Raw genomic sequence first — 72,089 nt, 5'->3', positions numbered from 1 at the left:
CCTCATTTTGTTTTTTTGGATCCATAAAACACTCTTAAATAACCCTTGATCAAAACTTTCTAATAACACAACTCAATCTCTACAACAATTTTAGGATCATGAGAAAGTCAAAGGTACTCTAAACGAGGCATTTGATGTTCCTATTTTGGGACTCATAAGTAACTCACAAAATGAAAAAAGAACATTGAAATATGCAAATGCAAGAGTACAATAAGTTTCTTCATGAATTCCATCAACTTATTGTTGGATTAGTGTCTAAGTCCATAACTATTTTGGTATGTACTTGACCTGATTATGAGCATGATCCTTTTGGGTTGCCTTCACCATAACAATATGTAGGATGAATTAAGGAGAGAGAAAGGTTTAATTATGATTTATTAATATATATTATAAGAACAATATATTAAAGGAGAAATCATATTGTTTAATTAATATTAGTCAAGAATTAATTAAGAATTAATTTTGTGACTAAAAGAGATTAATTAAATTAAGGGGACTGATATTGTAATTATAAGATAGTTACAAAGTTGGGCTTAGGATCCATTAGATGGCAATGGACGAATTCTATATGGAGGACCATAAAGAAATCGTCCAAGGGCCTTCTGGAATGGACCATTGGACTGCTTAGGGCTTAAGCAGTCAGATTAGGGTTTCCTAGTTGCAAACCCTAATAGCCTACATGTATATATAGGACCCCTATGCCCCAAAAACGTGGCTAAGAGTTCCTCTAGGGTTTCCAGCCGTTTTTGGTGCCTCCTCTCTCCTCCCTCTTCATCCAAGTTGCTTAGTGGTGTTTGTGACTCCATTAGAGGTGCAGCATTTGAGACACTAAGCTTTCTGAAGCCAATCAAAGCAAGGATTGATTGTTATTGCTATATAACAATCAAAGGTAATTACTAAACCCTTATTTCAGTTCTTATTTGATAGATCTAGGGTTTGTAAGTCTTGGATTCATTGCATGTACAATAGAGAAACCTAGATCCAAGCATTAGGGTTTGTATGAGCACATAGGATTGTTCTTATGCTTAAAACCCATCAGTGGTATCAGAGCCTTGATTGGTTTTTGTTGTATGTGATGCAATTGTCGTTTTTCTGCTGAAAATCAATTTTTTTTTCCTCTGCCCGACTCAACTTGACGAGTCAGTATCTGGACTCGGCGAGTTGGCCCTACTCGGCGAGTTCAGGACTGACTCGGCGAGTCCGGGAGTCTGACAGAGTATATTTCGGGATTTACTTGCTATTTTGCTGTAGGATTGATGCCAAAATCGTTTTTTGATAATAAAATATGAATTTTATTGTATGTAAATGATTATCCTTACCGAAACAAAAGATAATTTCAAATCTTTTGAATAATAGTTCTTTATATGATAAATATAGATTATTCAAATTATTTGGTAATTATCTTGTGATTATAATTGGATTAGGTCAAATATAGATAATCACTAAATTAATTGTTTGATTTATATTATTTTTTATTTGATCCCTAGTAAGTTTGAATAGTTTCAAATTACTCCCTTTAGGTTTTATAGTTTAAATTTGAACTTAAAAGTTTTGTTTTTGAAATTTAAATAGTTAAACCCTAATGTTTTGAAAAGTTTCAAAACTTGCCCTCAAGTTTTGGAATTTAAAATTTTGATTAAAAGTTTAATGTTGAAATATTTAAATTCTAAAACCTAATGTTTTGAAATGTTTCAAAACTTGCCCTCAAGTTTTGGAATTTAAAATTTTGATTAATAGTTTAATTATGTAATATTTAAATTCTAAAACTCTAGTATTTTGAAAAGTTCAAATTACACCCTCATGGTTTTGTTAAGTTAATTAAAGTTTAATTAAAAGAGAAAGTTAATAAAACTACCTAGTATTTTAAAAGTGTAAAATACACCCTATACTATATATATGTAACATTAAAAGTCTAATATTATATATATGAGTAAAGAGTCAGTCTTACCGTTAGTAGGCCTCATTCACGAAGCTGGTCTATAAGGGGTGTTTAAGGAAATTGCCTATAAAATGGCGATTGAATGGGTATCCACTCTTACCCACCGCACTCTTGACTAGTGGAGGGTCGTTAGCCGAACGGGTAGGATAGGACGAAACCTTCCATTATAAGTATAATGAAGTACAAAGTAACTAAATGCTTTTACAAATTCCTAATCTTGGTTACTTTAGGGCAAAATGTGAATTTGTATGCTAATCCATGGAATTACACTTCGTACCCTTGTCAAACGTTAGTGGAGCGTGTGTGGCTAACCGACACACTAATTTGGGATTGACATTGGTGGCGAAGGGTGGCTCGATGTTTATCATAGATCAATGGAGCGTGTGTGGCTAACCGGCACATTGATTAGGTGATAGTAGCAATTGGGTGCACCACGTGATTCGTATGGTTATTCACACCTTGTTTGTGATCCTCGGCATCCCAGTCACAAATAGAAGGGCATAATCGAGATTAAACATGCCATTGAAAAGTTCAATGAATCTCAAAAGATCTAGGAGTTTCAATTCATTTAAAACTTAAAAGTTTTTTCGTTTTTTCATGGTGGAAATTGGTAAATCGTCATTTACCTACCTTCAAATATTCTGCAACTAGATTACGGCATCCCTCTTCTAGGTTGTAGAGTATTGTGTTGGATCCTAGCCTTGATGTTTCATTTGGGTGTTACATCAAGGATTCTTATCAACTAACTTGAATTTTCTCCCGTGTTGTAGATGTCTAAATCTTACAATGGTCTTCCTAAGTCCCTTGGAACAAGCTTTCCAAATGAAGATGACATTCCACGATACGATCAAGGAAATGAGAGTCATGCTTCACTTCCTCCACCTCCTCCAATTATTCTCCCTAACCCACAAGTTCAAAGCCTTGAAAAGTTCAAGCTCACTCAATCCCTTTTGGCAAGTAAACACGAAGATGGGAAACTTGTGTGTGCACACATCTTAGAGATGAAGTCACACATTGATAGGTTAAGGATGATGGGTGTCGATATCTCAGAAATGTTAGCTGTTGACTGGGTTCTTCAGTCCCTTCATGAATCATATAGTGAGTTCGTTAGAGAGTACTATATGATGGACCATGACGTGACCCTCATTGATTTGACCTATTTGCTTATAGCTGCTGAATCAGAAATGATTTGGCGTGCTCATCAAGCAAATTTGTCTGGCAAATCAAACTCCCAAACTTCAATGGACATTGAAAATGGTGACATTGGAAATCCGGAAAAGGTAAATTCTGAGATAGTTCCTTGTACCATTCCAAAAGAGTCCATCTGCTTCTACTGCCAAGAGAAGGGGCATTGGAGACGAAGCTGCCCAGTTTACCTGAGAGATCTAAGAGATGGGAGAGTCAAGACGCGTGGATCTACTTCAGGTAAAATCCAATAACTAACTCTATAAGTTCCTATTCTTTGATTTTCAATACATGATGTGATAAGATTACATTTTGATGTTTTGTAGGATCGAAGAAAAGAGAGGAAGCTTAAGGGAAGAAGTAAGTTGAATCTGATCGTGAAGAAATGGATTTCGATCGCATTGCTTGAAGATCGGATTTTTTAGCTACTACTTTAGAGTTAGAATAGATTGCTTAGAAATTGAAATAGCATAGTTTTCATTTGAATTGCATTGTAAGGACAAGTTTTTCCGCAATAAAATGAATTTTGATTTCATCCTATTTATTTATCCTTGCAATGGCATATGTGAAAATGGATGTTTATATATTTCTAATTTTAGCAATGTTGAATTGGATGTGATTCTTGATTATGTTATTTGTGAAATGTCGAGGATTTACCAAATAAAGGAAGATTCTCATCGCCCAAGTTTCAATTGGACAGAAACTTGGAATCATACAACTTGGTTGCGTGATGAATGAGAAACTTCATATTTTGGAAATTAGACTAATTCTTTGGCAAAGTGTCAAGAGAAGGACCAGGAGATCGAGTACACTAGTTTGTGCATTGATCAAGTCCACCACAAGCGTGATAAAGATATTCGTCATGATTTACTAAAGTTTAGTAAATATGATTATACTTATAAGATTAAGTATAATTCTGAGTTGATTGAAAGAGTTTCAATCAATAGCAGAACGAATAAGAAGAATCAAGTAGGCAGAAAGATAAAAGTTTCTCTATTCTAAGAAGAAGGGAGAGTACCTTTTATTGTGTTTTATGATAAGTCTTAATGATTAAGAACCATATCTCAATTGATCCTCTAAGTGAGTCTTAGTGCAATTGCATGTCTAAGAAGAGGAATCGAGAATTGTAGAAATGGTTAAATCAAGAAGTCAATCATACTTCGTTCCAATATCAAGTCTTAGAGTCAAGATTCTGACATGAGTGACAAGTCTTAAGTAGGTTTATAAAACTCGATAAATGTGGAATTTGGAAAAGTTTTCTTATTCTTGCACATTTGAAATTGGTAAGTTGTGATGTCTTGGATATGACAAAGACCAACCAGGACCAATTGTGTGAAGTGTTAAACTTGACAAAAGGCTACACTAACTCTTGAATATTTGTTTGTCAAGAAATGTTTCTTGACAAGAGAATCTTATATGTCAAGAAGTCAGTGGGAGTCTTAATGGTCTTGAAAAGTTTCAAGAACAAATCAAGAGTAAACCTAGTTGATCATCACTAGCACACGACTTGAGGTTTAAAGCCTATCGTGGATGACATACTCTTTTTTCTGTGCCATTCCAGTTGAGTTAATTATGCGTGTGAGTTCTATGAGTTCTCATTTGAATGCATAAAGACAAAGCACCTTGATCAATGGAAAGTACATTGATATGAAAGGGTGAGTTTCTTGGAAGACATGGTGGGCATTCATGTTACCATGAGGCAAAAATCAAGATTGAACAAGTTCAGTCCATATGGTTTTGGATTTGTCGCAAACTTTCGTTTTGACAAATTCACATGGATAGGAACACATACATCATAAAATCTAAGTGTCATAAAGTTTTCCTCCTTCATGAAAATGATTGTGAGGAAATGCTTTCACTAAGAGAGATTTTAAGAAGATAGCAATTGTAAAAATTGTACTCTCAAATTCGATTATGATTACGGCATCCCTTTTCATAGTTCGGATTGTGAGATTTGGCAATTGATCTGAACATTTGGGACTTAGTAACATAAATTCTGAATTGTTTAGACACACATGTGAGCTATCTAAGGCAAAGGTGTATGAGCTTAAAAAGCTTAGATAAAGGCTTATCAAAGCATTAGGTATTAGAAATATGAACTTAAGGAATTCAATAAGCATTGTTTTCTAGAAGGTCAATTGTTTTCTGAATACATGTCAAAGCTAGTGGGAGCATAAGTGTTATGCTGGTAAGAAAATAATCATCATGTTAGTGGGAGCATGATTATTATGGTAAGTATTGCAAGTTAGCAATATTAATTATAGAAAACAAAGATTCATTTTGCAAAGTTGCAAGGGTTGAAAAGTTGTTTTGCTATAATTAAGGGGGAGAATATTACACTTCGTTTCAAAATTCTAAAGCTTAGATCGAGAAATGTTAATAAATTTAGTCAAGGATACATAGTGCATTCTCAAAATTCGATTATGATTACGCCATCCCTCTTCATAGTTCGAATTATGGGAACAGGGCACATAAAATATTATGGCAGAAGGATGATGAAGTATCATGTCTTTATGTGAGACATTATGCATCGTGTCCAATACGCTTCGGGTATAGGATCGATTGCATATGCTATAATATTTGACCATTCTAAAATTTTCCAAATGCCTAGGGCATTAAGAGGGAAAAGGGACTAGAACTGGTTTTGACTAAAATAATTAAACAACTATCAAAGGACGATCTGAGGTTCACTGAGGATTTGTCACTTGTGAGTAGTTAGAAGTAGAGTACTGGATGGACTATATTGACATTATTATGAATAGATAAGATTCTATTAAGAATGAGTTGTCATATGGCAAATATGGAAATGTTTCCATTAATGGGAGTTGGATATTAAGAAATATGTCTAGATTAGAAACTTTTATGCAAGAAGGATGAATGTGAGACTTCACGTCTATGAAATTGTCTTGTAACAATTTCTGATAGAATACCTTATAATTTCATTGGCCGGGTCTTGGTGACTTTTGTGCTATGACATTACGAAAGAATCATTGCATAAAATGTTAGAATCTGACATATTCTAAAAGTGGCAAGAATTTGGATTGGGGATTGTGAAATGACTTTCATTGGAAAAGTTTTTCAATTGATCTATTTCACAAAATATGGACCATAGGAAACCAAATTGTGCATGCTTGGAGCATGGGACAATTGTGGTTATAATTCGAGTAATAAGTTGATTTTCTGAAACAGTAAGCAATGAATAATGAGTAATCAATATGGTGTTTAAATAAAAGTGTTTTTTATTTACGCTCAAAAGTTTTGGGACCATATAGGATTAATATTATTATTGCGTTTCACTTTGCATGTTTTGACTTCCAGAATAACTAGGTTATTCGAACCTCCACAGTCGGTCATACGTTGGAAGTAGGTATGAAGGAAGACTCTCATGAATCTGTCTGTAGATTGTCTAAAGTGTTTAGACATAGCACAAGTTTGTTGCAGAGTTCATGAGTGCTTTGATAAGATTAAAGTATTGGATCAAACCCACGCTCACTAGAATCACATCATGGTTTTATCACGAGTGATTGGTGAGATGATAACATTGTATATTCTTGAAACCGAGACATGTGAGTTGTTATTTGTTGGTCGGTTGCACATTGATGATAAGTAAACGCACCAGTAACTTGGTGTTATAAAACTTATTGTTGTGTGTGATTCGATTAGTAGGTGCAAGCAAGCATTTGAGTCAAAGTTTATCCATTCCTTTTACCCAAGGTGGGATAAAAGCGATATCTGTGGGCCCCTCGATGATTTAGTGATGACAAAGGAAAGTGATCGGCCGGGCCAGGACTGATTTGATTTGTTCAATTAGTCAGTCGTCATAAATCGAAAATCGGGAAACGAAACATAGACCGAGAGAATGATTTCAATCCATGTCTCATGTCTATACGATATCTTATGGAGGAATATATAATCCCTTATCTAAAGGACACGCATATCTGATAAGATTAGAGTTGACAACAACTTTTGAAAGCTACCATTGCTGATCAGGTTCTGAAGTTACGCAAAATAGTTATTAGACTTATCCAAGTGGGAGACTGTTGGATTTGTGTCTAAGTCCATAACTATTTTGGTATGTACTTGACCTGATTATGAGCATGGTCCTTTTGGGTTGCCTTCACCATAGCAATATGTAGGATGAATTAAGGAGAGAGAAAGGTTTAATTATGATTTATTAATATATATTATAAGAACAATATATTAAAGGAGAAATCATATTGTTTAATTAATATTAGTCAAGAATTAATTAAGAATTAATTTTGTGACTAAAAGAGATTAATTAAATTAAGGGGACTGATATTGTAATTATAAGATAGTTACAAAGTTGGGCTTAGGATCCATTAGATGGCAATGGACGAATTCTATATGGAGGACCATAAAGAAATCGTCCAAGGGCCTTCTGGAATGGACCATTGGACTGCTTAGGGCTTAAGCAGTCAGATTAGGGTTTCCTAGTTGCAAACCCTAATAGCCTACATGTATATATAGGACCCCTATGCCCCAAAAACGTGGCTAAGAGTTCCTCTAGGGTTTCCAGCCGTTTTTGGTGCCTCCTCTCTCCTCCCTCTTCATCCAAGTTGCTTAGTGGTGTTTGTGACTCCATTAGAGGTGCAGCATTTGAGGCACTAAGCTTTCTGAAGCCAATCAAAGCAAGGATTGATTGTTATTGCTATATAACAATCAAAGGTAATTACTAAACCCTTATTTCAGTTCTTATTTGATAGATATAGGGTTTGTAAGTCTTGGATTCATTGCATGTACAATAGAGAAACCTAGATCCAAGCATTAGGGTTTGTATGAGCACATAGGATTGTTCTTATGCTTAAAACCCATCACCGATTTGATTCAACACCCCAACAACTGATAAAGACTAAAAATATTGTTTTGATGTTCGTTAAGTAGCCAGTTTTAGAGGGAATGATTGGACGTTGTAATCGGTTGAAGAAATCTGGCATGAAATGTTCGAAGATCTTTGAAAAGGATTTTTGCAGAAAGGAACATTATTTCCCTAGAAACATATTCGTGTGTTTGAACTTGGTGTTTTCCAAAAACAACTATTTGACAATTCAAAATAATTTTTTTTTAAATATACCACTTTGACAATTCAAACTAGTTTTTTTTTAAATATACCACCGATAAAAAGATTTTAGGAAGTCAGTATGTCTTAACTTTTTGAAAACATTTATAATTGTAAATATATGTAGAGCCTAAGATTAACTCTCCAAAAGAGCCCTTGTGGAGAGAGGGGAACTCCAACATATATAGCCACTTATATTACCGTGTTGCACCGATATGGGATACACTAACACTCCCCCTCAGAGTTGTAAGGTTGATAAGGATAGACAGGGAGGTGATGAGCCACAGGGGTGCGAGACGTCGGCTCTGATACCATGTAAATATAGGTGGATCCCACGATTGTCTCTCTAAAAGAGCATTTGTGGAGAGAAGGGGAACTCCAACATATATAACCACTTATATTATTGTTTCGCATCGTTGTGGGATACAATAACACTCCCATTCAGAGTTGTAAGATCGATGAGGATAGACAAGGAGGTGATGAGCCACAAGGGTGCGGGATGCCGAATCTGATACCATGTAAATATATGTGAAGCCCAAGATTGTCTCTCTAAAATAGCCATTGTGGAGAGAATGGGAACTCTAACATATATAGCCACTTATATTACCATGTCGCACCGTTGTGGGATACAGTAACAATAACTTTTTTGTATAAAAGGGAAAATTGCAAAAAAGTCACTAAATTTATTGAAAATTTTGATTTTGATACCATATGTTTTTCCCTCTCAATTATGTCATTACATTTACAAATTTGTTGCAATATCAACCAAATGATTGGTTCTTCATGTTCTCCCAATAACTAATGTGCTCAAACTACAATAAAGTCACTAAGTTTACCAATTTCGATTTCGACACCGTGTTTTTTTCTCAATTATGTCATTATATTTATAATTTTGTTGCAATGTCAACCAATTGAGCGGTTAAATAACCTAACAACTTAACGATTGTACAACAAATAAATGAAGACCTCTACAAGGATGATCAAAAATAGAAATAGGGAAATCATAACCCTCATAAGAAGAATAGAAAAAAGATATGTAAAATTGGGTTCAACGCAAACCCTACATTTAAAACTCAATCCCGCCACATAAGATCCAACATGACTTCCACATCACAATATTATCATGTCATTTATTTGGTAACATGTTAGATCGATGATAACTGGTCAATTGATTGACATTTCAACAAAATTGTAAATGTAATGACATTTTAGCTACGAAATTGTTCTGTCTCTGTTCATGTATAGCTACGGAATATCATGTTTTAGCTATGAAACTTTTTCGTAGCTATTTTAGCTTTTTCTTTTGGTGAATGAGGAAAATAGATGACTATAAGAATTACTAAAAATTAATACAACTTTCTTTCTAGTTTCCTGAATTTCTTCTACAGTGAGTTCTCATTTTCAATCCAAAAAACTCGTTAGGAACTCTCTCTCTCTCTCTCTCTCTCTCTATATATATATATATATATATATATATATATATATATATATATATATATATATATATATATATATATGTTTGCTCCTCCTTACTAATTCGAGATTTTCTTTAGAATCTGTCGTTGGTTCAAATTTCATCATACTTTCTGGGAAGTGATTTGGATGTTTGTGGCGACCATTTTTATTTTTGAACTCCTATATCAATTAACATGCCAACCGTACGAAATATATAAGATACAGTGTTTAGCCGTATTATATTAACGTTTTTCATTATGGGGCGGGGGGTTAACATAGTAGTCGAGCCATCTAACCATGGCCTTCCATTGATTTTTGATGATGGGACATTCAACAAACAAATGTTATTCCTCTCCACATAGCTACATAAAAAGGGCAACATTCACTAGAAATACAAATCCCAAGCACGGCTAGATTGTACAGTTGGAAGGCTTATCACATAAGGATATTGACATTACGGGAAACAAGACTATACCGATTAAAATGTAACACCACGTTTTCACCATCCATTAAGATTTAATATAAACTGTTTGTTTATAAAATTCAAAGTAGAAATATATTACTTTTCAGCCAAAGTAATCTGTAACGTCCCAAAAATTCATAATAAAATTTTTATTTTTTTTAAACCATAAACAATACAAAGGAGTTGTTCCAAAACCAATCCAAGTGAATATATCATTTAAACATCAGAGTAAAGATCACTAATATCCAATGCGGAAAACTCTGGGGGATGCTGTGCAGTCACACCGGACCCTTCCTTTTGGAACCGGAAGTACTTGAAACCATAAACATAAAACCGTAAGCACAAAGCTTAGTGAGTTCCCCAAAATACCACATACCATACATATCATCAGGCCTAGCCCGTACATTGGGCCCAACCCATAATAATGGGCCTAGTCATTCCTATTTAATGGGCCTAACCCCGCATATAAATAGGCCTAGCCCGACATACAATGGGCCTAGCCTAACATACAATGGGCCCAACCCGCTCATGCAAATGGGCCCAACCCTACATGCATGCCAATGGGGCCAGCCCAACACAACAATGCAAGAGTCACAAAGACAGCTAGCATCCTACATAACACATTTCAGTGGGTTGGCATTGGTGTCTTCGACCCACGAGTACAGTGAAGAGACTCACCTGACTCTTGAATCAGCTAAACCACAGTTCAAGGCCTCGTTACCGCTGCTAGAACACTCATATCACAACATACAAGGTTTAACCTTAGTCTACACACTAAAACCATCCATCTTGACCAAAATTCAACCCATGTCATAAGTCAACGATCAAAGTCAAAGTCAACAACCCATAATGCCAATTATCAAGCCTCACATGGTGACCAGCCTTGGTCACCTCGTGAGAGTCCACTCAATCTGATTCCAACTCGACTTGAACCAACTTAACCAACTCAAACATGGAAAAATCATTTGAACTAATCTCACGATGTGAACAGGCTTATGTCACACCGTGAGCTCCAAAAAGCTCAGTAGTGTTGAAACATATAAAGTGAACCTCTAGCAATCACAAAAATGAAGATCCGAAGTCAGCAGTTTCCGAGATTGGTGAAGTCTGAAATAGAGATGGAGTACGAGATGAAGATCATTCTGAGATGCAGTGAAGATCCGAGATTAGTTGTCCGTTTGAACATTTAATGTTTCTTGTCTTATTAGTGATGTAACGTTTCATAAGACTTATCTTTTTGTATCTTTTAGATAGTCGGTTGTCAGTGACTGATTATTAACCAGTCCTAGGAATGTTTCCAAGTCTGTACAATGTACCTCCTTAGTCTTTTTAAGGAGTGTTTTGAATGACAAGAAATATATGCATTGTTACTCCAAAGATAGCAAAAACTCTTTTTAATTCTCTTTCACTTTTCTCTCAAGTCGAGATCTTTCACAACATTCTTCTTGTTCATTAAATGTCTTTACATTTATTATACTCCTAGTTTACTTCATTTAATATTGAGTACTTTGTTGAATATTTCATTCATGTCTTGACTGGTATTACCAGACTCGACTGGAACCTTTACTTAAGAGCAGACATTGATCTTAAAGATTAACTCAAGGTTTGAGTTTTCAAACCTTGTCCTTGCGCATTGATTCTAGTACTCATAATTGGTATCAGAGCTTGAGTGGTTTTCCTTTGAATCCATAAGAACAGATTATATTTGATTTGAAATTACCTTGGTATTTCAATCATTTCTATGTTCAGGATAAAAGTTCTTCTATATACCACTTCTTCTCTAATATCTTAACTTCAATGGCTGCTCCTAATTCTCAACAAATGTATTCAATGCAAATAGCAAATAGCATGGGTTGCCCTTCTCGTGCCCCATTGCTAGTTATTGAAGAGTATGATCACTGGAAATTCATAATGGAAAGGTTCTTACTTGGAAAAGAAAAGGGTGAAGCTACCTGGAGATCTGTAAAAGAAGGTCCACATGTTCCATTTAGACAAACTGTGAGAGATGCTGCTGCAACTCTCATGGGACAGGAAGAACAGCGTCAAGCACCTCTTACTGCTGATGACATCGAGAAACGGCATGCAGATCAAATTGCATTTTCTGAAATGGTTTTCGGTGTTCCTCCTTCTCTCTTTGAGCACATTAAGTTGTGCAAATCTGCTAAAGAGATTTGGGACACACTCCAAGACCTGTTCGAGGGATCAGAAAACATGAAGGATAAGTGTTTAACTTCCGTCGTCAACGAGTTCGATACTTTCACCACAACTCCCGGTGAATCAGTTGCCTCGACCTCTAATAGATACTGAATCGTCGTCAAAAACATGACAGCTCATGGGATTGTCCGAACTCCACTAGAATACAATATCAAGTTCATCAATAGTCTTGGTAAAGGATGGGGAAACGTGAAATCGTGTCTTCAAAGTAATGGATCTCTGAAGAAGTTGAAGCTTTACCAGTTGTTTGATGAACTTCAAGGTCATGAATCAAATGTTGCACAAACTTTAAGAGAACTCTTAGGAGGTCCTCTTGCTCTTGTTAGTTCTTTCAATCCTCCTGTCTCGAACCTCTCTGTTTCAGACCCGTTCAAAGTTGTTATCCCACCTATCCCAACTGTTCAACCGTCTCCACCAACTTTGCCTGCTCCTGCTAGTTCAAACTATCAGTTTGATGGAGACCTCAACCCTGAAGCAATGGACTCCGAACTATGATTTCAACAAGAGTTTGCTTTACTTTCCATGAAATATAAGCGTCCCTTCAATCCCACTCACAAACCATATCACAATTGTTTCCAAGATCCTAATCAAAGTAATCCCCAACCTTTTCCAAAACCTTCAGAAAATCCACCTACTTATAAACCCAACATCTCTACACCAAACCATCCATTGGAATCCCACGAGTCTCTGAAATCGGACAAACCAAAGATCATTTGTCACAAGTGTGGTAATGCAAATCACTATGCTAAATAATGCTTGGCTGAAGCGCCACAAAAACCCAAGATCAAGGACTCTACATACTATGCACGTTGAGCCCAAGAGATGGTTGCTAGTGAGAAAGCATTCATTATCACTATGTCGAGAGATGTGGAAGGATATTGGTCATCTGGAAATGAAGATGATGTGAGTACTGGTAGAAACATGTGTCTTATGGTGAGATATACAATCGAATGTGATGAAGTCCACTGGTCATCTGGATCAGAGGAAGATTATGATGATGCTGAACCGAACTACTGCTACATGGCGACCAACGACCCACCCGGTAGAAGCATCGTTCAACAGGTAAAATCTATGATTACTGATAATAATTTTGATTTATCTCTTTGTGAACCATATCTAACCCAGATCCAATCAGATATGAACATCATTTATAAAGCCTATGAGTCTGCGATTGAAGCTAGGGAGAAGATGGAGAGTTAACTAAGTCGTCTTAGATTACATTTCATTGATAAGAAGCTTAAGATAAAGTCTTTAGAACATGAACTTGTAATGTCAAAAGATGAATGTATCATTCTCAAGGACAAATGTGAAATCACTTATTCTGAAAGAAATGTTTTAATTTCTGATAATAAACGTCTCAATGCCAAAATAGATGCTTTGCATAATGTCATAGATATTTTTGAAGCAAATGAACGGATGACTCACAATTTTCGTCATCCTTGATCCAAAGCACCTGGTCTCGGAAGCGAGTTTCTGAAACCTATTGCTTGTCCCTTGAAGGAGTTACAAAATCGAACTTTTATGGGAGACATTCCGAACCACAAACATTCGGATACCCCTGCCTCGCCATTGTCACCCCTTCTTGAGACTTCGGACCAATTCTCATCCCTGATTCCTGAGTTTCAACCAATAGTTGTCAAAAGTCCTGATTCCACGCCTCTTCCGCCTCTGATACCCTTGGACCTGAATCAGACCTCAAAATTTTCTCCCAGCATTCCCAACACTGTAGTTCAAATTCCAAACCACAGTCCTCCTAACAATTGTGTTGTTGAGGAAATTATTCCAGAGACAACTGGATCTGACTCGAATACATCGGATTTTGTCTGGGCATCTTTTGATAGTGGCGTTGAAGAAGAAATCGTAGTAGAATATTCATCTGATTCTTGTGTTTCTGATTCTCAAGTGATTTCAAAAACCAACTTAGGCCAATTAAACCCAAGTTTAACAACTCATCTTCTGGCCAAATTTCCAAGTCATCATCTGACTCCAGGAAGAAACCTTTATTAAATAGAAAAGATGTTGTCGATCCTAAGATAGAAGCCAAAAATGCCCTCAAAAATGAAATTAGGTCAAGATAAGACTCCGGGTTCATTAAGAATTCCAAAAAGAAAGTATCTCTGACTGTAAGCTCGACCACTTGGAACCATAACACATTTGCGCCTGTTAAGATTCTTAAAAGGCCATCCATTCCTCCTAGTTTAGTAGTTCAAAACAAACTTGTTAGTCCCATTCCGAAAAAGTTTGTTGATACTTGTCGCACAAGAAATAACTCTCCTCAGACTGTTTCCTCTGTTTTCATTGCTCAATTTGATGGTACGATTTTTAAACCTCAAGAACCTTCAAAACCAAATGTACCATCAACAGCAGAAAACAAAGAATGATTTGTTAAAAACATTGTCACTCAAAAAATTTCAAATAATTCAAAACAAAAATTTGAGTGGAGAGCTAAAAGTGTTTAAAATGATATTACAAGTTCAAGTAACATTGTGATCCCTACAACTCCAAAAACAGTCAGTCCGAGAAAAGTTGTTCTGAAACACCCTGTTGTTGAATATGATTTCTGGATCAATGAAAAGACTTTGGCATTTTGCTTCTTTCCTAAAGGATCTCGGAACAAGCCCTCCGAGACACCTATTTCTCAAAAGTCACAATCCAAGTCCAAAGCCCGTTCCCATGTCCCAAAACCTAACTTGGAGCCTAAAAACTCCAAAAATCACTAATTTTTGCAGGCACTATATGCTTCAGAACAAGATACGATATGGTATATTGATAGTGCTTGTTTCAAGCACATGACGGGGCTGAAAGATTTTCTGTGTGATCTCAAACTCTCACCAAATGATGGCCATGTGACGTATGGCAACAACTCCAACTCTCAGATCCGAGGTTATGACATCCTCACCAATGGAAACTTCTCTGTCTCAAACGTGGAATACGTAGCTGACCTGATGCATAAACTAATCAGTGTGGCTCAACTTACTGATGCAAATAGTCGAGTTGAATTTTGCAAGAAACATAGCTATGTCATGACTGAAGACCGGAAAGAATGTCTGATCAAGTCAAATCACAACAAGAACATGTATCCTATCAACATCGACATCAACATGGTCATTGGCAAACCTTAACTCTGTCTACTCTCAAAGGCAGTTCCTGATGTCAGTTGGTTACAGTAGCGAAGGCTTGCTCATCTAAATTTTCGATATATGAATGATCTTGTTTACGGTAAAATGGTCAGAGGTCTACCTCTCCTCAAGTTTGAAAACGATCATCTATGTGCTGCCTGTGAATGTGGGAAGCAATCGAAGAAAGGCCATCCTGTCATCATAGAAAAATCAATCTCGAAACCGTTAGAACTGCTTCATATAGATCTGTATGGACCCTCCACTGTAGAAAGTCTACATCACAAGAAATACATTCTTGTGATTGTGGATGATTTTACAAGGTTCACCTGGATTTTCTTCCGCAGGATCAAGTCAGAAACAGCCTCGGAACTTTGATGGGTTTTGAGCATTCTAACACTCCTATGGTGTACATGCAACCCTAGAAACCTTGGATCTATGTTTGACTAAGATGCATGCAAATAATTATTTTTCCAAGGTTCTTATCCTAACTAGCATGGCATGGGATACTTGAATCAAATAAAACTAGTAGAATTACTTACCTTGTAGTAGTTGATTGCTTGGAGTTTGAGAGCCTAGCACCAATAATGTGGATGCCTCAAATGGAAGTCACAAATCACCATAAACTTGGAAACTTGAGATAATAGTCACAAACTTCTTGAAATCGGCCCTCTTGGTTTACACACATCAACTAGTGTAATTTCAAGAACCAAAGCCTCCTTTATATAGTGTGGTGGATTAGGGTTACATCCATGTAAACCCTAATACCCATGTCTTTTCATTTCCATGAGATCCATGGGTTAAAGCTCCATGGAGTATCCATGGACTTTCCATGCAAGCCTAGCCCATTCCAAATAAGCATTAGCCCACACTATATAAATACAAGAGCCCATATTTAATTAGTCATACTTTTGATCTCTAAATTAATTCTAAATTAATTATAGATCAACACTAATTAAATAATATGATTTTATATTAATATATTAGAACTTATAATATATTAATAAATCATAACTTATACTATTCTCAAAAGATTATCCGTAAATTGTTCGGGTGAAGTGCAACCCAAATGGACCATGCCAGGTCGGGTCAAGTACATACTAAATATAGTTATGGACTTAGACACTATCTCCAACAGTCTCCCACTTGGATAAGTCTAATAACTATAGTTGCAAGTATGACTTCAGGAACCGATCAGCAATCGTAGCTCTTAAAACTCTGTTGAACTATGAAGCGCCATTTTAGATAAGTGATCATATAATCCTCTGTTTTAGATATCAGCCGGACAAATACATGGAACATGGTCTTGCTTATTGTCCAGCATTTGTTTCCCGATTTCTGATTTGTTTGACATAGCACTTAACTGAACACATCAATTTAGTTCTGACCGGGCCCGATACATAGGTCAAAACAAAATCATCGAGGGGCCCAGATATCGCTTCTAATCCTAGAAGGAACAGATAAACTTCGACTCATATGTTTGCTTTACTACTTGTTGAATTACACACAAAAGCACGGTTTATAACATCGAGTTACCAATGCGTTTTCGTGCAATCAATGCATAACCAACTCATAGGCAACAAATCATATCTCTAGGTTTGAAGACTTATATGATATTACCGTCTCACGATCACTCGAGATAAATTCCATGAAGTGATACAAGTGAGCGTGGGTTGAATCCAATACTCATAACTTATGAGCACTCATGAGTGTTGTAGCTCCGCTTTGTCTAACATCTTAGACCTCTACAAGCCAACCCATGACAGTCTTGATTCATATATACTTCCAACATATGACCGACTATGGAGAGTTTGAATAATATGATATAAACCATAAAATAATTATTCTGGAAGTCAAAACATGCAAAAAGAAATAATAGTAAACGATTGACAAGAGATAGCAACACTTTACTCATAAATAACAACTTTTATTTATCATCAAATGTCAATTACATTTTACAAATTTCAAGATTATCTAACTACTAAAACTAATATCATCCTTCAGCCCTATGCTCCGAGCATGCTGGAGATGCTTAGCCCGATTCAGTCCCTTCGTGAGGGGATCTGATGGGTTCTCATCTGATGATACCCTCTTTGCCACGAGGATTCCTTCTTCTATTCGATGTCTAATGAAGTGATATTTTCTGTCAATGTGTCTGGATCTCCCATGATATCTTGGTTCCTTGGCTAAGGCAACCGCACTATTGCAGTCACAGAAAATCTCCATTGGCTCCTTTATAGCTGGTACAACTCCAAGGTCTCCGATGAAGTTCTTTAGCCATATAGCCTCCTTTGCTGCCTCGCTTGCTGCTATATACTCTGATTCACAAGTGGAATCAGCCACTATCTCCTGCTTGGAACTTTTCCAAGTAATTGCCCCTCCGTTTAGAGTAAAGACCCAGCCCGACTGAGAGCCGAAATTATCCCTGTCAGTCTGAAATCTATCATCACTGTACACTACAACTCTCAAGTCCTCACTGCCACCGAGGGTAAGGACCCAGTCCTTAGTCCTCCGTAGGTACTTGAGGATATTCTTTACCGCAGTCCAGTGTGCCTTGCCAGGGTTCCCCTGATACCTGCTAACCATGCTCAAAGCAAAGGCTACATCAGGTCGAGTACACGTCATAGCATACATGATCGATCCTACAGCTGAAGCATAAGGTATTCGACTCATTTCTGCTATCTCAGCCTCAGTACTAGGGCTTTGTGTCTTACTCAATCTGGCGTTACTCTGGATGGGTAACTCTCCTTTCTTGGAGTTATGCATGTTGAACCTTTTCAACACTTTGTCCACATAGGTGCTTTGACTAAGTCCAATTAGTCTTTTACTCCTGTTTCTCAAAATCCTTATCCCTAGGATATAGGCAGCTTCTCCAAGGTCCTTCATAGCAAAACACTTCCCAAGCCAGGACTTTACTTCCTGTAGGGTTGGGATGTCATTTCCTATGAGTAGTATGTCATCCACATACAGTACCAAAAAGCTGACTATACTCCCACTAGCCTTGATATAGACACAAGATTCATCTTCACTCCTTGAAAAGCCAAATTCTTTGACTTTCTCATCAAAGCAAAGATTCCATCTGTGAGGTGCCTGTTTTAATCCATAAATGGATTTCTCGAGCTTACACACTCTACTGGGGTACTCTGTACTGACAAAACCCTCTGGCTGAACCATGTAAACATCTTCAGCCAACTTTCCATTAAGGAAAGCGGTTTTGACATCTATTTGCCATATTTCATAATCATGAAATGCAGCAATGGCTACCAGAACCCTAATAGACTTAATCTTGGCCACTGGTGAAAAAGTCTCATCATAATCAACTCCCGGAGTTTGAGAATAACCCTTTGCAACCAGTCATGCCTTATAAGTGTGTACATTACCATCCATGTCGGTCTTCTTCTTGAAGATCCATTTGCACCCAACTATCTTACGATCAGGTACATTGTCAACCAAGTTCCAAACTTGATTGTCATACATGGACTGTATCTCGCTATCCATAGCCTCTTTCCATTTAGCAGCCTCAGGGCCTGCCATGGCTTTCGTGTAGCTGTTAGGCTCATCCAGATTTACCAGTGTGTTATCACTGATAAGTGTCTCACCTTCTGCAGTAATATGAAAACCATAATAATGCTCAGGTGCATTCCTAACTCTGGTGGAACGCCTCAGAGGTATAGATTCTTCAGTTGGCTCAACAGGAGTTTCCTCCTCAGGTTGAGGGCTAGGGTTTGAGGTTCCTTCACCACTTGACTCTTGAATTTCCTCAAGGTCAATTTGCCTCCCACTGTCTCCTTGGCTCATGACTTCTCTCTCTCGAAAGAATCCTCTTCTTGCTACAAAGACCACATTATCACTGGGTCTGTAGAAGATGTAACCAAAGGATTTCTGTGGGTAGCTGATGAAAATACACCTTTCGCTTTAGGGTTCGAGCTTATCGTGAGTCTCACGTCTCACGAAAGCCTCGCAACCCCAAATCTTGATGTGGTCTAGATTGGGAACTTTTCCAGTCCACACCTCGTGAGGTGTTTTGGCAACCTTCTTTGTAGGGACTAGATTAAGGATATGGGCGGCAGTCTCTAAGGCATACCCCCAAAATGAGATTGGTAGCGAAGCTCGACTCATCATGGAACGAACCATGTCCAACAAGGTCCGATTGCGCCTCTCAGCTACACCATTCAACAGTGGTGTCCTAGGAGGTATCAATTTTGAGACAATCCCACATTCCTTAAGATAGTCAAGGAACTCAGTACTAAGATACTCACCACCACGATCGGATCGAAGCATCTTAATGTTCCTGCCCAACATATTCTCCACTTCTTGCTTAAACTCTTTGAATTTCTCAAAGGTTTCTGACTTATGCTTGATTAGGTAGACATATCCATATCTACTAAAATCATCAGTAAAAGTCACATAGAACCGATTAGCATCTCTTGTGGCGGTTCTGAAGGGTCCACACACATCCGTGTGTATGAGGTCCAACAAACCTTCACCCCTAGCACAAGTGCCAGTAAAAGGTGACTTTGTCATTTTACCAAGCAAACAAGATTCACAACTATCATTTGACTTTAGGTCAAATGACTCCAAGACTCCATCCTTTTGGAGTTGGCCTGTGCGTTTCGTGCTTACATGTCCAAGACGACAATGCCATAAGGATGCTTTATCTAAGCTAGTGGAAGAGTTAATACACAATACATTATTTCCTAGATTACCTACAACAGATACAGTTTCATACACGCCATCACAAGGTAATGCTTTAAAATAAAGAACACTATTAAAGAAAGCATCAATACTACCATTATTATTATCAAAATGAAAGGTAAAACCTTGTTTATACAATGCATGAAAGGAAATAACATTTCTTGCCATTTCTGGCGAATAATAACATTTATTCAAATCTAATGTAAACCCACTATTTAGCACTAAGGAATAAACTCCTATCTTGGTGACAGGTGAAGCTTTCCTGTTTCCCATGATCAAGTTTATCTTTCCCTGCTCCACATTCTCACTTCTATTTAGTCCCTGCAAATCACAACATATGTGAATACCACAACCTGTATCAAGGACCCAAGACTTAGAATGAGGTGAGTTATTATACAATATAGTGTATATACCTGCATGGTTGAGTTTTACTTTCCCATCCTTCAAATCTTGCTGGTACTTTGGGCAGTTTCGCTTCCAGTGCGACTTTTCATGGCTATAGAAGCATTCAGCCTCATTAGGGTTAGCAGAAGGAGTGACAAAACCTTTCTTGGTTTTGCTTGAAGAGGAGCCTTCAAGGGTCTTACCCTTGGTACCCTTAGAAGGGTTCTTTCTCTTCTTCCCTTTGCCATGCCCGATTGCCAAGACATTGGCCGCAGTTGGAGTACGAGTAGGAGTAGTAACAACCGACTTACCCTTTAGACTACTTTCGGCGGTCTTCAAGAGTCCTTGAAGTTTGCTGGGGGTGACTTCTTCCTTGTTCATGTGATATGTCATGCGGAATTGATCATAACACGATGGCAAGGAGTGCAAAATGATGTCTATTGCTAACTCCTCAGGGAAGTTCACATTCAGCTTCAGTAAACGGTCCACATACCTTTTCATTTTCTGCATGTGGCCCGTGATGGGTTCACCATCCTTCATTCAGGTTGTTATCATGGAGGAGATTATTTCATATCGCTCTTGACGAGCACTTTGATAGTAGCGGTCCATCAAGTCCTGGTGCATCTCAAAAGGATAATAGTCCTCATAGGACTTTTGGAGCTTGGCTGTCATGGTGGCCATCATGATGCATGCCACTTTTGTAGCATCTCTTTCATGTACCTCATATTTAGCAAGCTCTTCAGGAGTAACAGTTGGCTCGGGTACCTTCAGCTCCTTGTCGAGAACATATTCTTTGTTCTCATACCAAGTGACCATCCTGATGTTTCTGATCCAATCTGTAAAGTTGGACCCATCAAAGATGACTCTCCCACAAAGATTCATGAGAGAGAAGGAGCTAGTAGGGTTTGAGCCAGAAGAATTGTTATTGGAAGACATCTGCAAAGAAGAGGGAATAGATTAGATTAGATATAGAGATAGTCCATAACAAAACACCCAAATGTAATATTAAGGCTAGGACCCAACACAATATTTTATAACTTAGAAGAGGGATGCCGTAATCTAAGCTATAAGATATTTGAAGGTAGGTGAATGACGATTCACCAATTTCCACCATGAAAAACGAAATATTTAATTAGGTTTTAATTGGTTTAGAAACTCCTAGATTCTTTGAGATTCATTGAACTTTCTTCAATGGCATGTTTCAATCTCGAGTGTGCCCTTCAAGTTTTGTGACTGGGATGCCGAGGATTACAAAACAAGGTGTGAAGTAACCATGCAAATTACTTGGTACCCTTAATGTATTACCCCTCAATCGATGTGCCGGTTAACCACACACGCTCCATCGATACTATGATAAACATTAAGTCACCCTTTACCTACCTTGTTAAGTTCAAGTTAGTGTGCCGGTTAACCACACACGCTCCACTAACGACTTAAACAAAGTGTAAAGTGTAATTTCATGGATTAGCACCTTATTCACATTTTCCTAAAATAACTAAGATTGGGAATTCAATAAAGTTTAGTTACTTTAGTATTATCATTACACTTTTAATGAGAATTTATAAGTCCTTATCCTACTCGTTCGGCTAACGACCCTCCACCGATCAAGGAAGCGGTGGGTGAGAGTGGACACCCATTAAGTTGCCATTTTATAGGCAACAACCTTATACCCCCCTTATAGATCGGCTTCGTGAATGAGGCGTACTAGCGGTAAGACGACTTGATCTTATACATATATAAATATTATTAAACTTATAATATTATAAAGTATAAGGGTTGAATTTTAACTTTTAAAATTCTAGGGGTTGGAACTAAAGTTTTTAATATGACTTTACATGTTCCAAAACTTGAGGGCAAGTTTTGTAAACTTTCAAAACTTTTCATTTCTCATAACTTATGAGTTAATGGTTATTAAAAATGAAGACTCTTTATTTTTTTTGTAACCTATGTGTTCTTTTAATGGTTATTTATAAATGTGACTTTTGGTTATCCATAACTTAAGAACTAGTTATGGACTCCATTAAAACACATAAAGATCAAGAATTAATCTAATCAATTATTAGCACATAATTTCTATGATCTTCTAAACTCATATGTTTATGAATGTTCATATCAAAAATTTCAAGAATCGTAAAAACATATACAAAACTTGAAATTTTGATACGAGCTTTTGAACAAAACTTCGATTTTAAAGTGTTTTTTTTGCATCAAGTATCAAATAAACAAACCTGTCTCTGATACCACTGATGGGTTTTGAGCATTCTAACACTCCTATGGTGTACATGCAACCCTAGAAACCTTGGATCTATGTTTGACTAAGATACATGCAAATAATTATTTTTCCAAGGTTCTTATCCTAACTAGCATGGCATGGGATACTTGAATCAAATAAAGCTAGTAGAATTACTTACCTTGTAGTAGTTGATTGCTTGGAGTTTGAGAACCTAGCACCAATAATGTGGATGCCTCAAATGGAAGTCACAAATCACCACAAACTTGGAAACTTGAGAGAATAGTCACAAACTTCTTGAAATCGGCCCTCTTGGTTTACACACATCAACTAGTGTAATTTCAAGAACCAAAGCCTCCTTTATATAGTGTGGTGGATTAGGGTTACATCCATGTAAACCCTAATACCCATGTCTTTTCATTTCCATGAGATCCATGGGTTAAAGCTCCATGGAGTATCCATGGACTTTCCATGCAAGTCTAGCCCATTCCAAATAAGCATTAGCCCACACTATATAAATACAAGAGCCCATATTTAATTAGTCATACTTTTGATCTCTAAATTAATTCTAAATTAATTATAGATCAACACTAATTAAATAATATGATTTTATATTAATATATTAGAACTTATTATATATTAATAAATCATAACTTATACTATTCTCAAAAGATTATCCGTAAATTGTTCGGGTGAAGTGCAACCCAAATGGACCATGCCGGGTCGGTCAAGTACATACTAAATATAGTTATGGACTTAGACACTATCTCCAACAAACTTATCAACTTTATCAAAGGAATTGAAGTTCTCGTCAAACTGCCTGTTCGACGAATCCGAAGTGATAATGGTTCAGAGTTTACCAATGTCACCATTGAGAAATTCCTCTCCGAGAAAGGTATTGACCATAATTTCTCAGCTCCCTACACTCCTCAACAAAAGGGTATGGTTGAAAGACGAAACATAACCCTCGTTGAAGTTGCTCGATCGATGCTTAACTTTGCAAATCTTCCACTCTATCTTTGGTCTGAAGCCGTGTCCACTGCTTGCTTCACTCAGAATCGAAGCCTCATCAATTGATGCCTCAATATCACACCATTTGAAGCCATGAATGGTTGTAAGTCGAGTATCTCTTTTCTTCATGTCTTTGGTTGTCGATGCTTTATCAAAAACAATCGTGATCAGCTCATGAAATTTTAGCAGAAAGCCGATGAAACAATCTTTCTTGGATACTCAGCAAAATCAAAAGCTTATCGAGTTCTGAATCGTCGAAGTCGTGTTCTTGAAGAAAGCTTTGATGTCACCTTCGATGACAACTATGTTCGGAATTCTGGCCCAATCGATGTTACAACCCATATCAAGGAGTTCGATGCTCCATCGTCAGGATGTCTGAATCCTCAAATAGTTCATGAAATCGATTTTAAAACCCTGTTCAAACCATCTGAAATAGCTCTTGAATCAGAATCTCGATCAAGACAATCCTCATTAACTGTAGCTCCAATCTCACAAAATGTTTCCGATCTGACACCCATATTTCCTCTATTTGATTCTGAACCGATTCAACCTTCTCAGGTTGAGGGGAGGGGGAATGTTCTTCCCTCTCTTAAATCAAATGTTGAAGGATTCTAATATGCAACAGATCAATTTGCTGAATTCGATCCCATTTCGGAAAACGACGACAGCACGCCAACTTCTTTGACTTTCCGGACGAAAATGACGTTGATATCTCCGGTTCAGAAGTTCGGGGGGAGCATCATCCTCAAATTCAAGTTGTTCGGGGGGAGCAACACAACCCCATTGTTGATTCGGATCATCTGCTACAAAAGAGCTTTCGTGCCTACACATCTGGAGCAAGGATCATCCTCCAAACCAAGTTATTGGAAATCTAAACGCCGATATTCAAACTCGTTATGCCACCAACATCCAAAATAAATGTCATTTATCAGCATTTATCTCAATGGTTGAACCAAAATCCATCAAGGAAGCACATGAACATGCTGGCTGGATTACAGCCATGTAAGAAGAATTGACAGAATTTGACCGAAAGGGAGTGTGGATTCTCTTCCCTCCTCTTCAGGATCACCCCATTGTTGGTACGAGATGGGTGTTCCGAAACAAGCTAGATGGCGCTGTAGTTATCATAAGAAACAAAGCAATATTGGTGGCCAAAAGATTCACATAGATTGAAGGACTTGATTATGATGAGACCTTTGCTCCTGTTGCCCGTCTTGAAGCCATCAAAATCTTTCTTGCTTATGCAGCTCACAAAGGCTTTAAAGTTTACCAAATGGACGTCAAAAGTGATTTTCTTAATGGTGAACTGGATACTGAATTGTATCTTCAACAGCCTCTTGGTTTGTCAATCCTTCTTATCCAAATTATTGCTACAAACTCCGAAAAGTTGTTTATGGCCACAAGCAAGCTCCTCGCGCCTGGTACGAGACTCTCACTGACTTTCTCATGCGTTCTGGTTTACAAAGAGGAATTCTCGATCCTACGATGTTTCGAAGATCAAATGGAAAACATCTCATGCTGGTTCAAATCTTTGTGGACGATATTATTTTTGGGTCCACGGATCCATCAATGGTTGCTGATTTTGCCAAGCTAATGGTTAGTCGATTCCAAATGAGTATAAATCATTAACTAAGTTTCTTCCTCGTTCTCCAAGTAAAACAAACCAACAGAGGAATCTTTATTCACCAAGAGAAATACATTTTCGAGCTCCTCAAGAAATACTCAATGGACACATATGCGTCTGCAAAGGTACCTATGGGTTTCAGACATAAGTTTTTTTAAGACCCATCAGGTGTTGCTGTTGATGAAAAGAAGTATAGAGGAGTGATTGGATTGCTACTCTACCTAACAACAAGTCATCCAGACATCATGTTTTCTACATGTTTGTGTGCCAGATTTCAGGTCAATCCAAAGATGTCTCATCTCTTGGCGGTCAAGCAAATATTCCGATACCTCAAAGGTACAAAGAGTCTCGGAATCTGGTACCCAGCAAATGAGAGTTTCCTCCTACAAGCATATTCCGATTCAAACTATGGTGGTCTTCAATTGGACAGAAAAAGCACCTCTGGTGGCTGCTAATTTTTGGGAGAAAGATTGGTTAGCTGGTCATCTAAGAAACAAAATTGCATTGCACTTTCAACAGCCGAAGCTGAATACATTGTTGCTGCTAGTTGCACCTCTCAAGTTCTTTGGATGAAATCATAGCTTTTGGATTATGGTTACTGGTTCCTACAAATTCCAATATATTGTGATTCTCAAAGTGCCATTGCGATTTCACACAATCCAATTCAGCACTCCATGACGAAGCACATTGATATACGGTGCCATTTCATTAAAGATCATGTTTTAAAAGGAAACATTGAACTTATTTTTGTTCCATCTGATGATGAAATTGTTGATGTCTTTACTAAGGCATTAGACGAAACCAAATTCAATGGTTTTCTAAACAAAATGGGTATGATGTTGCCTGATCCTCAATTCTTTCAAGAGGCTTGCACTCTCTGATGATATCAGGTAGTGAAATAATTTCGAAGTCAAAATTATTTTTCATCTCAGAATCGTTTCCTCACGGAATAAATAGGATCGTTTTACGTGTCTTTTTTATCTAGCCTCTTCTTCTAGTTTAAGATGTACAGCTCACTCAATCTTTAGAAGTTCATGACCAATATACTCACCTTGGTATTTTGTTTGATCTTGCCTTGGAATCTAGCTCAAAAAGTGTGTCATGAGGTTTATCTCGTAATTCAAGTCCGAAATGGTAATGTGTGTTCGCATCTTACCTTTATCCGAGATCCGTTCCATCATGTCTCGGAATCTCAAAATCTATTTCAAATATGTCCTCTAAGATATTTTAACCTTTTACCTATGATATTCAGTCTGAGTCTGTGTAATCTTGAACTCTATATCATGTACAAGTATTTTCATTTTCATCTCGGAAGTATCTTATGACAATTCATCTCGGAACTTTCAGGCTCCGAGATCTCTTTGAAAATTCATCTCGAAACTTCCCTGCTTCGAGATCACTTTCTTGAAAAGAAGTTTAAAAGGTTTTTCATTATTATTTCTGAAACGTTTTTCTTAATAACTCAAACGGTTATTTTTTTAATGATGATTATCCTTTAATCCATGAGAATTGCACAAGGTAAACATCCTTTCAGTCAAACGACAGTTTCCATTTTGCACATCTTGCCATTGTATTCTTTTGTTCTTGCAGATCAACTCATACCAAATGTGGCAACACAATAAATGTGATCCGTATCCATATCCGGGTATAATCATTACATTTTTTTTAATCCGAACCACTTTCTTTCAACCTATAAAAGGCTCACCAAAACCCATTTGATACCTTTTATGCGCTCATTATCTTCTTCACTTTCTCTTTGCAAAACTGTTCATCAAGCTCTCAAAACCTACAACTATGGCTTCCTAACAAAATGCCCCCAAAATCTCAAAAACTGCTTCCAAGAAGAAATCCTCCAAGGATTCTGCTTCATCCTCTTCGACTGAACCCTTCCTTCGTGATACCACTCAATTGTTTTCTATGGATCCCATGGACTATGATGAGTCCATCCGGGTTATGATCGAGTTCATATCCCGTCATCCCATCACTATTCCTCTCATAAAAATCCCCGATCCACTAATTCCACTTCGTCTCCTTCACACCGCCTTTGACAGAATCAAGATTGAAGATGGAGTTCTAGAAATCAGGATAATAGGAGATCGAATTGTGCCAGTCCCAAAACAGACGTTTCTAAGAGATATTGGGATTCCAAAAAACCCTAAGGGTTTTATAGTTCAAGAACCCTCGTATAAAGAGTTTCAGACGTTTCTCAACCACATTGGGTATGCAGAAGAGTTCAAGGCGAAAAAGTTCAAGAAATCTGCAGTTCCTGGCCTTTGGACGGTACTTATGCACCTTATCCTTTGAGGTCTCTCTGGGAAACATGGAGGAACATACACTATGAGCAAAGATTGGCTCTACGTCGTCTATAGCATCTACTCCGGAAAGACGAATGTTGTCGACCTAACCGAAGTCTTGTGGTAAGACTTTGGGAATTTTGTTGTGAAGAGAAAGCCTCAGGAGATTTCGAGTCCGAGATTCCGGGCTCTTACCATTCAACAACTCTACCGAGAGAGGCGAGAAAAACCAATTCCGGTCGACACCATTCCGAAAGAGGTATTTCTGACCTTCAAAGCTACTAAAACTTATCGCCTTCCGAACCAAGCATCTTTCGGACCTACACGTAGACTGCCACAACACATGTTGGCCACTCTACCATCCGAGTCCCTTCATTTGAAATATCATCTAGAGAACTCGACTGTGTATAGCCCTACGAAGTCTACCCTAGTCTCTATTGAGCCCACCTAGGATGTGGCCAAGCCAGTCTCGACTGGTGGAAAGAAAAAGAAGGCAGCCAAAAGAAAGACCTCTCCCTCTAAACCAAAAGCCAAAAAGAGAGCCAAAGTCGATACTTCCTTTCAAAAGGAATCTATCAAAGACATTTTGACTGAATCTGGTCATCCTCTCACCCCTCCTGACCACTCTTCTGAAGTACCCTTTGGAGTTTCAAAACCACCTGCACACACTCACGGGGAGTCTCCACATAATCCACCCTCACCGTCCTAACAAGGTGATGTCGGTGTTGAACAAAGTTCCTTGCACCCCCTGGAACACACCCATGAGTCATCTCGGATATCCCTCATTCTTCTACACAAGCACGATTCGAGACCCCTGTCTCAGATCCTAAGCTTTCCGAAGCTGGGGTAGTCCCTCCAACCTCGGAAGCCTCAACTGGTCTGATACCTAGCTCAGGTAGAGGATGACCAGGTACTGACGCTCTCGATCGGTTAGACTTTGATAGCAGTGCTCACATAATGCATGTGGAGCTCACTCGATCCCAAGTTGAATCAACTCTCACCTCCATGAGAAACCGAGCTATCCAGAGCAATACACCATTTATTCCTCCATCTGTTGATGTCACCGATCAAGAGTTTGCATCAGGAGATGCCCATCAAGACAACATCATCTCGGACGATCCTCCAAAATCTCCACACCGTGATGCATTACATCCAGATCCTGATGAGGAACATTCGTCAGAATTTATGTTCGATGACGATATTGTCTCCATTGCTGCTCTTCCATTCATCTCTTCCTTTCACATTCTTCAGAAGCCATCCTCATCAAGGCCCATCTATGACTTCAGTCTTTCATCATCTTCATCAGATCCTGTTGATGAAGAAATTCAAGTTGATGACCATGTTCAACACACTCTTGAAGGTGAAACAGCCACTGCCAACAATCTTGGCCCTTCCGAACCTCCATTCAATCAAGAGAGTGATAAAGCCAAGTCTGAGAGTTCCACCTAAGAAACTGGATCATCAACTGAAAATTATGATGATCCCTTTGCCTTGTTAGAACTCCGAGAAAACGTGTCTGTTGTAGTCTCCAAAGTGGAATCCTTAGACAAGTCGGTTGCCCGGGTTGATTCTAAAATTGATGCCAAAGTGTCTGGTCTCGACACAAAGGCTTGATGTCATTCTCCTCTCCCTCTCCAAAGTCAAGAAACTAGGGCCCTCAAATGAAGAAAGGGCAGAACAGCTGGATCAACTCATCTCCACCCGACTCAAGCACACCATTGAGGAGGTTGAGCAAAAATACAACTCGAGTCTTGACCACTACCTCGACACAATCACTACCATTGTGAAGGTTCATGCTGACATGATCAACGCCACCAACGAGTTGATAAAACAAACCCATGTCAGGCATGAAAAGTAGATTCAGAGGATGGAGAAAGAGATCAAGAAGAAAGATGAAATGAATCTCATCATGCAGCAAGTCCTCATGAAATTCCTCCGAGTCTGCTGGAATATAGCGGATGTTCCGAACAACAAGTTCGATGAAATGCTTTCCATCCTTGCCACTTTTTTCGACCACTTGAAAGCTCAGGCACCAACCACTGAAGCCTATGATTCCCTCACTTTGCATATAAACACCAGTTTCTAGAAGGTGTTCGATTGACTCTCGGAATTTCAAAGCTCGGCTTTACTTGCCTCAGTTTCAGGGCCATCCGATGCAAGAGGGGGAGAAGGTCCAAACAAAATAGATCAATCTATTTCTTGGAATCCTGCCTCGGAGTTCAAACTCCGATATGAATCTGATGATGAATTTGTTCAAGTTATTTCCACAGGTACTCCTGATGATGATGATGATGAAAATGTCGAGTACATCACAAATGATGTGATAGGAATTCAAGCTCAGAAGAAATTTCCGGCGAAAGTTCTTTCCGAGGAAGAGCAAAGGATATGGTCTGTTGTTTCATGGTCATCATTCTTGGATGATGTTTTACAAAGAAGCCGTGAAATGGCTAAGGCAAAGACTAAGCTTGCAATTGACGTAATCTGAGCTACCCAGTCGATGTTGCCCCAATTCCCTCACCAAGAATAGCTCCAATTGATGAAAGTTCTCCACTTCAGAAACCTGACAACATTCCGGAATAGCCTTTGATTCCTCCACCTCCAGAGTTTACCATCGATGAAAATATGCAGCATGTCATTTCTATTCTCAACAAGCAACAAGACAAAGGCAAAAATCCTATCTTGGAATTCCACACCTCCGAACAGACCACCAAGAAGTCCAAAGGTTGGTCTCAAGCACAAATAGATCAGGATCTTGAAGAGAACATTAGGATTCAAGCTATCAAAGATAACCCCAATCCAATGCTAGGGATTTCTCCACTCTGTCATGAAGGAATAATCCATGATTTGGATATTTTTCCATTCATGTATTATGATCTACCAACCCAAGACTCGGACCAACTTGATCTCCCCATCTCTCCCTATGGTAAGTTCTACATCAATTTTGCTCCTCTCCACCTAGAATATGATCCTCAAATGATCATCAGAACCGAAAGAGAAAGATTGAAGACATTCTACTCCTTGAACGCACGTCCCCAAAAAGAAGTGTGGTCTCGGAAGAGGATTACGAAGATATTTGGGTTCGGAAGAAAAGTATTAACAAAATTCGACTTAGACTGCTTGTTGCATCGCTACTACATCTATCGGAACAAGTCAGCACAACTCATCATCACGGATGTCGACTTCCCATCCATTAATCCAAATAACATCTTGACCATTGCTGCTCATTTCCGAACTCGTCAAGACAGTCAGATGAGCATTGCTGCCCACAGTACTGCAATGAACTATCTCAAGGATTATGTTGTTGAATTTTATAGATGTGACTTTGAACTGACTCATTTGTTCGGAACTGAAAAGTTCTTGGCAAAAACTGATTACAAGCTGCCTGAAGCTGAAATTTTAGCAGAAGGGCCAACTGATGAACATGTGTTGGGATACGTCTACTTTCAAAAGAAGACAAACAAAAAGGACTTCTTCCAAGTCCTAGACAAGAATTTCGTTCCCTCAAGATTTCTTCAAAAGTTCATCACAAATGCAGCCAAGTCAGAAGCCTCGGAGCAAGTGAAGACCAAGTTCATCAGTCAACTTCTATGGTATCTGGAAGTCCGAAACTGGCTATACAGAGCTCATGTGTTCATCCAAGAAGAAGCCAACTAATCTGACCAGATTGCTAAGTTCACTTAGGGGAGATTATTGAAACATATAAAGTGAACCTCTAGCAATCACAAGAATGAAGATCTGAAGTCAGTAGTTTCCGAGATTGGTGAAGTCCGAAATAGAGATGGAGTACGAGATGAAGATCATTCTGAGATGCAGTGAAGATCTGAGATTAGCTGTCTGTTTGAACATTTAATGTTTCTTGTCTTATTAGTGATGTAACATTTCATAGGACTTATCTTTTTGTATCTTTTAGATAATCAGTTGTCAGTGACTGATTATTAACTAGTCCTAGGAATGTTTCCAAGTCTGTACGATGTACCTCCTTAGTCTATTTAAGGAGTGTTTTGAATGACAAGAAAGATATGCATTGTTACTCCAAATATAAAAAAAAACTCTATTTAGTTCTCTTTCACTTTTCTCTCAAGTCAAGATCTTTCACTACATTCTTCTTGTTCATTAAATGTCTTTACATTGATTATACTCCTAGTTTACTTCATTTAATTTTGAGTACTTTGTTGAATATTTCATTCATGTCTTGACTGGTATTACCAGACTCGACTGGAACCTTTAATTAAGAGCAGATATTAATCTTAAAGATTAACTCAAGGTTTGAATTTTCAAACCTTGTCCTTACACATTGATTCTAGTACTCACAAGCATAAAACGGGTTCTTTCATTCTCACGTCGTGAGACCTTATGTCTCACATCGTGAGCTCAGTCTGAAGCTAAAATCCAAAGATTTAAGTCCTAAATCCATTAAGCCTTTCATTCTAACTTTTCAAGAAGCCAAAGGGGACTCTAAAGGTCCATAAAAATGTTACTTGGTGGACATGCATGCCTCATGCATGTCCTCCATCCATTCTAGGTCAAAATGAAGATATTAAACCAAAATCCTCAAGCATGGGTCCAATAATTAACCAACTCTTAGATTTGAACAATATCATACACAATGGACCCTTTAAAAGCATAAAGCTGCCAACTTTATGTATTCCTTCCTTTCAAACTTGCTTAGACATGAAATAAATGGGACAATAACTTAGATCTAAACACTTTAAACAATAAATTTTGAGTCTTTTCCACTTACAAAGGTCCAGAAGCAAAATGAGATGATGATGATGATCATGTTTCCTTGCAAGCTCCACCAATAGAACACCTTCTTCTCTTTCTTCTCTTCTTCTTCAAACCAAGAAATGCTCCAAAAGGCCAAGAATCAACCAAAGAATGAGGGTTAGGGTTTTTCTAAGGTAAAAGGGTGTTGGAGGTTGGTAATGAACCCTAAAAATGACTTAGAGGGGCTTAAATACGAAGGAAAACCTAAAAGATCATGGGATTGCTCTGCAACAGTTCTCATGTCGTGAGCCCTTATTTCTCACGTCGTGAGATTGGTCCTGAACATAATCCTCATATTTACCCTTGTCACGTCGTGACCACTCAATGGTCACGTTGTGACACTCCATTTCTTCTAAAAATCGACCTTTTGACTCCTTGAAACCCAAAACCAATCCATCCTAGAAAACGGGTGTTACATAATCATCATAAACGTGTAGTAGACGTCAATACGATTTTCGTAGATATATAGCACGCTTAAATCTGATTTCGTATGAATAAGTTATGATTGTTCAAAGTTTTATGTTCAACCATATATGGCAAAGCGTGTCATGAAAATTGAATCGAAGATAGGTTTATTATTAGCTTAAGTAATCCAAACAAAAGTCGTGGTAGTCCTAAAAGCAAGAGAGTACATATAAAGAACGTCCAAATCCGACTTCGTATGAGGAAGTTATGATTTTTCGAAGTTTCGGTACAGTAGTACGCAACACAGAAATCGAAATTAAAATCGATTTATTGTTGGCCATAACAATCTAAACGAGAGTTGAAGATATCGTGAATACGAATACGTCGATATAAAGATAGTCAATAACAAAGTTCATATGAAGGAGTTATGAATTTCGCACGGACTTTAACAACATAATCTCTATAAAAATATGAATTTAATATAGAGTGAGAATTAGTTATTGAGACCTTAAGGAAAGTTCTAGAGCTCTTCGAGAGGATTCCATCGATATAAAGAACGTCGAAAACGAAGCTCGTATGCGAAAGTTATGGCCATTCGAAGATTTCAGGAAAATACCTGATATGCTAATGTGGCACCACCAGGAAGCACCACGCGGCATTGTCAGCAGCCCCCTCCTCCGAGAAACCGAGTGACGTGGCATAGTTAAGAGCGTGACACGTGGCCCGTCCGAGAGTCGACATGTGGCAAGACGAGAGCGTTAATCGACCGGGTGACGTGGACAATTAAGGTGATGACACGTGGCAGTGTTTGAAAAGGGCCAGCACAACGCCGTCGACCATAGGTGTGGTGCGCCCAAGACAACGTGTACGGCACGTGCCTCTTCCATCCCTATAAATACTAGTGTTTTTCAACTCATTTCCTCACCCATTCAATCCCAGATTCTCTGGAAACCTTTCCACACCCCTATCCCCGATACTCCCTAGTTCTCGACTACTTTAGTGAGGCCTTGCGACATCAAAGAGCCGGAGAAATTGAAGCTCTCGGGTCGGAGTTCTACCTGCAAATTTTCGAACTTTCTGTCAGGAAACTCTATAAGTTATGCTACACTTGTTATGCTTTAAGTGTAACTTTTTTTTTAAGTTCATTATCGTTATTATGAACATATAAACAAGATTTATCAGTAATACCATATTATAATACTGATTGGTCTACTTATAGGAGAGGTGTCTACAATGGGCACGTTGGCTTGGTTGTTGGATTTTAGAAAATCTATATGTCGAAATGGTCCTGCCTCCCAACTTTCCTACCTGACTTATTCTTATTTGATAACCATGAAAGTATATTTGGAATTAGTGAAGAATCTAACTTCTACCAGATTGCCATAGATACTAATAAGTTATAGTATTATAGGTTAATACTTGGTAGACGTGTTACCCATTAGTTGGATCATCCAAAGGATAGCTAATAGTCGTCTACGTAAATCTCTAGGAAATTTTTCTCACTATATTGTATATTCCAGTATGTATCATCTGTATGTTAGGATGCAGTTGCCCTATAGTATGCAATTAGTCAATTAGACTAGTTTAGTTAGTTGCATGTTATGTTGGACTATTTGTCTGCTATACATGTGTTGATATATTATGTAGGAGTTGAGGGCAGACCAACCTCGTGCTGAAGGCCAATATACTCGGGCGAACCAACTTCAAGCTGAAGGCCAAGGGGCGGACCAACTTTTGACTGAAGGCCATTATGTGTTTTATTGGTGGATCGGCTAAAGGTTGTAAGCCATTATGTGTATGCATTGTATATGTATTGTGGTATATGATATTTTAGGGAACGCACTAAGGTTCGTACTTGCCCAGTTGATTATAAATGTTTTCAGAAAATTCTTCAGATCATGAGAATGGCAAGGCTTGACTGTACACACGTGCATTCGCATCATGTTTTCCGCATAATGTGATTATACTCTGATATATTTGAATAAATAAAAATGAATATTTTATGGTAAAAATAAGGATGTTACATAAAAGCTCCCATGTTATGGTTGAAGGTATTATACTCGATACTCGTGCAATTAAATTAGGATTAAAGTCAATTTGGAATTCAATCCAGTTGAATCTATGAGTCTGGGTCCATTATTAATATATCACATATGATCGAACTTTATATTGTTTTTTCTTACAAAACACATACACGATTTAAAACAATAGATGATAGCTTCTAGAAAGGTCACTTGATTTTATTTAACACAACCTTGGAGTGAAATATTCATCGATTTCTGTAGTTAAGCGAATCCAATTTGGTAATTATATTTAGTGTCTTAGTGGACCGAGGAGCTGATACACCATAGTGAAATAGATCCCATAGCCGATGGTAATCGTTCAATTGGTTGACATTGCAACCAAATTGTAAATGTAACGAAATTTTTGGAGAGAAAAAAAAAACACGGTGTCAAATCAAAATTTTCGGTAAACTTAGAGACTTTATTGCAATCTGAGCAAATTGGTTACCGGAAGAACAGAGAGAACTGGTCATTTGGTTGATATTGCAAAAAAATTATAAATATAATGACATAAATGCGGGGAAAAAAATCGGTAATAAAATTGAAATTTCTGAAAAATTTGGTGAGTTTATTGCAATTTGCCCTATAAAATAACTATAATGCCCTTCATTTAAGTAATTATACCTTATCATGTTTTTATATGCATATAGCCCTCCATTTGACTCCATGGAGATGCATGGACCCTGTTTGGAAGTGAGTCTCACCCATTTATTACTAAAAAGACCTCTAAAAAATATCATATTTTTACTTTAAAAAAACTCACCCATTTTTTTTTTAGAAAATTGCCCATATTGACAATTTTTTTACCGAAACCCAAAAATACTCTAAATTTTCATAGTTTTATGCTTATTTTTTTATGCATAATGGATATGGTTAGGTTTTGTTCTGCATCCGCCATTGTCCCTGACTAGTTTTTGTCAATTTTGATCATTTTATACATAAGAGTTTTTGCAAAACACTCCAAAAAGTGTACAACTTATTGCGTCTTGCAACCATCTTAAGTTAATCCACATTAAAAATAAAAAATTGTTGTCCTGTCATAAACTAATAAACACTTTTAATAAAAAGTATGTTTTCGTTTTTAAAAGACAAAACTGCACAAATGGTCTTTGTGGTTCGCTGGAAATTGCCACTTTGGTCCAAAAAGGTTTGGACTAGCACCAGAGGTCCAAACTTTTCATTTTGTTGCGACTTAGGTCCATTTTGGTTTTAACTTTTTTATAATGACGAATTTGCCCCTGATATTTACTTTTTTTTATTATTTTTATATTACAATAATTAAAAAAAAAACAAAAACAATTATTTTTTTGAAATAACCACTAGAAAACAAAATTCTTACAATAATCTCTCTCTCTCTCTCTCTCTCTCTCTCTCTCTCTCTCTCTCTCTCTCTCTCTCTCTCTCTCTCTCTCTCTCTCTCTGGTTGTGTTTGATAAACACTTAAACTGAAGAACATCTTCTGGGTTCGATCTCCAAAACACATACCCCATAACCAATGATTTTGACAACCATTAGTCACCACCACCATCCTCCACCTCCATCTCCAAGTAGATTTATCTGCCACTCAAGAACATCCCTCTCCATCGCCAGATCTAAAGCATCTCTCCTTCACCAGTCTCGTCACCTACCCAAAGAACTTTCACAAACGTCGATCGGAAAACCCAAAAACTTTGTTGTCGATCTGAAAAACCTCACCTTCACCGCCGACCAGAAAAACCGCACCTTCATCGCCGATCTTAAAAACCTCAAGAAACAGTTCAACTTCTTATTCCCATATTCTTCAACTCACACTCTCATCACCAAAATTAGAGCATCGATTGTTATTCACCATCACACACCAGCAACATACATCCGATTAGGGAGAGTTTTTGGTGAGATGAGAAAAAAAACCCGCTGATACGCCATGTCTCCGTCTTCGACCGCTCATATACCATGTCTCCATCTCCGGCGACTCTGACGTCTAGCATGAGAATGTCTTCGGCGACTCCAGCGTATGGCAACCGATATTGCTAACGTATCTGCCTAGATCGAGTGGTTCCTAGCATCATCTTCATCTTCCCCACTAAGAAACCTTCGACCATAAGTGTTGCAACCACTGTCATGAAACCCTAACGCAAATGTGAAAACCCTCAAAGGAAAATCTGTTTCTCTCCTTCTCTATCTTCCTCAGAAAACCCTAGATCTTTCTTATCTTCGTTCTTCTCTATCGATTCTGGGTTTGTTCGATCGACGCACAAAAACCCCATCTCTCCATCTCCGATTCCCTGTACTCTTTGTACTCTTCTCGTTTGGACCTGAAACCTAAAATCGAAAGGGAAAGGGGGTGATTTTTGAAGTTTTTAGTCTAAACCAATAGAAACTACACATAGGGGTTGCAAAAAAGCAAAGCATACATGTAGATGATGAACGGTGAATCGATGCATAGAAGGGTGGGATGCAGAACATGCTATGGTGATTAATTATTTTCTTCAAATGAGTGATTTTTTTGTTTCGATGAAAGAAAAAAGGAATTGTTCTCTTATGCCACACACACACACACACACACACACACACACACACACACAGAGAGAGAGAGAGAGAGAGAGAGAGAGAGAGAGAGAGATTGTATATTTTATTTATTTATTTTTATTCCTTTATATAAAAAATAGAAAATGCAATTTTTTTCTTTTAAACAGAAAAATATTTAAATAAATAAAAAAACTAAAAAAGAAACAAGTAATGGCAAAATCGTCATGAAAAAGTTCAAAGTAAATTAGACAAAACTAGCAACAAAATTAAAACTTTATACCTGTGGTGCAAGTCCAAATCTTTTTGGACCAAAGTGGCAATTTTAAGCAAACCACAGGGACCATTTGTGCAGTTTAGTCTTTTCAAAATCAAATCCAAACACCCGAATACTAGATAAAAATTGTGACTATAGGACATTCACAACAGTGACCATCAATAATGAAATTTTATTCTGAAATTACCAACTCTCAATCGATTTGCAAAATGAACACCAATTTTGAAACGACATATTTCGGATTAATCAATTTAAGGTTCTCTTTTGTACTTTTTTCATTTTTTTTTAAATTTAAATAACCAAATAGTAACAAATAATTAAAGGATCAGTTGAGACACCCAAAGATGACGTTAATTTATCTATATATATTTTTAGAATTCACCATAACGATCTTTAAGTTCTCATACAAGTCAACACCTACTCCATAGCAAATTCCTATTCCAAGACAGGCCACCTAATTCATAAAACTTAACCATTACACTCTTCATAGTCTTCCACCTATACCCATACATTAAAACCTTAACAAATCCTCATAACCCTAAACAAAAACACAAAATCACTATAAAACCCAACATCCCCATGCACAATCTTTAACACCCAACATCAACCATAAACCCTAAACAAAACAAACCAATGGCTCGACCACTTCCGAACCATGTTCTAACCGGTGCACCACAAGTGAGCCTAGCCATTGGGTCTGTCTTCTTCTTTTGTGTATTGACCTTGTTCATGTGTGCTAGTCATTCTAAAAAATGGGTTCATCGTTTGAAAGCTTGCTACAGTTATGATTTTGAAGAACCTGTTATACAACTCAACAATGAAAGCATGAACCATGTCTTTCAAGATCAAGAAGATGAAGAAGAAGAAGAAGAAGAAGAATCCGTTTGGCAAAAGAATATACTCATGGGTGGAAAGTGTCAACTACCAGATTTCTCAGGGGTCATAATTTACGACTCTGAAGGAAACGTCGTTCCTCCAAAACCAAGACTCCTTGCTCTTACCTGGAAATAAATAAACAATAATAATTCAATAAGAATCGCTTCATTTTGTATATCTTTATCTTCATGTCCTCTTAACAAGTTAGTTTACAATTCAAAATTTCACTATCGTTTTGGTTGTTATCAATATACAGAATCATCCTGTATTTGAATAAATATAGCAGCATACCCGTATTATTAGTGAGTGGATCAACTAACTAGCCCTAACTGAACCCGATGAAGAGCTTCTTCCCCTAAACCCAACAACATTCAGCTTCGACGTCGATTTCCCAACACCGCCGCCTTTTTGGCTACTACTACTTTTTGTTTTCCCGCCAATTTTCACAATCGGTGTTTTAGGTTTTGAAATTTTTGTGGGCCCGGTAGAACCAGAAGCATGACCCGTGGGTTTCTTGGATTTTGAGAAGGAGGCTACTTTAGCAGAGGATTTGGGACCTCTTTTAACAGGTGGTTTGGATTTGGAAAAGGGGGTGACTTTACTGGATGTGGGTCCCACTGAGCTTCTGAAGTTTTTGTTGGTTTTTTGATCGGAGATTTTGATTGGTTTTGAGGCTTTTGATTTGTTGTGTTGTAGTTTTGGTCTGCTGCTATTGTCTCTTCGGACGTTGTCTACAGTGAGAGACTCTAAGCTCTCGTTTTTCCTCATGGCCTCTTCCACACGGTCTGCTAGAGTCATGTCCTTTTTTGTAATTAGACTCGTCACTTTTCCTTAAAAAAAAAAAAAAACGTGACATGTTATGAAAATTACAACAAGGTCAGATAGGTAATTTACCAAGAAAAAAATTGATGAAATTTACCTTTGGCACCCATGCGAGCGGTTCTTCCAGTCCTATGAAGGTAGTCAATCTAAAACACGAATTAAAAAAAAAAAATTATGATGTGAATACGACAAATTTACCCCTACAGCTGAAAATACTTACAGAGTTTTTGGGGAAATCAAACATGATAACATGATCAACATCCAAATCCAAACCCCGAGCTGCTAAATCTGTACAAACGAGTGTGGGGCAATCTCCATCATTACTTTTGAACTTTTTGAGGTTTTCAACCCTGGTTCATAAGTAAAATTACATTCTTAGTCCTTAGACATGGAATTCAATGATGGAAGGGTATTTTCGACATTTCACTAAAATAATCAAATCTCACCTTTCGACAGCGGGAACCTCGCCATGATAGTTAACAGTAGCGAGTTGGTTTTCACCAAGGAAATGGTCAACTGCTCGGCTTGAATTCAATGTGTTACAAAACACCATCACTCTATTTCCTTTTGCTAAACTTGGCTCAAGAACCTACATAAACATTATTATTATTTCAGAAACAATTCAAATTTCCCAATAAAATTGTTGAAAAAAAGAATGTAACAACCTGTAGCAATGCTTCCAATTTATTCTCTGCACCTGAAAGCTTGATAAAATCATGTCGAGCAGAAGCAATCTTTTTATGAAGAGATGAAGTGCGAAGATGTTCGATTCCTTCAAACTCCTCATCAACTAACTTCTGTACACCCTGCAAAAATCATGATATAATTTAGTAAGCTATATACGAGTGTTTTTTTTTTTTTTTTTTTTGACTTGATGCATAAAGAACAACTTAATATCACTTATTAGCATACATTTGTCATTGTTGCAGTCACCAAAATAGTTTGAAACCCTAAACCATCTGCTTTTAATGCACGGTTTTTCAATGGGCCTAGAAACTTCCGGATGTCTGGACCAAATCCTCTGTCAAACATGGTGTCTGCTTCATCCAACACCTGAAAACATAACATATACAACATTGTACTTTCAATCATTTAAACCATTTTTATATGCATTTGAAAAACATGGGCTTCTTACCAGATATCTGATATCACCATAGACTAAGTTTCCATCTTCAATATGTTGAAGAACCCTGCCAGGTGTCCCTACCACCATGTCGATTGGTGCATTCAGTGCATCTTCTTGGGGTCTTAAACGACCACCACCACTAACCATTGTTGCCCTGAATCGAGCATGATGACTAATTGACTTTGCAACACCAAATACCTGCAACATTCAACCTTCAACCTTCATCTGAGTTCAAATTTCAAAACAATATGAAAAACTTAATACAGATGAAATGGAAAAAGTATCATTGTTAACCTGTTCACATAACTCCCTTGTTGGACAGAGGACAATGGCACGTGGACGCCTGGGCTTCATCACCATGCCATTCAATGCCTCATCTTGTCTTAACAACTTCAGAAACGAAAAAAGGAAAGAAAAGAACAAGTGTAAGTGTATAAATCTTGTATCATTGAGAGTTTACTGATTCAAATTAAAGCAAGAGATAGAATTAAAACCTGAACAAGAGGCAACAAGTAAGCAAGTGTCTTCCCTGAACCAGTATGAGACCCTAAAACCACGCTTTTTTCATCAAGCACAGCGGGAATCCCCAAACTTTGAATCTCAGTTGGTGCTGTAATACCCATTTCCGTTAACGCAGCTAAAACCTCTTCGCTCAACCCCAATTCCGAAAACGAAACTTCTTCTTCCTTCTTGTTCTTAAAATGCTTCGAAGATCCATCATCGATCTCGCTCTCCTGAAACGGTATCGATTGTGGCTTTTTATTATTGGTTTTGTAAGTGTTACCTACTGAATCTTTGAGGTGTCTGATTCTGAGGCGTTCGAGGAGGATAGAGTGTTTGGATGATTCTAATGATGGTTCGTCTGTGAAGGGGGTGGTGGTGGTGGCGGCGGCGGTGGTGGTGGAGAGGCCCCTAAACCCTTGATAAACCCTACGAGGACGGTGGATTTTAGGGAAAGAGAGGAAAGAGAAAGAGAGACGAGTGGTGGAGGTTGAAGATAAGGAAAGGGTTAGGATTCTTGCAGTTCCTCCCAATTTTACCATCATCTTGCCGGAATGTTTGTTGCAGAGTGGCGCTTGTATGTGTGTTGGTGAATGGTGATAGCCTAGGAGTGGGTTTGATCTATAAACGGATAAGCAATTGAATCAGCAATCACTTTTGTGCTTTATCTCAAAACATAAAACATGGTGGGTAAAAAATGAAACTTTGGAAAAAGTACAAGGGCTTCTATGAGAAAAAAATCATAAATTAAAAATAGGATAAATTAGATAAAAAGAGAGGCTAACGTTCACAGAAATACGAGCCAGAGAACCATGATATTAACACCGGCGCCACTTCCACCGCCGCTTTTTTCTACCACGCGCCACCGCGTACGGCAAACAACAGTATATTTTAATCGGAAAACAAATCTTCTTCTTCCACGAACAGCTGCTTCCGTCGTAGTCCGTGACGTGGATGCCTTTACGGAGTCTTCTGGCTATCTATTTGAACTCAGCTCGTCGGAGGCTGAATCCTTGACGGATTACAACATCTCCAAAATCGCTTCAATTTATCGGAAAAAACCTCTGATAGTTCTCCGGAGACTTCTTCAAATCGGCAACACACTCGGCAAATGGCTCGCATTCAGATACCTTGATAGCATTTTGGAGCGTTCCGACTTGATGTTTGAGGTCAGAGTGCCTATATATTCATAAAGCTATTAACTTTACATAACTAGATAATAGAATCGATGAATTTCATCAAACATATGCGTTATAATTCGATCAAATTTCTTAATTTCGATCTGTTTTATTTGAATTCAGGTTAGAGCTTCGCAGTTGCGCCAAATACTGGTGAAGCTTGGACCGGTACGATTTGAATTATGAACTCAACTTCAACTTCTTTTGAAAAAGCAATTTGAATAATCCATAAAGAAACATGCAATTCAGATTAATGTCCTCAAACATGTAAAATAAGTATCAACTAATCTACTCTCATTCTCTTTCTCTTTCGCAAATTCTCTCTCAGGCATACATAAAAATTGCTCAGGCCATCTCATCTCGACCTGTAAGTTCACTCTATTTTTAATTTTATGCTATTTTTGTCAACTCAAATGCATGTTTTGAGTTGTAAATTCCTTATAGGATCTAATACCACCATCATATCTCAACGAGCTTTCATTATTACAAGACCGAATTTCACCATTTTCAACTGAAGTTGCATTTAACACGATTGAAAAAGAACTTGGGTCACCACTGGATCAAATCTTCTCCGAGATCTCACCAGAACCTGTGGCTGCAGCATCCCTTGGCCAGGTCATTTCTCCATTAATTCTCATAATCGCATTTGCCCTAATTTCTTTCTCTTATGATCAAAATTCAAAACCCTAAAAAAGTTCCTTGTTTTGATCTTTTCATTCAGGTCTACCAAGCTAAACTCCGGTCAAGTGGTGAGATAGTTGCAGTCAAAGTGCAAAGGCCTGGAGTTCAAGCTGCCATTTCATTAGACATATTGATCCTACGTTATCTTGCAGGTTTGATTCGAAGAGTAGGGAAGTTCAATACTGATCTTCAGGTAAAAAAAAAAATTTCTTTTATTTTTTTCTTAAATTCATTTGATTCTCAATACGATTCTTGATCTACAGGCTGTTGTTGATGAATGGGCATCAAGCCTCTTTCGGGTATTGAAACACTAAACTCCCGTATTTTGTTCTTAAAAAATAAAGTCTTTCTATATAAATTCTTAGTGCTCTAATATTGAATACAGGTAATCACATTGAATGCAGGAGATGGATTACGTTAATGAAGCAAAAAATGGAATTAGGTTCAGGTGAGAGAATAGAGATACTATTTCACCTTTTTGTTACATATAATTATGATGACATCATAATCATAATCATAAAAAATAATATATTTGTATTCATTCAACCAGAGAGCTATATGGAAATCTAAAGGATGTTTTGGTTCCAGCTATGTATGTAGATAATACAACTCGTAAGGTTCTCACTATGCAATGGGTAGAGGTAATTCTTTCTTCTTTCTTCTTTCTTCATTCCATTTTATATTTTCTTTCTTTATTATATAATTATATTTATTTAATTTGAGAATGACGTATATAGGGTCAAAAGCTATCTGAAGTGAAGGATCTTTATCTAGTGGAGGTGAAGTTCTTATACAAAATTCTGTTATTTTTTATCGAACTAATTAATCATATATATCTAAATTGTAATTTTTTTATTGTCATTGATGCAGATAGGAGTGTATTGCTCATTTAATCAACTTCTAGAATATGGATTCTATCATGCTGATCCACACCCTGGAAACCTACTTCGTACATATGATGGGAAACTAGCATATTTAGGTACTTCAAAATTACCTATTTACCCCCATAAAGGTTGCTGTAATTTATTTAATATATGTCACTCCTTGATTTGTTGTAACTTAGATTTTGGAATGATGGGTGAATTCAAGCAAGAGCTTCGTGATGGGTTCATTCAAGCTTGCCTTCATCTAGTAAATAAGGATTATGATGCATTGGCAAAAGACTTTGTTACCCTTGGGTACTAATACTAATTATACTATGAACATTTTCTTTTTAGCATTAAATAAAGGCTAAAAAGTTTATGTATGACTATGAGTTGTTATATGATGAATTATTTCACTTTTCAGGTTGCTTCCTGCAACTGCTGACAAGGATGAAGTCACAAAGGCTTTAACAGGTTTAGTTATTTCACCTCTCTACATAATTATAAACGTTTAGTTAAATAAATTTATTATTATTATTATTTTGTGTTACTAAATTTTGTATTTTTCTGGGTAGGGGTTTTTCAGAATGCTGTTTCCAAAGGAGTCCAAAATATTAGCTTTGGGGATCTTTCAGGAAACCTTGGAACCACAATGTAAGAAGATGCATTCATAAATCCTTTTTTTTTTTTTAAGATTTTGAAAACATTATTCAAACGATTTCTTTATGCATTGTTTTATTTATAATGTTTTCAGGTACAAGTTCAAATTTCAGATCCCTTCGTACTTTTCTCTTGTTATTAGAAGGTACAGTATTACTCTCATCATTACACATGATGTTTTTTTTTTTGCTGATATTGTAATTTTCCTGAAAAACCCTTTTGTTTAATGTGCCAGCCTGGCAGTTCTAGAAGGTATTGCAATCAACAATGACCCGAATTATAAAGTTCTCGGTGGGACCTACCCTTGGATTGCAAGAAAAGTCCTAACTGATACTTCACCACAACTTAGGTCTTCTTTACAAGCTCTTCTTTATGAGGTAAATTAAAAATATATTATTACATTTTCCATTTTCTATTTTGCATGTTTTTAATTTTCATTTCATTTTGATGATATTATCAGGAAGGGGTGTTCAGGATTGATCGTTTGGAGTCTCTTCTATCCGAAGTATAATATGCAATTTTTTGAGTTTCTCCTAATTCTTTATTAATTTGAAAAATCTAAAATTGCAATATTTTCATTTTTAGTCCCTTCGAGCTAGAACAGAGAGAGCTTTGGTCAAAGTAGAAGACAACAATTCAAATGTGGTCATCAAGCAGATCTTATCATTCACATTAACTGAAAAGGTAAAGGAAATATATTAAGATATTATTTCCATATCTTTTTATTAAAATTTATTTGTTCAGGGTGCATTTGTGAGGGAAATACTTCTTCAAGAATTTGCCAAGGTATATATATATACTTTTGGTTATTTTTATGTATATATGTTTTTTTTTTTTTTTATAAATTAAAAAGATGAAAATTTTATAAATAACAACAGGGTTTGGATGCACTTGGGTTGGCGACTTTTGAATCTTTGACATATGCAGCAAGTGCAAATTTACCATTTGGCCCTTCCCCTCAATCTTCAATAAGTGATGAAGATATGATAAACTTGAGAAACTTGCTTCGCCTTCTTCACTTATTATCAGGATCTCAAAAGATTGAAGATGTAAGATGCGAACACCTTTTGTGTGTGTATACACTTAACAGCAACATATTTACATTTCTTTACCACATATTATAGGGAGTTGGCGATTTCAGTCCCTATACTAACAAAAGAATAAAATCAGAGGAGGTGTATTTAGCCCTGAACGAGGTTGCATCTATTCAAGACATACTTCCACTGCTTAATGTAATTCCTGAGGTAAGAATGTATAAAAGAAAACATTTCATATTCATTTTTTTTTTTTTTTGATGAAGGTAAATAATGTAAAAAAGAAAATATTTGACAGCTTCCTACAGACTTGCAACAACAGTTGATTCGTCTTCCACTTGATCTGTTTGGTAAGTTGGTTTCTCGTGTTGCTGCAAGGACTATACGAAGGGCATTGTTGTAATATTAATTCATTTCAAAGATTTGATATATTGTATATATATAATATTCTGCAATACAATAAAATTCAAGAAGGATATGATTATTATTGAGATCCTATGCTAAACGTTGAGGAGGAACATATTCTTTTGCTATCGATTTCTAGAAAAAATTGATACCTCACACAACATGACTCATTATTTATAGCTCATTTTCTATTTTTAACTGGCTGGGTTTACAGTTGACTAAAACTCTTTTAAATATTTTATCTCTCTCACATTCAGTTATATCTCCATCCGGGGGTGTTATGTTAGGAATAAAAACTTCGACAAAACGCACATTTTAAAGATGTGAAGAAAATAAAGAACACAAGAATGTAACAATTTTACACATACATGAATAACACCAAACAATTATAAATAGCAAATGGCAATTGTGTTTTAAAATGACGATTGTTAATCAAAATTAACAATTTCTAAAATAAGTGTTATATTAACTCTAAAGTCTAAAGTTTATATTAAAACATCATCCTGAAATATTAAATGCCAAAAGTTTTGGTTTTTTGGTTGACTGTTTGTGGCAAATCAGGTGTGTTGTAAGCGAACTAGAAAGCCAAAGATTTTAGTTTGGCTTTTTAGTTTTAGATTTTTTGAATGTCCTATCTATATCAATATAAAGGAGTTGTCGAAGAAAGTCTTTCTCTTTCTTCTTTATCTCAAGTCAATCTGTAGAGAGATGGTACAGAAATAAAGACTTTTTTCACTCTATCTTCTATTTATCCTATATCTACAGAAGCTGTTTTAGGATTAGTTGCGGGATAGCTATATAAAGAAAACCCGGGTAGCCGCAGCTTGAAAGTCTAATATGAAACTAGCATTTCGACAAGAGAGAAAACCCTAACTCAGTGAGTAAGAGGTGAGGGGAACTGCTCAGAAATGTCTTAGTTGGTTGAGGAGTGACCGATCCGGTCAATCAAAAAATAGTAAAACAAAGAAAGTTTGTTTTGTCTGGCGTAGCTAATGTGACTTTCTCGATCTAAGAAGCACATCAAAATTTAAATATAAGACTATTCACATTCACAACCAAAACCAACCCAACTATCTATTAAAAAATTAATTTTTCTTTCTTCCACCTACACAACTCAATTAAACCTAACTTTTTACATCCATTACCAACCCAACTCAAATAAATTTTTTTTATTAAATAAATATACTTTAAGATTATTTTTTATTCTACTAAAATTTATTAGAAAAATTAAAAATAATTTATTTAGTTCGAAATAAATAAATTTTTTATTTTAAATACAAAACTCAATAAAAATATTTTACATTCATAATACTTTTTATCCAAAAAAAATCTAAAGAAGTGATATATGTATGACATGTGTGTTGATATAAGTTACCAACTAGTGAGTTGTTCAATCAAACCAGTCGGTTGTTATAATTGATTTTTTTTTTTTTTTGCTTTTTGTCTGACCAACTATCCAAATTATCACGGATGAGAGTAGTCTAAGTAATACATACAAGAAATTTATGAATTTTGTTGAAGCAATATAGAAAGAGTTTTTAAGATTAACCATACACCAACCCTACTTATTAGATCCAAATATCTCAATGAAAGCATTTATATAATCTTCTTTTGTTTCATTTCTTTTAACTGGATTCAAGATTAAATATCTACTATTTAAGCTTTCATGTTTTAGATTTCAGTTATTGAAATAACTAATATTGTACATTATATGAGAGACTCGTAGACACAACATCAACCATATATATTGTAAAAGAGTAGTGTATATAGTTAATTTTATTTTATAGAACTTGTTTTCATAAGTAAAAATTTGGGTGTGTGTTTTAAGTTTATAATTAAATAAAAACTTTTGTTATCTTTTTTGTTATAAGTAAAAGCTCATTAAATGTTGCCATTAACAGTATATTCCATAACCATCGATTTTATTAAGCTAACAATGAGCTAGACAAAACAAACAAATTACATCAAAGAAATAACAAGTTTTGCAACCAACATACACACTTAATGTTGTGCCCTTGATAAAACTTTCTTTTTACAATGATTCCTGCCAAACAACAAGGAATCCCTAAACAACCTAACATACCACCATGTGGTGTAAAAAGCTACTTCAAAATGTTTCTTGTGTGCCTTCTATAATCTCAGAGAAACTAGCATAACTGATCATCATAAAAAACTAATAACATACAATATTACAATGTAACAGATATCATGATTTAAAATTATTAACAGATTTGCAACATTATAAAGAAGTCATCAAGTATGCAAACTATTATATGATGTTGATTAGATATCTCATCAGCAAAACCTTGTTCGTACAATTGTGTTCTTGTTTTCCATTAAATGTCGTGATCTCGAGACCTGCAACGATATTTACCCACGTATATCAAAAACAAATATCACATATTTGAATTATAATTAGTAACATAACTAGTAGATTGACTTTTCTATCATTTTATACATAGTACACAAACGGCTTATTATACTTGATAAAAAGTATAAGAAACACTAAACTATGGCCAAGGGTATGATTTTATATAATTTTCTATTGTCTTTTTACAATGCAACTGGATATTTGATGCATTTGTAACCAAAACATTAGACAAATCAAAAAATGGCAGTATGAAGAGAAATCACTATAACATTTAACATCATCCGTATATTATGAGTCCTGCATATGACAATATAAGTCAAAATTTGTCATCTTTTGTTAGTAATTCTTAAAAATGTGAATAAATAATAAGGAACTTCAAAATTTTTCATTGATCAAAAAATCTGGTGTGCCTTAGATTAACTTGAATCTGATCTAAATATTCTTTTGGGATGATTACTAAGGCAAGTTATGAGAATTAGATTCATCATTTACATAATTGTAATCTACATCATCTAGAATTTATGATGATTAGGCCTTTAGGGTTTATGTGTATACGGCGACTTCAATCTGAGGGCAAAATTGTCATACTTTTTTTTAATATGTTAAAATTGGGCCATTTCAGCAGAGATTTACTTAACCAGCCTTATTTAGTTTAATGTCTTTTCTTGTAGCCATTTAACTGAAAACATACAAAATTATATAAATTTGATGAAAAGTATAAATATGATAGAAATTACCTTGTGTAGGTTTTTTTTGGTGGATGAAAACACAGACAGATGAACAGAAACACACATAACAGAGATCGACAACAACACACACTCATACACAGTAAGTGTTAAAGTAAAGTGCTTTAAATCGGATGACTTTGAATGTAAGATGCTACAAAATAGAGTTGTTCATTTTATTTTTGGGAAAAAAAAAGCAATTGATCCTGAACAAGAACAGAAATCGATAATCACACATAACAACCAAGACACATATGGCGTATACAGATACATATACGGATAACAGGTGGAGAAGAAGAACTGTAAGAGAAGAACAATACTTAGTGTAACAGAATAAGAAGTATAAAGGAGAACGGTTTACCAGGGTCTGCAGAGAAGAAGACGTACAGAGGAACCAAAATTTGAAAAATGCAAATGTCAGAAAGATTTTTGGATCTTCGATTTATATAAATATGATAATATAGCAAACATTATTTCATTCCTATTATAATCCCTATTATAATGGAGATATAATGGGTAAAAGATATAGAAATTCAAAAAGATTGGTATATTATGGTAACTGAGTTGCTAATTAGTAGGAGTTGATAATTCTATTGTTTATTATGATTATGATTATGATTTTAAATTAAATTGATTTGATTGTGATTGTATTTTAATTTCCGTTAAAAATGCATTAGGCGGGAAAAGTTTTGTGAAGAGATGTGTGAAACTGACACGTGGATTGAAGGAGCTTATAGGAGGGACACGTGGCGCCTTAGAGAGGTTTTTATTAGGAAGAAATATATATATATATATATATATATATATATATATATAAAAAGAATATAATAAAGACAAAATTTCACAATTGGTCCCTATGGTTTACAGAATATTGCACTTTGAGGACTTCCTAGCAAAAAGTCACGCGAATGGTCCTTAAGGTTTGATTTCATTGCGCGATTGATGTGACAACCATCAAATTTCGGTCAAGTCAAAGTCAAACAAAGTCAACTAGTCAAACCGGTCAACTCCATTAACCCTTGTATGATAGGGTTTACGTTATGTAATCACTGTATAATTCGCTATTTTAATGAGAAAACATCATTTGGAAAGTTCATGTGTTTGATTTTCCTTAGCCTTAACAGTGCTAAACAATGAACCAAAGCGATAAAACACTATTGCACAATCATCGGGATTGTGTAGGACACTAAATCATGGCTTAACGGGGTCTATGGACCTTGCGTTGCGAAGCCGGACACTCAAAAAGATCACAAACGAAACCTCTCGCAATCTCATTCAAACCCTACTCAAGATTACTTTATGCTAATAGGATCGAAACTCATACACTACGATATAAATTGACGTTAATAGCAACCTAGTATAGTACAACGTTATAACTATAATCAAATTAAATTATGATACCATATTAAAATCAAATCAAAGTATAATGCTCTAATTAAATTTAAAAGAATCAAACTTGAATGCTATAATTAAACTTCAAATCAAAGTAGATTGTTATAATCAAATAATAACTCATCTTTTATAAAACTCCATTTTTATAAACTTTACATTAAATTTTATAAAACTCTATTTTTATAAACTTTACATTAAATTTTATAAAACTCTTATATTAATTATGTAAAAGATGCTTGTGTTAGTGGGAAATTATGAAGACCACCAAAAGCAAAAAGATTATTCTCATGGTCTCCCACTCATACCTCCCATCCACTTTCCTTTCCTTTTTCTCCCAACACATTATTCTCTTCACCACTTAAACCTTCTCTATTCTTTCTCTCACTCTCAATCTCGAAATTTCCTCAAAGAATACTCATATTCCATCCAAGAACAATCTATTATACTCAAATCTTCATCCCTCTTGAAGTATTCATCAAGGTATGTTGTTAAAAGTTTCATATTCATACAAGAAACAAATTAAATCCACCAAAATATCTAAAACTCATTTTATGCATAAACCTGATTTTTCTCAGAATCCCATCAATAAAATAAGAAGTTCTGGAAATTTTCAGAAAATAATTTATTTTTATTGAATTACTATAATTGTTGCAATAAAGTAGGGCAATAATTCACATAAAATACTTTTTGCATTCAATAAATTCTGAGAAAATTCTGGGATGACATGTATACTGATTAAACATGATATATGAAGTTTCATGCATTTATATTACTTTTTACTATTATTTATGATTTTATTGATTAATTAATAATGAAATATATAAAAAATACTTCCCATAGTCACAAATATCTGAAACTTATACACTGAGCTCTACATCATGTTATAAAACTATGGTTAATTTTACAGATTTTTTGAGAATCATTTACTATTTTTCCCGAATTTTGTGTTGTTTAATCATTAAAATATTAAATAAATACTAAAACAGTTCAGAAAAATATACAAATTTTATAGTAATTCATATTGTATGAAATAATGATTTTCAAATAATTTCATAATTTTTCAATACTGTTTACTATTTAAAACTGTTTTCCTAAGTATTTAAGCATGTAAAAATGCATTTTAATGATTATTTCATATAAATAATTGTTAAAATCTGTAAATAATTATAATTGGGCAAGTTATTATTCTAATAAGAAATTATTAAAATCCGGCCTAAATTGAAAATATAAATTAATTATGCAAAGTAAGTAATTCAATTTAAAATTCATTTAACAAATAAATACCTTAATATTATAATCAAAATGAATTATTGTTAATTCATCTAATATAAGAATATGTGTCTAATTATTTGTATTAATACTCCATTCTCGTTTAGCAGTTCCTAAACCAAAACTATTAATTATATTAGGTTCTACGCCATTTTGACCCGAATCGTCTATCGTACGACACACGCATTTCGTTTTGGGACTAATGTGAGTAATCTACCCCATATTTTATAATTTTCAATACTTTTGGGGTGTATCATGTGGTTCTAATATGTTCCAACTTCATTTTATTGTTTTATCACAATTGAGACATTGTTGGGACATTTATACGTGAGTCATTAATTGTATAACTATTGTTCGTTTACGCTACATGTACTTGTAGTGCATTATCATTTTTAGTCTAATCTCCATGACTATGCCCGTATTCTTGAGGTACGTTATGGACAATAATAGCGCTATTGGGTTGACCACCCCGCCTTGGGACGCTAAGGTGATTGATCGCACGTGGTTGAGTGTGTATGATGATTAGATGCTCCATCCTATATATATGTATATATATATATATATATATATATATATATATATATAGGGTGAGGACTTATTGTTGTTGTTATCATTTGTTAATCAATTTTTGATTTATAAACCGTTATCTCAAATACAATTGTTTGCCGACTTCAAAAGAAAACAAATTTCCAATTATAAAGGTTTCAACTTCACAATTTTCTCCACTAAAATTAGATTACTCACCAACTCTCGTAGTTGACCTGTTTTTACCCATGATGCAGATTTGAAGAATGAAGTTGATAAAAAATAGGTTGTGCCTTAGAAATCCACAAGACTATTTAAATTTGATGTAATAAATGTTGTTCATATTTGGATTTGTATTTGTATGTTGTGGATCTTGTTTGCATACTTAGTACTTAATTGAATCTAATCATATTATAACATAGTTGTCATGAGACTTTGAACAATATATCACGCCTCGATCGATTCCGACAAGGATCGGGGTGTGACAGATTGGTATTAGAGCCCTTGACTATAGGGAATTAGGTTAATTGCCTTGACCTAGTCTATAGCCTCTAGGGTCCTCTCGTATGCTAGTTTATAAAATGCACACACAACTGCATGCAATTCGCACTTAGAAAATCCTAGGAATACCTTTGTGTGTTAATTGCTCCCTTATGTGCATACGTATTACTCCTGACACTTATATGTGTGCATACACTTGTGAATATTCTCCACTTTCTCTGAAAATCACACACATACTCAAGTTGTTTAACAAAATGTATATACATATATGTATTCCTTAGAGCTCATAGGAAATTCAAAGTCATCCACTCTAGTTGGGTAGGATCATAGTAATGGACGCGTAGTAACTGGAAGGGGGAGGTGCCGGTAGCCCGAAAGTCCTGACTAGGTAAGCATTCGTATACATCCCAATCAACCGAGGGACCAGTTTGCTTATCTGGGGACCAAAGGCGAGAGTTCCCAAACCTATAGGCCAAAGCGCGTCATTCACATTACTTTTGAGCCATCAAAATATCCGACCTTATCAAACGTATCCGAAAGGATACACTCCAAAATGGCCAACTCATTGGACTATTAAGTTCCCTAATAGGCCTAGAAGTGGGAAATAAATGTGAAAACTTAGTTTTGTGGGGGCCCACGCAAGTGCTACATGTTTCACATTTAGTAACCATGGAAAGCCCAAAAGGTGCCCAACACTCCTAACCATGGCCCAACAAGTGTTTTACAATTATTTTACCCAACAATGTCTAAAAAAAAAAAAAAAAAAAAAAAAAAAAATTATTTCCCTAATCAATTTACAAATAACTCACAAGTCCATATGCGTGTTTCTCATAGTTGACATGTTCCTTGTTTGGTTGTGGACTTAGGGTAGACTCATTAGGATCAACAGTCTAATAAAATTTTAATTACACATAACTGGGGGCATGTCGAGTGAATCTTAGGAGTGGATCAGACATGGAACAAATGACAAGATTATAATCAAGTTATTCCTACTAAATTCATAAGTCTATTTATATAGACCTCTGGTATAGAGTCGTCAGCGTAGTCGTGTCGGCAATCTAGAATATAGCTAAATACATAATACAAACTATAATACCCAAATTATACAAAATTTTCTGCATAAAAAATCAATAGACAAACACAATGAAACTAAAAAGGGTATCAATCTATCAAGAGAAAAACACATACAATGTAGATTAAAATCCACTAATTATAACAAAATGGCTAAAAGAAAAGGTAAGGACTAAGGATTGTTAAGTCCTCTCTTCTTATAAATAGCTTTGAAGCAAGCTTGCCTAAGCTTCTTTGTTCTTTCTGTCAATTCCATACCTGGCAATTTCTCCATCATCTTCTTGTGCCCTGCTAACGTCTCTACCTCCTCCTTTAATCCCAACTCCTAGTTTTTTTAGGTAGATGCAATATATTTTTCGTGTGAGTTCATAAAATTTACAATGAGTTAAGTTTATGTAAATATAAATCAGAAATCGTAGTAAAACAATTGATTCGATGTGGCATATGCCTAGGGCCTATGTTTATGTTATAAAGAAACTAATAATTAAAATTTTAGAAAATACCAAAACAACTTTGGTTACCAAGTGCATGCATACATGCATGAGTAATGTATAGAAGGTTATTATCGTAGTTTACCTTGGCATTTTGAATGAGGGATTGAAGGCTCTTAAGTTTTCTATGAGGCCATCTGTTTATGTTTAGCTCTCTGCATCTTTTCTTCAACAATGTTAACCCTATCCCTAGTTCCTTTGCTGCCATGATTATCGGCATCTCAAAGTACTTCGCTATCTCTTCAAACTCAAATGGTCTCAATCTATTTGCCACCTTCCGGCCACCGTGATCAGTGGTGGCAGCACTAGAACTACCTATAGCCTCACCACCGGATTTACAGTCTTCACTGAAACTAACCAATGGTAAATTACCATCCTCCCAACAATCCCATAAGCTTATGTCTTTAAGGGGATCCAAATCGTGAAACTCATTTCTAGAAATGATGTTTTGATCTTTGTTAAGTACTGTGGACACGTTCTGATCGAGCACTTCATGCAATTTTTCCGACAACTCGTAATCATGATGGTCGAGCATGTCACCACTGCAAAAATCCAAAAAAAAAAAAAAAAAAAAACTCAAGATAATCAAATCCAACACGATGAAAGACTCTTTTTGATCACTACAAATCCAAACCATGTTTTGATCAATATAGACAAAATCACTTTTCTGTGCGAAAGATGGGGTAATGAGTGACGTTTATATATACCTGAAAAGATCTTGATGATCAAAGTACTGAAACCAATCGAGGTCATCTATGGGGTTTTGATGATCTGCAGGTGGATCCATTTGTGAGGGAGAAGTTAAAAGTTGCGGTAAGAATGTGATGATTTATATAAGTGAAGTGGGAGAAGTAATTAATAACAAATAAAGAGGAAATGAATATATATGGTCTTTGAACTGTAACCTTCTTCTTCAATTCACACACATATACGTATATGTTGCCGCAAATTATGACTTATGTGCCTCATGCATTTAATACATCACATGTCTACCGCATATTCTTGACTTTGAAGCTACGTACCAGTTTCAAATTTCCCCAGTAGCACACTTTTCATTAGAAAGTACTCCAAGTCTTCACACATGAACCAGTTAGAAAGTACTCCAAGTCTTCACACACGAACCAATTAGAAAGTACTCTAAGTCTTCACACATGCAAATTATGACTTGTGTGTCGCTATAGGTAACTAATAAAATTTTATTTTTTAACCCCTTAAATATCAGTATAAGCTTCTAACCTCGACGTTTAAATTCAAAATTTCTTTTTATTACTAAAACTAGCATCGATTCAAGTATATAAACCATGAATCTTGAGAACACGGCAAAACCCAAATAAGTCTTATCATCTATGTAAAAAAAACTCAGGGTTTTTACTAGTAAATCTATCAGTGGCGGAGCTTGAACAATTAACTTGGGGGGGGGGGGCGAAAATATTATAAACTGAAATTAAAATTAAAAAAAAACAGATTGTTTTCTACAAATAAACACCAAAAACACCTAGAAAAAGAATTACAACTCAGCCCGACAGCCTTTAATGTCTTTAAAAACAGATTATGAATGATATATTAGTAAGCAGACAACAATTTCTTTTTCAATGTTTTCATCTTTCCCATGATTATATCTAGAAAAATCAAAATGAAGGAACAATTGATCCAATCAAAACAAAATCAAATTCAAAATTAGAACAATAACCAATAACTCATTTAACAATAACCAAATCAATCTTTGTTGTCACTTTTCAGTTTTGTTTGAAGCTGACAAGCTGTTAAGCATAACCAAATCAATAACCAAATCTATAAGTTCATAACTTATAAATCAAATTGGCAAATCGCCAAATCGCAAATGACAGCCAAATTAAAAGGAAACTCAGTAAGACAGTAGTAACGCATAAATAGGCAACAAATTGACAGAAAACAGCAGCAGCAGTGCAATACGCCAACACCAACAATCAACAATCTTACAATCAGAAAAGAAAGAACATCTGAACAGGATTTGGGTCTCGGGATTACATACCTGATTTCTGTGAAGTGAGAATGGGGACTTGGGCACTTGGCGATGGCGATTGGCGAGAGTGAGACCAGGCGATTGACTTGGCGAGACAGCGACAAACGAACAGCAGGCGAGATAGGCAGCGAATTGGGAAAATGGGGATGAATCGATTTTGATTTCTTGATACCGCTTGGTCGCTTGGAGAATTGGGAGTATTGGACCATTCTGATTAGGAATCGGGAGGGGCCAAAGCCCAAGTTTGAAGATAGCAGGCCTATAACTATTTTATTTTGAACTACAATTCCTACTTCTAGCCCAATAATACTACGCCCCTGGAATCTATGAGGGCTAGTGTAAACATTATGGTCATATATCATTAAGATTCTATGGACTTAGAATGTGTGATTCCGCCTCATTCCCTGTTCCTTGTTTGGTTGTGGGCTTAAGGCGGGGTCACCCATCCAAAATGCCCTTGCAATCTTAATGATATACGACTAGTTTACGTCAATCGACTATAAAAGAACTTGTAGGACTTATAATGCAAATTTCGTCAAAATTTGTTGAAACATTCGTAATGATGGAACTCGCTAACTACGTTATAAAATATTCATAGTGGTAATACCAAGGATAAAACAGGGAGTATAAAAGCACACATAGAATACGCTATCTTCCCAAAACAATAAACTCCTTTTAAATTGACTCAGTTCAAGTTACAATAAGAAATTTCCAAGGTCATCATGTGACATCAGGAGGGTTGTTCCTCACCATAATCAATTTCTTGTACTACGAAAAGTTTTCCACATCTTTTTCCAAACTCTTGAAGTCCCAATCAAAATGCAAATTTCGGGACGAAATTCCCTCTAACGGGGGGATGATGTGACAACCATCAAATTTCGGTCAAGTCAAAGTCAAACAAAGTCAACTAGTCAAACCGGTCAACTCCATTAACCCTTGTATGATAGGGTTTACGTTATGTAATCACTGTATAATTCGCTATTTTAATGAGAAAACATCATTTGGAAAGTTCATGTGTTTGATTTTCCTTAGCCTTAACAGTGCTAAACAATGAACCAAAGCGATAAAACACTATTGCACAATCATCGGGATTGTGTAGGACACTAAATCATGGCTTAACGGGGTCTATGGACCTTGCGTTGCGAAGCCGGACACTCAAAAAGATCACAAACGAAACCTCTCGCAATCTCATTCAAACCCTACTCAAGATTACTTTATGCTAATAGGATCGAAACTCATACACTACGATATAAATTGACGTTAATAGCAACCTAGTATAGTACAACGTTATAACTATAATCAAATTAAATTATGATACCATATTAAAATCAAATCAAAGTATAATGCTCTAATTAAATTTAAAAGAATCAAACTTGAATGCTATAATTAAACTTCAAATCAAAGTAGATTGTTATAATCAAATAATAACTCATCTTTTATAAAACTCCATTTTTATAAACTTTACATTAAATTTTATAAAACTCTATTTTTATAAACTTTACATTAAATTTTATAAAACTCTTATATTAATTATGTAAAAGATGCTTGTGTTAGTGGGAAATTATGAAGACCACCAAAAGCAAAAAGATTATTCTCATGGTCTCCCACTCATACCTCCCATCCACTTTCCTTTCCTTTTTCTCCCAACACATTATTCTCTTCACCACTTAAACCTTCTCTATTCTTTCTCTCACTCTCAATCTCGAAATTTCCTCAAAGAATACTCATATTCCATCCAAGAACAATCTATTATACTCAAATCTTCATCCCTCTTGAAGTATTCATCAAGGTATGTTGTTAAAAGTTTCATATTCATACAAGAAACAAATTAAATCCACCAAAATATCTAAAACTCATTTTATGCATAAACCTGATTTTTCTCAGAATCCCATCAATAAAATAAGAAGTTCTGGAAATTTTCAGAAAATAATTTATTTTTATTGAATTACTATAATTGTTGCAATAAAGTAGGGCAATAATTCACATAAAATACTTTTTGCATTCAATAAATTCTGAGAAAATTCTGGGATGACATGTATACTGATTAAACATGATATATGAAGTTTCATGCATTTATATTACTTTTTACTATTATTTATGATTTTATTGATTAATTAATAATGAAATATATAAAAAATACTTCCCATAGTCACAAATATCTGAAACTTATACACTGAGCTCTACATCATGTTATAAAACTATGGTTAATTTTACAGATTTTTTGAGAATCATTTACTATTTTTCCCGAATTTTGTGTTGTTTAATCATTAAAATATTAAATAAATACTAAAACAGTTCAGAAAAATATACAAATTTTATAGTAATTCATATTGTATGAAATAATGATTTTCAAATAATTTCATAATTTTTCAATACTGTTTACTATTTAAAACTGTTTTCCTAAGTATTTAAGCATGTAAAAATGCATTTTAATGATTATTTCATATAAATAATTGTTAAAATCTGTAAATAATTATAATTGGGCAAGTTATTATTCTAATAAGAAATTATTAAAATCCGGCCTAAATTGAAAATATAAATTAATTATGCAAAGTAAGTAATTCAATTTAAAATTCATTTAACAAATAAATACCTTAATATTATAATCAAAATGAATTATTGTTAATTCATCTAATATAAGAATATGTGTCTAATTATTTGTATTAATACTCCATTCTCGTTTAGCAGTTCCTAAACCAAAACTATTAATTATATTAGGTTCTACGCCATTTTGACCCGAATCGTCTATCGTACGACACACGCATTTCGTTTTGGGACTAATGTGAGTAATCTACCCCATATTTTATAATTTTCAATACTTTTGGGGTGTATCATGTGGTTCTAATATGTTCCAACTTTATTTTATTGTTTTATCACAATTGAGACATTGTTGGGACATTTATACGTGAGTCATTAATTGTATAACTATTGTTCGTTTACGCTACATGTACTTGTAGTGCATTATCATTTTTAGTCTAATCTCCATGACTATGCCCGTATTCTTGAGGTACGTTATGGACAATAATAGCGCTATTGGGTTGACCACCCCGCCTTGGGACGCTAAGGTGATTGATCGCACGTGGTTGAGTGTGTATGATGATTAGATGCTCCATCCTATATATATGTATATATATATATATATATATATATATATATATATATATATATATATATATATATATATATATAGGGTGAGGACTTATTGTTGTTGTTATCATTTGTTAATCAATTTTTGATTTATAAACCGTTATCTCAAATACAATTGTTTGCCGACTTCAAAAGAAAACAAATTTCCAATTATAAAGGTTTCAACTTCACAATTTTCTCCACTAAAATTAGATTACTCACCAACTCTCGTAGTTGACCTGTTTTTACCCAGGATGCAGATTTGAAGAATGAAGTTGATGAAAAATAGGTTGTGCCTTAGAAATCCACAAGACTATTTAAATTTGATGTAATAAATGTTGTTCATATTTGGATTTGTATTTGTATGTTGTGGATCTTGTTTGCATACTTAGTACTTAATTGAATCTAATCATATTATAACATAGTTGTCATGAGACTTTGAACAATATATCACGCCTCGATCGATTCCGACAAGGATCGGGGTGTGACAATTGATCCTTGACCCTAACCCCGTCACTTTTGTACCGTTAGTGAAGGGGTAAATTTGCAATTATGCACACAAGGCAAGGATCATCTTCCGATTGAAAACGATAATGGTGTTAACGTTATGGTCAGTTCGTTCCAAACACACAAAAGCATCAAACTATGATTTCGAAATGATATATCGTAAGTGACTTACTAAAGTGATATTTGATTGTGTCGATTTGATATTACGCCCAAATAGTTGAATTTTTTTTTGTTATTCTTTATTTCAGAGGGAATAAGCAACTACTTCACTCTGAAAATCCATCATTGTGGGATATTCACGAAAAGCCCTGGGAGAAGGTACGTAGATGGAACAATAGACTATGTTGACTTCGTAGATATTGACGCTTTCTCTGTGCACGAGTTGGATACAATGGTTCGAGAAATAGGGTACGTAGAAGGGCAAACTTTGTATTATCATTTTCTTATTCCAGAAGTAGAGTTGGACTTTGGTCTGTTACCTCTAGGAAATGATGGGGATGTGCATGTATTGTCAAATTATGTGGAAAAAAATAACCTTTTAAGTATCTACATAGAGCATAGGCATACAAGGGTTAACAGTTATTTTTTGTCCCCCACCAAGGTTATTATTGAGGAGTTGGTTACTGATGTCTCCCCTGAACTAGATAGGAACCAAAAGAAGGGGAAAGTTGTTGGATCTTCTAGGAAAAAGTTAGACTACTCCCAGTCCATTGTGCCATATGGAGCATTTGATGGACCTTCACAAGTGATACAGGATAATGAGCCAGTTATGGATGATGAGCCAATCATGACTGATGAGCCAGTTATGAATGATGAACCAGTTATGAATGATGTGCCAGTTATGACTGATGAGCCAATCATAGATGATGAATATGATGAGCCAGTTATGAATAATGAACCAGTTGTAGATGATGAATATGATTGTGAGGATAGTGCAGATGAAAGTGAATTTGATAGTCAACATGATGCAAAAAAAACAGTGTTTGATGAGGAACCTTTGATAGATGATGTGGAGGTGAACATGATCAACTTCTGTAGTGTACTTGATGAAGACATTGACTTGGGGCAGCCTGATTCGACAAACAATAATACAGAGGAACATGAAGACATTGAAGATGAACCTTTAGAAGTCTTAGATAATGATGTGTTTGAGTCATTTGCTAGTGAACAAGAGCCTAGAAAGAAATTGTTAAAGTCCATTCTAAAACCAGTTGCTTGTTCATCTAGTTTTATATATAGGAAGGGCATTGACTGATAGTTTGACAAATAACTTGTGTGAGGTATTTAACTCCAAGTTAGATGAGGCAAGGGACAAGCCTATAATCACTTGTTTGGAATATATTAGAGAATACCTCACAAAGAGAATTGTAAATGTTCATAAGGTGTTAGACAAATGCAAAGGTTCTTTAAGTACAACTGCAACAACAATCTTAGAAAACAATAAGACAGAGGAAAATAAGATGAGGGTTCTATTTAGTGGAGCTGATAAATATCAAGTGACTGGTCTATGGATGGAGTAGTATGTTGTGAACTTGAAAGAGAGGAGTTGCACTTGCAGGAAATTGGACATTACAGGTATTCCATGCCAACATGCTATTGCTGCAATGTATGATAAGATGCAGAATGGGTCAGAATGTGGAGATCTTGAGGCTTGGGTGAGCAAATGTTACTGGCTTAGTACATGGAATGCTATGTACCAACACACAATTGACCCAATAAATAGAAGGAACATGTGGCCTAGATCTGATTGTCCAACAACCCTTCTCCCACCCAAACATCACAAACAAGTTTGTTGTCATACATGCTTTGTATAATTTAACTTGAAACTATTTAATAAACTTGTTGATATGTAACCATATAAATTTGTTTATAGGTTGGCAGGCTAAAGAAAAAAAGGAAGAGGGCAGTTGATGAGCCAACTCAAAGTACCAAGTTAAGTAGGAAATACTTGACAGCCACTTGCAGCAAATGCCACAACAAAGGTCACAATGTCAGGACATGCAAGGGGCAGGGAGGTCCCAGTGAAGCTGGAAAGGGGAGTGGACATAAGAAGGGGAAACATGTTGTAGCTTGGTTTGTAGTTTTAAGTAATCTTTTGCTATTATGTCTAAGTAAAGTTAAAACATGTTTACTAAGTTTGGTTATGGTATGTCAGTCAAAACAATTACTTTTGATAGGTATTTTGGGTATTGTATGTTTGTAACATGATATTGCACTTACATGCATTATGGTTAATGGTAATGACACTTTGGTAATTAGTTTTTTGGTTATGTTACTGCACATTAATAATCAACATTACACTTACATGCAATCAAATTGACAATTTGCTTCCTTGCTAATATAATATCCATCACATTAAAACTAAACATCAAACTTACATTATATATAATATCCATTACATTTTCTTGTCCCAACATTACATACAATCACAGGGAAAATCCTTCAAAAGCTAAAACAAAAATGGGACCAAAACACAGATTTCCCCCCAAAAGCTTCTTGATTTTTTACTTGAAAAAGTAACACACCAAGAAAAACAACCAACTCAGACAAAGTAACCATTTCACCATCATCAATCTTGCTTCGAGATTGTTTCTTCCACGCAACAACCCCGGAATCACAACAGTTGACCTAGGGCACATGGGAGGGTCGAACCATCCAAAAAAGTTGCATGTTCCTCCTAACCTTAAGCATGATCAGAATTGACGACCTGGGTTCAAATCAGTCCACGATGTCACCAAAATCGCCGGCCTTCCACAATGGCATATCACCATCTTCTTCTATTTTGGAATAGAATGTGAGTGGGGAGGGAAGAACAGAGGTAAGGAACGAGAAGTAAAAAGGATACAAAGGTGGGGCTTACATTATATACTCTGATGCACAACAAGATGAAAAGACAAATTTACCCCTTCAGTAACGGTACAAAAGTGACGGGGTTAGGGTCAAGGACCAATCGCGCAATGAAATGAAACCTTAAGGACCATTCACGTGACTTTTTGCTAGGAAGTCCTCAAAGTGCGATATTCTGTAAACCACAGGGACCAATTGTGAAATTTTGTCTATAATAAATGTTAATAAGCTTCAAGATGTCATAAATTGTAGCCAAATATGTATTTTCTTTTTGGTCTAAATGTATAAAATAGTAGCTCAGTTATGTTCAAATCGTACTTTAATCAATATACGTCTACAAGAAGAGATGTTTTAATTTTGACAAAACTGCATTTTTGGTCCCTGTGGTTATCCAAAAAGTGTGGATAAGGTCCAAAATGTTTTCAACTTGCACCATTAGTCCAAAAGCTGAAACTTTTTGTGGTTTTGGTCCCTGAAAATTTTAAAATTAGTTAGAAAGACTATTTTGCCCTTCCATTTTGTTTATTCCATTTTTTATGTATTTCAGTAATTCACTAATTGAAAAAAAAGCAAAAATAAAATATTATCATCACCCTCCCACCCCTACCTCTTACACCGATAACCCTGCCCCCCTGTTACTGATTTAATTCACAATCATACACTGGTACGCATACATAAACTATGAACACAATGAAGTTATGGAAAAATATTATGCATATTCAACACATATGAGCACACATAATGAAGTTTTGGAAAAACTGATGCAGATTAAACACACATATGTGCACACACACACCTCTCTCTCTCTCTCTCTCTCTTGTATCTCTCGTTCTCTCTTCCTGATTCAACAAACATACACACATGCACACATACTGATAAACCATATTGAGAACATTGATAAGCCAGCACCTCCTTCTATTACTCTCTTTCTTGAGTCTCTCATTCCAGCAAAGGATTTTCACCTTCGGAGCGTGTTGCAGATATGGGTTTTAACTTGTGGTTGTTCTTGTGTGTGATGAACCCAATAGAGAAAGGGAGGGGTGAGGTTTACGAATTGGGAGGATGGGTTAGGATGATTTAGAAGATTGACTCCATTTTTCATGAGAATCGCTTTTAGGGGAATTCCATTTGAGATGAAAAACTGCTCCAGTGCTAGGGAATCATTTCAATGACGGTGGTGGCTTAAGGTGGCTCTAAAATTATGTTACCTGGTGTTTTTGTCATTGAAGGGATGAAGAAGACGATGAGGGAAAGAGGGTTTTGCAAGTGAAGAGAGAGAGAGAGAGAGAGAGAGAGAGAGGGGGGGGGGAGGGGTTACCAGTGGAGAGGGATGGATGGGGTAAGATTTTATTATTATTTTTATTTTTTTAACAACTAAATAATAAAATTAATAAAGAAAATAGAAAAAACAAATCAAAAGGGTAAAAGAGTCATTTAAAATTGTTCAGGGACCAAATCCACGAAAAGTTTGTGATTTTGGACCAATGGTGCAAGTTGGAAACTTTTTGGACTCCATCCACAATTTTTTGCTAACCACAGGGACCAAATTTGCAGTTTAGTCTTTAATTTTTGTTAAATGTTATTTTTTATTATAATGCTTTAGACATCTAGTTTTAACGTAATGTGACAATTATAATGCAAACAATAATTCTCAATTAACAAGGTCTATATATTTTGTTACAATGCTTTAACCAATATGTCGCAATTACATTTGACACCTATTTCAGCTCAACACTTTACCAACAAATTAACTTGTAGGTCCAAGATACCGGTTATCCCCAACAAAGTACATAATCCCCCAAGGTGGATCGATGGGTGGATATGCAGCCCCCAATCATCGTCTTAGTATGCTATGAGACTCGAATGGAGAGATACATGAAGTTGAAGGTCATGGTCTATAATCCCACGAATATATTTGAGAATGTGTTTGAGGACATTCATCGTGCACGTAGAGACAAATTTATTGGATGACAAAGGAGATGTCAGGGTCGGTGAATGTGAGATACTGAATTGCACCGACCATACTACGTTAAAGAGAGGGAAAAGAGATTAGGATATTGTCCCTAATTCAAATTTTGATTATAAAGTTCACCTTTTTCCATTTGGGGTCAATGGGTTTTGTCGTGGGATCGTGAGATATTGATAGGTGTCATCAATGTGATCAATAAAATCAAAACCTACGCAATATGTAGATAAAAGTTCTCTACACGCATTATGCTTTAGTGAATCAAGGTACAAGAGAAGATGGATGTGAGATTTGATTTTCATGACCCCAAAGGATTTGTTGGGTTGTGAAGGATGTTGTTTCACCATGGAAATCATGAACAGAAGGATCAGAGAGGCTAGGATCGGCTGAGAATTTAATGACAGAGGAGAAGAATGAGAAAGAATCGATCAAGATAGAATGATAGGCTATTTAGAAAGAGTGAGAGGGAGATACATAATTTTGCATAAATGCCATGTTGAATGGTATATTCATTTATTCAAAACATACAATGTACATGAAATATATACAACCTACAACAAGGTCATGGGCCTAGGTACGGGTTAAGTTATCAACAAGCTAATGGGGGTAAGCTAATGTACATACATACTAACATAGCTAGTATGGTACTAATACAATAATATACATACATGCTAATATGTTAGTATTTATGCACATTAGCTTAGCCCACAACCTTATTGTAGTTTGGATATATTTCATATAAGCACTATCTTTTGAATCAATAAGGAATATACCATATAACATAAATTAACCCTAATCATTTAAAAAGAAATTTAAACAATAACAATAACAATACTCAAATCTCATAATAAAATAATGTAAAAGTGTTTTAAAAAGAAATTTAGGGTACCCCGATTTCAGGGTTATGGGGAGAAGGCTCGCCTTTGACAATGATGCTAAGCAATCTCTTTCAGATCCCATGATTTGAACTTGGATCAATGGGTCAATAAGCCCATATCTTCCACAAGCCTTTTACCAAGTGTGCAATGATTAGATTTTTTGTATTTAAAATCAAGCATGACATACAAAAATGACATTTATTTGCAAATTAGACCCACATGATTACACCCTCGTAGCCTAACGTGTTAGCTAAAACACCGAACAAACCGGTGCACATTAGCAAACAACACCGCATGGACTGGTGCATGTTAGCAAACAACACCGCCATTTTTACCAACAAGCAAGCTACCCATAATCACTATTAATTACCATATACACCTACCCAATAACTCCATAGATGACCCTACAAACACCCATAATATAGCAAACAATACTCCAAGAACAGAAAAAAATACAATACCCCTACCCCTACTACTCGATTTTGGTTTCTCTAACCTTTTCAACCCCGACCCACTAGCGGCAGCAGCTGCTACATTTACGTTTCTACCCCTGCTAAAGCTAGACATTCTTTCAAATGCCTTGTTTACAAGAGCACTCCCTTCTGAAGCAGAAGCTGGAGTTGTTGGTATTGAATCCACAAACGACCATAAAGCTGTTGAGAACCATGAACCCGTTCCATTGCCATTATCCACATCATTTTCAGGACATTGATTTGTGTAAAATTCGGGATTTTCTTCCATTATTACACCTAGAATAATCACGCGAAAAAACAAAAAAGAAAAAAAAATTGTGTAATCAGCTAACGATTACATGTTATATATTATATGTATAATATGCCGGAAGAGGAGCTCTTAAAAAGCTTGGTCTTGAACTCCCCGAGTAAAGCTCAGAGTGCTCATGCCATTGCCATCTGGTCATGAGCTCTTAAAATGTTAGCATATCATCCATAAATGCAAGAAGGGTAAAATGGTCATTTACTCATACTTAAACATTCATTCAATCTAAAAACAGAAACAGTCTCGCTTACTCTATGGGAGTTGTTTTCTTTGGACTTGATGCGAAAAGAACTACTTAGAAGATAAAAGTGTGGGAAAAGATCTTTTCCCATTAAAGTTCCAACTGTTTTACAAAATTTTAATTGGAATAAAAATAAAAAAGGGCATCAGTACCTGATGAATGATGACAAATAGCTTGTTGAGTTGTTTGAGTAGTAGTAGTTGTGATGCTGCTATCTCCATGATTGTTGTTGTAATCCCATAAATCACAACTTATTTGAAATTCATCATTACCATGACTCAAAACTTCACTCCCAAGACCCGAGTTTTCAGGCCCATATTCCACAAACCTAGTGATCGAGTCATGGTAGAGATCGAATTCCGCCAAAGACCCGAACTCCGGAATGGAATCGGCAATTCCGGGCTGCGGACCAACCAAATCATCCAATTCAAGAAAATCTTTCAAATCACCACAACTTTCCATGAAACAATTCCCAGTCTCTTTCACTTCCGGGACTTGAGGAGGAATCTCGGGTTCATCAATAATCTTGTTCAAAAACTCAACAATATCATTTGTAAACACATTCTCCTGTTCTTCTTCTCGTACAATTTTCACGTCATTCACCGGAGTCGGAATCGGAATCAGATTCCGTTTCTGTACCAAAAAAGCATCGAGATCCACGCAATCTTCATCGTCACTCCATTCCTCCTCAACAAACGGAGCCCCATATTGCTCCCCGTTTTTGGGACCGGGCCCGCTTTTCTTAAAGATTTTGTAAAGGACATAGTGTTCTTGGGTAAATGGGCATCTTTTGAGCTCCTCTTCATCCATGGTGTATTCATGCATGACCCAATCGGTTCGTCTGCCCGAAGGTGCCCGACCTTGGTAGTAAACAAGGGTTTTCTTGATTCCAACTGGAAATGATTTCCTTTTGATGATTCTGTCTTTTCCTGTTGCTTTCCAATAACCATTCATTGTTGCTCTGCTTGATCTTCCACCATTTGGATACTTTCTATCTCGTGGGCTGAAAAAGAACCATTGTCGATCACCGGATTTTAGTTTGGATTGACCTGAATTTTGAGAAGAGATTAGTTAGTATCAATTGTTGAAAGATTTAAAGATTTAAAGATTCTTTCACATGATCAGATTTCAAAACAACAATACAACAAAAAATTCCTCTAATCAAACAATAGCATACAACAAAAGAATCAAAAGAAGAAAATCCAACAAGATTGTACATGACAAGATCAAGATAAGTAATAAACAATCATGTAAGTAATTCAAGTAACAAGATCCAAATAACCAGACTATACGGAATCAACCCCATGATCATCAAATAATCGAAGCACTTGAAGAAGTGATAAATTTAATGATTCAACAATCAAAAGAAATCAAAATAAACAAACCCTAATGACCAAATAATCACATAATCAAAACACTTCATGAAATAAGATCATATACTTAATATTCAACAAAAAAAACGAAACCCATATCAGTAAACAAATCCAAATACAGTTAATGATATCAAGAGACAGTAAAACTAAGCGAAGGAATGTATACATACCAGGTAACTCTTCTGGGTCCCACTTGTAGACATCAACTTCGCCGATGATGTCGAGCTTGAGCGATCGACCACAGATCTTCCTCTTCAGGTAATAAAGAACCAATTCTTCATCAGTCGGATGAAATCTGAAACCAGGTGGGAAGCACTTTCCGGCAGAGGGCGACGACTTGGACTTTGAAACCGTCACTGCTTCAATCAAGTCAGAACCCATCAAATTGGGGCAGAAAACACCTGTTTTTCGAACGATTGAAGGTGTGTTAGTGATTGATTGAATCTGGGTTAGGATTAATTGAAGTGGGTTTTGATCGGAGAGTGTTCTTGAGAGATTTAAGAGAGGCGTGTAGGAGAAGATTTGTGACCCCAAAGGGGATGACTTTGAGGGTTTTCTTTTGGGTCCAAGCGTTTACTGGTCTTTATTTGGTGAGTGAGCAAAAAAGGAAATATCCTGGAAACTCGCTTAAGTTTGGTTAAATTCATTTAGACTACCTAAAGTATAATGAATGACACATTGACCCTCCAACTCTTTGATTCAGGGGTGTTTATGAAATCTTATCTAACTCAATGACAAATTTTTGACAAAAGGTTTTATTAATTATATGATGAATAAAAATAAATTAAAAAGTATCTTGATTAGCTTATGTAACAGCAAAAAATATTAGTTCGTAATTCTATTTTTTTTAAATATATTTAGATTAATTTATATGTGTGTGTGTATATATATATATATATATATATATATATATATATATATATGTGTGTGTGTGTGTGTGTAAAATGAGTAAATTACCAAAAATGTAGATGGTTTGTGAGTATTATTATTTTGAAAAATAACTTTTTGATGGCAGTATAAAACAATTTTTACTAGTGTTTATTAGTTTTTCAAATATATTTTTGTAGAGATGTTGACTTCTAAAAAAAAAAACTATTAACACAATAAACATTTTTCGAACTCTATCTCACGGAGGCAATTATAATTTATTAAAGTGACATTTATTGGTTTAAATTAAATTTTATTGATGAAAGGATCGAACTAAATAATTAGTCAGAAAAAAAAAATTTAACCATTTCTTAAATCATTGTATACATATATTTAAGTGTTTACACTTTACAATATATCTTTCACATATTTGTATATTTGTATGGCTTCTTTGCATATCATACAGAAATTCAGTTGTTCTTATATTCAAATATGTTGTACCCACGTGTTGGGTCGATGTATCCAACCGGTATATTGCAAAGTTTACGGGTGTTTGACCTTATATTTATTTATTTATCATATTTATTGAGGGATAACTTTGAATAATCTACAAGGTTTTATTGGATGAATTTAATCATCTTCGAAACATCCTAGAACTTGTTTTCAATCATTGTGCTTCTAATTCCGTTCACATTACCGGACCTTTGATTAAATGACATATTCACCCCTTAAGATTTAACGTTTGTTAGTCAAAGGACGTTATTGACATTCTAACAGGATAGTCATTGTGTTGGCTTCAAAATTTTTGTCTATTTCTTTTCTTCTTCTTCTTTCATTTTTCCATTTTCTCATTCTAAAAGGAATTCTTGGTTTACGATATCGTGGAAGAAGACTAACAAAATGAATATATTCAGCCTTTAATCTTTAACATACATGTAGTACAGTTTTTGAAAGGACATACTTGACATTTTACCTGGACAATGATATGCAATAGTGTAATACAATTGTAGCGATGGAAACAGAGCGGGTTTGGGACGGGTTTTGGTAATCTCGGCCCCGTCCCCGAATATGAAAACCGGTCTCATCCCCGGCTCAATCCCCGATGGGTATCCGTTTACAAAGCACTATCGGGTCTGTGGGTATCCCAACGGGGTAATAGAGATCCCCGTTCAACATTCAATTTAAGAATAATTTTGATGCAATGAGAATACAAAGCCATTAGACTTAGTGATGCACACATAAATTCATATCCAGAATAATTTTGATAATGTACAAAACCTTTAAGAGCAGAGGTACTTGTTGTGATACATAAGTGGTTACTAGTGGCAAAAAAAAACAATAAAGACACTAGCATTCATAAATCATAATATCACTATTACTTTAGGTTCTATGAATAAAAAATAGCAAAACAGTAGCACCACAAATATATATATATATATATATATATATATATATATATATATATATATATATATATATATATATGAACGGTTTCAGTTTTCGGGTAATCGGGGCGGGAATTATGTTTACCATCCCCGTAGCCGAACCCATGAAAATTTTCTAAGAGCATACCGAACCTAATCCCGTCCCCGATTAATCGACCCCAAACCTGACCCTAATATGTCGTTTTCGTTTTTCACCATCGGGTTCGGTTTCTTTTGTCATCCCTATTGTTGAGTGGTTTATTTATACTTTAGAAAACTTTTAGAATTTTCAATTGTGCAAAAAATAAATAGAAATCTTCAAAATAGTCTTGATATTTTACCTTAATTTACGAAAAAGTCCCAAACTAAAATTTGTTTATGAAAAAAACATGAATTACCGGTAAAAATGACGATTTGACCAATTTTTCCCGGTTTACCGGTTTCATTACTTACATGGTTTCATTAAAGTCTCATTATTTTATTCTAATTTACGAATAAATCCCAAACTAAAACTTAGTGATGGAGATCAAACCTCTATAGGGGCCAAATCGTCATTTATTGATGATTTGGCCCTTTTCTCTGTGTAAATGACCCATTTTTCTCGGTTTATAGTCTGCGGACCACATCTGCAACCTCTGCAATAGAAAATGTAGATCAAACCCCTATAAACTATAATAAGAAGTTTGTTTGTTTTTTAATGCCAACCGGTTGCTAAAATAAACTGAAATTAACCAAACAATAATTAAAAAATAATTTTAAATCAAAAATTTATTTAGTTTTAATCATATTTAAATCGAATATTAAGATCATTGTGATGATATGATTTTTAAAGACGATTATATAAAATAATTAAACATAATAATTGTTAAATTTTCAAGACGATGGTTATTTCTTCGGTTAGCTTCAATAAATTTGGTATTTTTAGTGATTAACTTTATAATTTATTAACTTGTAGTTATAGATAATGTAACACAAAAAAATATTTATATGAAATTAATCAAACGGTTTTGAAATTATGTAACATATACTTGAATTGTTTATAATATTCTTCATAATAATATTAAAATAATAAACACGTTGTTGAAAATTTTAAAACAAATATATGTTAATAATATAACTTAAATTAAGGTTGGAAGTGGTTTGAAGTCAGAAATCTTTTAAAAAACAATGATTCCAATGTTTGTATCTGACAAAATGGTTCTAAAAAAACTTAGTATAGCTTCGTGATGACGCACAATGATTCCAATGTTTGTATCTGACAAAATGTCTTAAGAAAACACCGCCTTAACTTATATGTATATATAAAAATGAATAAAAGTATATATATATATATATATATATATATATATATATATATAATGTTTAATTATATACAAATTTGTCGTCTTAAGTTACGTCTTAACAAACGTCGTGGCTTGTCACACCTCATATGCCTTGTTCTCGAGTTTTTTTAGGAAGCAAATGGGAGAAAATGCGAGGAAACTTAGGAAATAGATGTTCTTGAGTTTTTTTAAAGATGGGGAGGGAAGGGAAGAGGTTAATATGAGTTTTTTTTAAGGAGGGGAAGGAAAGAAAAAGAAAGGAATGATGTTCTTGAGTTTCATTTAAGAACGGAAAAGGGAATGAGAAGAGGGGGGGGGGGGAATACTTGTTTTTTTTAAGATTTCTTTCCTCTCACTTTTGGGATGACCGGGAGGGAAATTGAGAGAAATGAGAAAGAATGAAAGGAAAGGTTACTAGTCTTTCCTTTCCCTCCATCTCCTTCCCCTCCCTTTCTTTTATAAAAAATAAAAAATAATAAAATAAATAAATAACTCGAGAACATGGTGATAATGCTTGAGGTTTGTCATTTCCGTCACGTTATGCCTCACATTGTTTAGAACATT

The 72,089-nt window shown here is 35.7% G+C and overlaps 4 protein-coding genes across 4 annotated transcripts; 2 read left to right on the top strand and 2 right to left on the bottom strand.

Moving 5' to 3' along the window:
* Window positions 1-38,049: 38,049 nt before the first annotated feature.
* Window positions 38,050-41,652, bottom strand: RH39. Its single transcript, XM_079058343.1, has 10 exons — window positions 41,023-41,652; window positions 40,823-40,918; window positions 40,538-40,726; window positions 40,315-40,455; window positions 40,068-40,208; window positions 39,849-39,991; window positions 39,623-39,752; window positions 39,500-39,548; window positions 38,872-39,410; window positions 38,050-38,705 (listed from the first exon to the last, which is right to left on the bottom strand). Exons 1-9 carry the CDS (start codon window positions 41,572-41,574, stop codon window positions 38,896-38,898), a joined length of 1,956 nt encoding a protein of 651 aa, XP_078914469.1. The 5' UTR covers window positions 41,575-41,652; the 3' UTR covers window positions 38,050-38,705; window positions 38,872-38,895.
* Window positions 38,338-38,715, top strand: LOC145122379 (nucleolar protein). The gene has a single exon (XM_079057985.1). The coding sequence runs from the start codon at window positions 38,338-38,340 to the stop codon at window positions 38,713-38,715; it is 378 nt and encodes a 125-aa protein (XP_078914111.1).
* A 151-nt stretch (window positions 41,653-41,803) lies between the features above and the next one.
* On the top strand, window positions 41,804-45,936 carry LOC145122772 (Protein kinase superfamily protein). Its single transcript, XM_079058342.1, has 21 exons — window positions 41,804-42,198; window positions 42,331-42,375; window positions 42,536-42,574; window positions 42,652-42,822; window positions 42,929-43,081; window positions 43,152-43,187; window positions 43,293-43,336; window positions 43,439-43,529; window positions 43,626-43,667; window positions 43,759-43,867; window positions 43,952-44,066; window positions 44,176-44,225; window positions 44,327-44,405; window positions 44,506-44,556; window positions 44,647-44,788; window positions 44,872-44,916; window positions 44,997-45,095; window positions 45,156-45,197; window positions 45,290-45,460; window positions 45,536-45,655; window positions 45,744-45,936. The coding sequence occupies exons 1-21, from the start codon at window positions 41,842-41,844 to the stop codon at window positions 45,846-45,848; spliced, it is 2,106 nt and encodes a 701-aa protein (XP_078914468.1). The 5' UTR covers window positions 41,804-41,841; the 3' UTR covers window positions 45,849-45,936.
* A 19,769-nt stretch (window positions 45,937-65,705) lies between these two features.
* LOC145119170 (NAC domain-containing protein 17-like) lies at window positions 65,706-68,493 on the bottom strand. Its single transcript, XM_079054791.1, has 3 exons — window positions 68,083-68,493; window positions 66,692-67,588; window positions 65,706-66,270 (listed from the first exon to the last, which is right to left on the bottom strand). Exons 1-3 carry the CDS (start codon window positions 68,291-68,293, stop codon window positions 65,888-65,890), a joined length of 1,491 nt encoding a protein of 496 aa, XP_078910917.1. The 5' UTR covers window positions 68,294-68,493; the 3' UTR covers window positions 65,706-65,887.
* Window positions 68,494-72,089: the final 3,596 nt, after the last annotated feature.

The sequence above is a fragment of the Lactuca virosa genome, chromosome 6 (genome assembly GCF_052849685.1).
Source record: "Lactuca virosa cultivar CGN04683 chromosome 6, Lactuca_virosa_CGN04683_v6, whole genome shotgun sequence".
NCBI lineage: Eukaryota > Viridiplantae > Streptophyta > Magnoliopsida > Asterales > Asteraceae > Lactuca > Lactuca virosa.
The sequence above is the reverse complement of the archived record's forward strand: the minus strand, read 5'-3'. Positions and strand labels throughout refer to the sequence as shown.

Bases quoted from the DNA above. Each gene is read 5' to 3' on its own strand.
- LOC145122379 (XM_079057985.1), top strand. From the start codon at position 38,338: ATGGCTCGACCACTTCCGAACCATGTTCTAACCGGTGCACCACAAGTG.
- RH39 (XM_079058343.1), bottom strand. From the start codon at position 41,574: ATGATGGTAAAATTGGGAGGAACTGCAAGAATCCTAACCCTTTCCTTA. The intron at 40,919-41,022 runs GTTTTAATTCTA...TCGTTTCTGAAG, and splicing joins ACTTGTTGCCTCTTGTTCAG to TTGTTAAGACAAGATGAGGC. The intron at 39,992-40,067 runs GTTGTTACATTC...ATGTTTATGTAG, and splicing joins AATTGGAAGCATTGCTACAG to GTTCTTGAGCCAAGTTTAGC.
- LOC145119170 (XM_079054791.1), bottom strand. From the start codon at position 68,293: ATGGGTTCTGACTTGATTGAAGCAGTGACGGTTTCAAAGTCCAAGTCG. The intron at 67,589-68,082 runs GTATGTATACAT...CTCAAAATTCAG, and splicing joins GGACCCAGAAGAGTTACCTG to GTCAATCCAAACTAAAATCC. The intron at 66,271-66,691 runs GTACTGATGCCC...TGATTATTCTAG, and splicing joins TATTTGTCATCATTCATCAG to GTGTAATAATGGAAGAAAAT.
- LOC145122772 (XM_079058342.1), top strand. From the start codon at position 41,842: ATGATATTAACACCGGCGCCACTTCCACCGCCGCTTTTTTCTACCACG. The intron at 43,337-43,438 runs GTGAGAGAATAG...TCATTCAACCAG, and splicing joins AAAAATGGAATTAGGTTCAG to AGAGCTATATGGAAATCTAA. The intron at 44,226-44,326 runs GTTTAGTTATTT...TTTTCTGGGTAG, and splicing joins AGTCACAAAGGCTTTAACAG to GGGTTTTTCAGAATGCTGTT.